The following is a 60,001-nucleotide window of genomic DNA, read 5'->3' on the forward strand; positions in this document are numbered from 1 at the left end:
ATGTTGTGTGACCATCGTAGGCGCATCACACGAGCTCTGAGTTACGTTACATTTCCGTTCTATACTTTCGGATAACTTTGGACGACTCTGTAGAGAAATCTTCCCAGTTGCAATAAAAATAAATTAGTGTCAAAAAAGCGAGATGCACCCATGCGACACATGCCGAATTGGAAGACTGCCGGTCAATTTTGGCGGATTTGAATTTTTTTACCGCGCAGCTAAACTGCATGAGTGGTTTTCCGGTATACCTTGTACCTGCAACCTGAGGACTGCGCGACCGGTAGCCGCAGCGCTAAATTGACGGTTTTCCGAAGAGACGTGTTCTTTTTTTTCGTAACATAGTTTTGATATATTGACTGCGTGAAATAGCTTCACTGTGCACTTTCAGCAATATTATTCGAAGAGCGGGCATTATGTGCGGAAAAATATGAATTGGAAAAATGAGCCATTCTGTGAGTGTAAAGCTATTTTTCGACTTTATCGCTTTGGTAGTAAACGAGGCAGCGTTATCGTCACGTTAATTAGTGAAGCGTGAACGATTTAGTGAAGGTACCTGAGGGATTTTTGACTCAAATTGATCGAGGACGAAGAACACACAAAACAACTGGACAGGCGCAACTTCCTCCTCATTTTATTTCGCACTTTATTTCAGTAGGCACCCGTTTTCTTGTTTTACCAGCGGAGCTCTTTGAGCTCGGAGTAAGGCCGCTGTCGTAGACAGAAAACTCGGCTAGAAAACTCGACGGTATGTAGCAAGCAGCTGAGCAAAGTATATCCATGCATAGTATAGTGTAGCAAGCGGGCGGGAAAGTGAATTGAGGCTCAGGAGGACTGATGTGAAGGTTAGGAGGAAGGAAAGGAGGTGGGGCGAGGGTAAAGCATGGCATAACCACGTATAGTGTAGTTCACAAAGTTTCCTACAATACTTACTAGAGGGAACTCTGGCGCTAGTGTCTATGGGAGCTGCAACGCATGGCGCTTCAGCCAGCATGGGAATGATGGGTAGTACAAGGATCTATCTAAACTTCGTTCTTTCGGCTCCGTTTGGCTCCGCGTCGCCTGCATCCGCTTTGTCGCAAAACAAAGTTCAGCGAAAATCGGCAGTTCCACTTGACCACATTAGTATTTTAGGCTCACCAATTCAAATCTGGTCACGCAGTTCACGACAATCCTTTCTTTTATTCGAAAGGAAATCGAAACACAGCAATAAACAAAGCCACAAATGCGTTCGAAGCCCGCAAGTACGAAGACTAGGCAAATCCGTGTACTACCCATCATTCCCATGGTGGCTGAACGATCGCAGCGCCAGAGTCCCCTCTAGTGAATTTTAGGAAACTCTATGGTGTAGTTTAGCAATGGGATTGGAAAGGGAGGTGAGGGTGCGGAGGATGGATGTTAGGGTGAGGAGGAAGAAAAGTAGAAGGAAAGGGAGGAGGTGAGAGGGCAAACCATAGCATAATCATGTGCAGTATAGCATAACAAGGGGTGGGAAAGAGAAACGAAGGTGAGGAGGAAGGATGTGAGGGTTAGAAGAAAAGAAAGGAGGAGAGAGTGCAATATTGAAAGCGATAAAAAAGAAAGAAGGAAGAAAAAAGACGTTGTAGAAAGAGATGAAGAAGGATGAAAGAAAGAATAAGACGAAGAAAGATTAAGAAAGGACTCTGTCTGCGTTCGCCGGGTGGTGGCGCTTGCTTGAAGCTCCGCTATTTATTCGAATTTCAAAGGCCTGGAACTGGCTTTAATTTTTTTGTGTTTTTCGGCCTCGTTCAATTTTCAACCAAATGTCTTGCTCAGTTATGAACCGATATCAGCTAGCTAAAACCAAGATTCAGTTAGCAGAGGTGGCCGAGTGGGCCCTTGACCTCCCCCACCACGCCTCCCCGCCTTCAATAATTGAACCATCTGTTGAGCAGGCAGTACGTTTTGTGGGATATGCTCAAATACGTGTACGATGTTACTCCTAAACTAGTGCAGGCGGTGCTGGAGGATCGCACGGACACGGAGACGCTGCAGAACCCGAGCAGCGCGGCGGCGCCCCCACGTCGCAGCACTGTCAGCCTCGAGGACAACGAGCCGGGCGGGGTGAGCGAGGAGGTGCAGAGCGAGGCCATGACTCCAGAGGCCGAGGCCCCTCTCTCGGGACTCAGCCCTGTGGCGCAGGCCAAGCGCTCAATGCCACGGCCCTATCGCGGTCCCCTCTTCTCCTCCATGATTAGGAAGACGGAGCCCGAAGAACAAGTGCCCCTGTCACCCACGTCGTGATATGGCTTCGTTCAGGCTTTATACACGGCTGTCCGCGTATACCTTCTTATCAACGCGGCCTTTAAGATTGGAGCAGAAATGGACGGCCATCTGGAAAAGTTAGCGGACGTATCCTCTATTATTTCAGCGATGACGACACATGTATTAACACATATGTTGCCTCTCGCTGTTGTCAACCTTACTTAATGTTATCCATTGCACGACTGGCAGTGCTGAAAGCGCAGGGTCGGCACCAGGATATTTTTTTTTAGTGGAAGGGGTGCAGAGAGGGGTACTCCGCTTATCTTGGATCAGCTTTTCGATACTCTGTGTGTGGGGGGTTGGGGGGGGGGGGGGGGAGCAGGCGCATATTTCGAGGGGGGTGCACCCCCGTCCCCGTCCACCCCCTGGTGCCGACGCCCCTATGAATGCACCATGAATGCAGTGCCTGCCATCTGTTTGCTATCCGGCGAGCGCTCACGGTCATGACAAGTGCTCAAGGTCATGACGAGCGCTGACAAACGGGCGTATCTTAAGTAGAATGGAATACTGGCTGAGTTGGTGCAGATTCATCGTGGCTAACAGCTAGCGCGAAAAACAGACGAATACGAGAAGTGGAGACGGCGTATCTTCATGCCCACTTCTCGTCCCCGTGCCTGCTTAGCTTTCAGTGCGCTCGCTGGTACGAAAGGAGAAAGAACGCTCTTTAAGGGGTCCTGTAGCACTTTTTGAGCGTGGTGAGAAACGCTGTCGATCGGTAGTCGAGGCCAAGGTCTTGACGCGCACTAACGAAGGGCCGGATCTACTTGCCCCATTGTCATACCCCTCTCTGCGTAGCTTTCACTGCGCTCGCTGCTACGAGAGGAGAGAGCGCTTGAAGCGTGCCACAAATCCCTCTGCTCCGCTAGTACATGACGGATTATGAAAATTTTTCGTGAAGCGTCATGCGCTAATCGTGAGACTATTCTATTATAACTCAGAAAATTGTTGCAGGGCCCCTTTAAAGCATGCGACAAATCCTTGGTAACTCCGCTCGCGCTTGACGGATTCTAAAATTTTTTTGCGGCAGTCGATTCGTGAGGCAATAAATTTCCTAAATAATGCCATTCGATCATTACTTGGAAAAGAGTTGTAGGGCCAGGATGGCTGAGCAAGGTGTTGAAGGAAAATGGGGCGAAGGAAGAAAGGAAATAGAAGGCAGGCAGGCTATACCACAAAAGCGTCTGCAGAATGTGAAAGTAGAATAGAAAGGTTAGAGAGATGATGGCGGGGGGGGGGGGGGGGGAATTAGGAAAGATGCAAATTGCAGAAGCGTACGAAGACCGCTGTCCAGTCGCACCCATTGTGAGTTGCAACATGTTGCCCGTGATCAAAGCGGCGCCAACTATGCACGGCGACGCCGCCATAGAAAACAATCCGTGATGTAAACATTATTTAGACTATTGGCATTTCGAAAAACAGTCTCACGTTTCCCGGTATTACAGCGTAGGCTTGAGGCCGCTTCAACCATGGCCAACGTGTTGCAACTCGCATTGATCGCCACTGTACTTCCCAAGGTGCATGGAATGACGTTTCGGTAGTGTTCACGTTATGACTTTTGCCCCCAGAAAGTTACGTAAGGCTTTGTGCCGAGGTCGACCGGCGAATCATGACACGGCAAAGCAAGTGGAAGAGTCACATTATTCATTCTGATGACTCCCCAGAGGAAACGGGACTGCGGCGACATTCGAGAGGGTGTCATTGCCGTCCAACCGCAGCAGTAAGGTTCATCGCGCTTCCTGGCCACCTTTTAGGCAGTGACCTTCCTTGCAGGTTCCCTCGTAGAAGGGTTTCTGCACATCGTGAGATAAAGAAACCTAACGAACCGGAAAAAAATTGTGAAATATTAGCTCAAGAAAGGCAAAAGATCAGCTTCTTTCAGGGGTGCCACCGGGCACGTTCCCCTCCCGAAATTTCTTTCTGCCATAGTAAACGGAGCACAAAACCACACTCGACCACACTTGCCGGCCCGGCCCCGACTTCGGATCAAGCACGTGCCCCCACTGATACAAATTTCTGGCGACGCCACTTTTTTTTTTTTACTGGATTGTTATTAGGTTCATCTGAACAAGCATGGTGCTGGCATAAAAGAACAGAAATGCATTCATTTGACAAGCAATCTCAGACACATAAGATAGAAAAAACAACAACAGTGAACTAGAATTAAACCAGGAGGTCGCGCCCACAGATCCGTGAACTAGAAGGGTTACTCACGGAAAAGGTAATGATGCACATAATTTGTGCATCCTAACATAATCGTACCATCTGAAAGAAAGACTCGCGAAGCTGTCGATCATTATTATCAATAACGTATTCTGACAACACCGTAATTCCTCAGTACTACACTAAAGTATTTTTTTATGCAACGAAATATCTAGTACTCGTACGCGCATGGCAGAACACGACCAGAAGGAACGGAAAACAGAGAATCACCAGCCATTAATAACTGATGGATGGATGAATAAACTTTATTTCGGTCCCTCGGAACGCGCCCTAGCACTTTGCGGGCCGCTCCCACGTCGGACAGAAAGACCAAGTCTCTCTGCTGCGTTCGCGGGCCCGTTGGACTGCCCATAGTTGTGCTTCGAGTCCGGAGCTTGTAATAGCTTCTTCCCATTTTGACGGCGTGATGACTTCGCCGCCCGTGTAACTGCGGGGGCAACCGCCAGAGAGCATATGTTCGAGATTAGCGATATCCTGCGCATAATGAACATGAATTAGTTGGCTGTATTTCAGGATTAGATCTTGTGCACTAGCGCGGGGTTAGGGTAGCCCCGACTTGAAGTAGCCTGAGTGTCAGAGCCTGTGGTCTGCCTTAATTTTCTGTGTGGTGGAGGGTACTGTCTCCGCCCCAGGTAAAAATGTTTGGTAATTTCGTTATACGAGGTGGGCGGGTCCCGATTCTCAAACCTTCAGCGCGCCCTCCGGTCTAGCTACCGCGGTCTACTAGTCCTCGCGAGCTATGTGGGCCGACTCATTGAGATTGGGCGGGGCTCCCTTGATCTGTCCCATGTGAGCTGGGAACCAGACGAGTGTGTGTGGCTCGATGTTCTTGTCCCGGAGGATCCGCAAGGCCGGTTCCGAGATGGTGCCCTTGGCAAATGCTCTAATCGCTGATCTCGAGTCGCTGTAAATCGTGGACCTCTTGTTGTCCAGCAAGGCTAACGCAATCGCAGCTTGCTCCGCTATTTCGGCTGCTGTCGTCCGGATGTGTTCATCTGAGAAAGAAATTAAATAAATGGTAGCAACATTCTAAAAAAAAGGTTTACTAGCATGACGTCAGAGAGAGGAAGAGATAATAAACATCCCTATTTACATGGTAGAAAAGGAGAGGCGCCCTTAGTCCAGGATGCCTTAAGCTCGAGCAGCATGGCAACGAATCAGAGTGGGGAAAAATATTCTGTTAATTAATCGTAGTTGTAATTAATAAACAGGTTTCTAAGTTCATGGGCATGCCATTCGTAGTACCTTACGTAGAAAAAAGCAGTCCTACACCATGTCCTGTAACGCTGTTGATCCTTCGTTTATATTTTCTAATAAAAACATGTTTTCTAAGCTGCTGAGCTTACAAGAATATGTAGAAAGCGTACGGCTTCAGCCGTTGGCTCAACAACTTTTTTCACGCAAGTTTGCACTCGTGCGATACAATTTAGTTCAATAAGTTTGCTTTAGTACACCTACAGCATCCACCAATGGTCCACCATTAAGTACTAATGTAGAGGAAGACAAAGAAATTAGTTAAATATTCAATTTATGAATGCTCGAGCCAGAAATATTATATTCTGAGGCACATCATAGTGTGAGACACCCGGATTATTCAGACTTCTTCCCCTTATTACTGGGTGCCTAAAGCAACGCATGCGAGCGTCTTTGCGTTTCGCTTCCGACGAAGCGCAGCCGCCGTGACCGCGTCCCTTATGCGGCTGCGCAGAATTTGTAGGCTAAGGTGAGATGTAGTACCCTGCTACGTAGTTGCGACACGCGCACCCGCGGATACGTAATGATGCATCTGGAACGCTCCCCCCGAAATGTATTACTTGGACACCGGGTCATCAGGGATTGCGGGAGGAAATGAGGCTGCAGGATGCGGCTGCCCGAGCAGCTCATTTCCGGGTTTCTTGTCCGTCAATACCAATGGAGAAAGACGGGGAGGGCTTACCCTCTCCTCCGGTATAAGGAAATTCTAGAATGTAAGGAGAGTCATCGCCGCTACCCTCCTCCCGCAAGGGGGTTGAAGAAAGCAGGAGAGCGCATCCTATTGAGACCCAGACCAACACGATGTTATGTCCTGCAATAATAAACATTTCGACCCTACGGTCACCGGACAGTACCAGCACTGTGGGGAGGTGGCGGACACCTACCACATGGTGTGGGCCTGTCAAAACAATAAGCCCTTACTCCTCACCCGAAACCCTACTCGAGAGGACTGGGAGGCGGCCCTGCTCGGCTGCTCAGACCTTCAAGTCCCGACAGGCTTTGGTACAGAGAGCCAGGGCGGCGGCTTCAAGCAATCGGGTCCTGGAATAGAGACTCCACCTAATCTGTAGGAACCCCTAAAGAGGTCCCCCACCTCTCTTTGTAAATAAATGCTTTTCACCACCGCCACCACACGTGACCGTGCACTGAACCGTCGCCCTGCTTCTTAGAGGCGCATTAGCATATACATCCACTTAGCCACCACGGTGGGTGACATGAATTCAGTGCTCCAGTTAAGCGCGTGTTGCCGCATAACCTTTTCGTGATGTTCCCAGAACAAATGAATATTGTGCTCTCACCCAGCATGCAGTTCCGTCGTCTTCATGCTCAAGTTTCAATGGATATTCCTTTGCAGGGGTAGCGGCAGCCTAGTGAACGACCAAGAATTCTGCAATAAGGTAACAAAGCACAGTAAATGCACCCGTGTTCATAAACTGAGCGGGACAGAATATAGAGGTTTGTGAAGATTGACTTCGAACCAGTCCTGAAAGCAAATACGTTAGCGATGACGGCCTGTAATCGACTACAGCCAGTCAGTGTGACCTAAAATATTCGCGAATATTGCTTTATCGAGTTGGAAGCGACTTCCGGGACGAAATGAGCGACGTTGGAATATTAAGTACACAAAAAGCTTTTACACAGACTTAGTGGCAATGAAATCGCTCTCACGAATTGGACGGTTAATCTTGGTCCCGGCCGTGCGCACCGTTTCCGCACTCATGCTTGTCCCAACGACCTGTCGTGGTCTCTCTGTCCGTTGTTAAGTCCCACCGGCTTTAAGCATTGATGACCATACATGCTCCAGGATGCGCAGAACAGCATATGATTAGATTGGCGCCGCCGTCGATGCCGCAGCATATAGTGGACGCAGCGCATCAATTTTTGTGGCGATCAGTTGATGGGATGCCGGGAGTCCTCGCTAGCTACAGATTGAAACTTCGTTAACCTTTTTTATTACTGCTGACGTTTTACGTGTCATAACATCAATATGGTTATTAAGCACGCCATATTAATTGAGGGACTCCGGATTCATATCGACTACCTGGAGTACCTGGAGTACCTGGAGCACAATGGATCAGAAGAAAAAATGTGCATGGGCAAGGCATGTAGCACGTAGGCGAGATAACCGCTGGTCATTAAGAGTAACGGACTGCATTCCAAGAGGAGGCAAGCGCGCGAGGGGGAGAGAGAAAGTTAGGTGGGCAGATGAGTTAAGAAGTTTGCGGGCATAACGTGGCCCGCTGCAAGCACAGGACCGGGTTGATTGGCGGAACATAGGAGAGGCACTTTGACCTGCAGTGGTCGCAGTCAGGCTGACGATGATGATGACCTCTAACGCGCACCTAATATAAAATACACATGCATAGGCGCGCTGAGGGTTCCCCCATTGTCATTGTGTGTGTGAGTGTGTGGGGGTCGATGTCTCACCGCAGCTCCCCCCCCCCCCCCCGCTACAGCGTTATTCGAGTTCGAAAAGAAACAAGCGGCGCACGGGTGCAAAAATGAAAACGAAGCGATGGCGCGCTTCCCACAAAGGCCTGCCTTTGGTCCCCGGCTTTCTGGGGGTGAAAATGAGAAGTAAACAGCTCTTGGAATGTGTCATGAGTGGTCCTCGGCCGCCACTACCTTCAAAATAACCAGGCCTGCGCGGAACACACAGCACAGTCACAGTGAAAGCTGGACGAGCGGCCTTTGTATAGCCCGTTGTAGAGCGACCTTTGTATAACTCTCTTGGGAAACCCATAGATTTTCCTACAATATAGGAAAGCACCTACTATGCCATTATTCGTTATTCTGCGGAGAAGCGCGGTACCCGCTACACGTCTGTAGGACGTTGTGGGCACTTTGTCTGTGGTGTGGCTGATGACGACGAAGAATTATGGCTCAGCCCTTTGTAGGTGGGTTTGAAGCATTCAACGACCCACTCGTTGCGCAATTATTCCCAATGCGTGACGCCTGGTCGTTGTTTTACTCTTCTACCACGCATTACATATTTAACTCGATTCCTTGCCCGACTGACGCCTGTGCATTTTTTGCGAAAGTGCACTTCAAACACCATCGTTGCTCTGTGGTAGAATACTCGACTGCCACGCGGAGGGCCTAGGTTCAAATCCCATCCGATCCTGAATATTTTTTTCTCCTTTTCTTATTCTGAGCCGGTTACGGACACCGGCGGCGGCGGACAGTTACGGCACCAAAATAGGCTGTTGTGATCTCAAAACAGCTTTCGCTGTAAAACCTGCATGGCCATAACCTTGCATTTTACGAACAGCGAGGCTGTTTAGGCTCTGAGTAACTTGTACTCCATCGTAAAAAACTGCCATGATCATGAACCGGCACGCGCTCTCTTCATTCTCTATGCAGTGAAGCTGTTTTAACTCCTCAGGTGGGTATGCGCCACAAGAAACGGGCAAGTACCACTACCGTGTACAGCAGGTGCAGAGTGTCAAAAGAAAACGAACACGTGGAAAAAGGCAATAGATAGATAGATAGATAGATAGATAGATAGATAAGATAGATAGATAGATAGATAGATAGATAGATAGATAGATAGATAGATAGATAGATAGATAGATAGATAGATAGATAGATAGATAGATAGATAGATAGATAGATAAGATAGATAGATAGATAGATAGAAACAGACATGAGAAAGAGATAGAAAAAGCAGAGGGGTGTGTCCAGATAAGAACGAACACGAGGTCCTGGTCACCATTACCGATTGTGATGAAACTTTACTGCAGGTCTAGGCATTACACCCAGAACAATGGTTCGCAGTTAGTTTTGCGAAAAACAAAATTTGTTCGCCTGAAACAAAATATACAAATTTTGGCCGCAAAAAACGCTTTTCCGCCAATTTCGCGATTTCTGAATTTTGAGCGCACCTAGGGAAAAAACGGTGCACTTCTTCGTCACAATATTTATTCCCCTTAAAGAACAAGCGAAACACAATCTTATGAGGCTATTATTGTCCTTGCTTGTCGAAGCACTTTTTGAAGAAAAAATCACAAACTTGGCAAATCGCACAAAATACCTGTATTTCAGCAATTTATTGCTGCAAGCACGTTAAAGTGAGGGTAATAAAAATTGGTACACATTAACTTTGATACTTTCGTTCTCTTCTAAATAATTTACGTGGTTTTACCCCGCTCCGTTTTACTCGATAATTGGGCTGAAACGTAAGTGATTTACTGAAAAACGCCGAACTTTGGAAATGATTTTCTCAAAAAGGGCCATTTTTAATTTTTTTAAAAATCCTCTGATTGAAGTCAAGGGCGTCATCTACCATAGTGCAGAAAAAAAACGTTGCATTATTTTGGTTGCTAACAGTTATAGCGCGTCACATGTGACCATGCCAGACTAGCGGGCCGCGTCGTTCGTTATTGGCTGAAACTCGGATATAAGTTGCTCAAAATACTTGTACGTGACATAATCACAAATCAGCAGCTCCACACCAACAAATGCGCAGTCCGGTGTCATGGTTCAGCAAGCTTTGTCTTGCGATCAGCCGCTCGACAAACCTGCAGCAGCGGCCGCTCGATGCTGCGGGCACTCACATTACATGAGTGCCGCTTCGACGGCGGATGAGCTCCGCTTGCGCGTGAAAACTACGCTAAGAGGACGAATAAGATAAGGAATGCATCACCTTGAAAGTTAAAGGCCGTTAAGTGCCAACAAATGTCATAGTATGCAACGAAAACACTGCCGGCGATTTCCCAGTGAGCGCCTTCAATACAGCACGGATGTATTTTTTTCCCCTGCTGTTATGCCCGAAGCCGCATAATATCGTGATAAACGCTGGACTTGCGTTGAATATTCTATCTGCGGACGCACAACAATACAGTATTGTAAAAGCGGTTCTTTAATGAAGCAAAGGACTTGGACACACTTCTTTTCACAGCCGGCTGACACAAGTGTTCTGGCACGAGATGAACAACTGCAGTTTGAGTTGCTCGACCATCGGAAGCACGTATGACAGCTTTCTTTAGATGTCAATGGCTTTATTTTGTGTCATATGTTGCTCATAGAATGAACCTAATTATCTTTAGCCCATCAGAAGAGAGAAAGCAACACATTAGCGCACTACTGGAGGCGCTCCCTGGGAAATCGCCGGCAGTGTTTTCGTTGCATACTATGACATTTGTTGGCACTTAACGGCCTTTAACTTTCACAGTGATGCATTCCTTATCTTATTCTTCCTCTTAGCGTAGTTTTCACGCGCAAGCGGAGCTCATCCGCCGTCGAAGCGGCACTCACGTAATGCGAGTGCCCGCAGCATCGAGCGGCCGCTGCTGCGGGTTTGTCAAGCGGCTGATCGCAAGACAAAGCTTGCTGAACCATGACACCGGACTGCGCATTTGTTGGTGTGGAGCTGCTGATTTGTGATTATGTCACGTACAAGTATTTTGAGCAACTTATATCCGAGTTTCAGCCAATAACGAACGACGCGGCCGCTAGGCTGGCATGGTCACATGTGACGCACTATAACTTGTTAGCAACCAAAATAATGCAACGTTTTTTCCTGCACAATGGTAGATGACGCCCTTGACTTGAATCAGAGGGATTTAAAAAAAAAATAAAAATGGCCTTTCTGAGAAAATCATTTTCAAAGTTCGGCGTTTTTCGTAAATCACTTACGTTTCAGCCCAATTATCGAGTAAAACGGAGCGCGGTAAAACCACGCAAATTATTTTAGAAGAGAGCGAAAGTATCAAAGTTAATATGTACCAATTTCTATTATCATCACTTTAACGTGCTTGCAGCAGTAAATTCCTGAAATACAGGTATTTTGTGCGATTTGCAAAGTTTGTGATTTTTTTCTTCAAAAGTGCTTCGACAAGCAAGGACAATAATAGCCTCATAAGATTGTGTTTCACTTGTTCTTTAAGAAGAATAAATATTGTGACGAAGAAGTGCACCGTTTTTTCCCTAGGTGCGCTCAAAATTGAGAAATTGCGAAATTGGCGGAAAAGTGTTTTTTGCGGCCAAAATTTGAATATTTTTTTTCCTGCGAACAAATTTTTTTTCGCAAAACTAACTGCGAAACCATTGTTCTGCGTGTAATGCCTAGACCTGCAGTAAATTTCATCACAATCGGGAATGGTGACCGGGACCTCGTGTTCGATCTTATCTGGACACACCCAGAGAGCAAAATAGAAAGATAAAGAATGAGAGAAAAACAGAGAAACAAAGAAAGAGAGAGAAAGAAGCAAAGAGAGGGAGAGAAAGGGAAGACAGAGAAATAAAAACAGGAAGAGCGAGAAAGGGAAATAAGTAGACGGAGAGAAAGAAAGAAATATAAAGTAGCAGATGCAAAAAAAGAGATGTAAGAGACAGAGAGAAAGAAAAAGAAAGAGCAGAAAGAAAGAAAAAAAATAAAGAGAAACAAGGAAGGCCACCCAGCTCTGCTCTTCGTTCAGGCTTGGCACCTCTTGAGCGAAGCTGCCGTAATTTTTTATTCGGCATTTTCATGTATCTGAACATACAAGCGACTCACTTTTTCTGCTCGATGAGTCTCGGGCATTTGGACGTGCCGGCGTCAGCGTCTGAAACGTCGGAAAATTCGATTTATTGATAGCCACGGGCGCCCGTAAGACTCGTAAAGCGCGAACGTTTGCCTGGATACAGTTGAACCTCGGTATAACGAAATTCTCGATATAACGAAGTACTTCACTTTTCACAACTTCGTGCCCACAAAACACGGTGTATATGCTGAACCCCCACATCATGTATCCGTGGTTTCAATATAACGAAGTTTCAGTGCTGCCCCAGAGGAAGATCTAGGGGATAAAATGAAAATTCCGCTGGGTCCTGTCATCGTACGGTTGAGTTGCAAGCAGCTTTTGCGAACGCTTATTCAGTGCTACCACGGTGCACCGGACCTGCATTTCGGTTTCACGAGTGACGTTTGGCCGCTGTGAAGGTGACTTCTTCGCTGGCTCAGCATCAAGCCGCGATCGCTGGATCTCAGGTTCAAAAAAATTCAATAATATTTTCGAAATTTCTGTTTTGTACTCCCGTACTATTGAAACATTCTTCCTGCACTTCTCATGCAAAAAAAAGAAGAATCCTATGGTGGCTACGCGTTGCCTAAAAGGTCGAACTTGAATTTAACGAAGTCTCGATATAAGGGGGTAAATTGCCAATTTTACCGACTTCGTTATATCGAGGTATAACTGCAGTAACAGAAACTGATAGACCACTTCGAAAGAAATTAATCTCTTGCGATCGAACTACACTGGTTGGCATATTTTGATCTATATTTTAACATACCTGAGTGCTTTGGTGAAAATAGAGCCACTAAGATAATTTAATTTAGCCTTATAAGGCTAAATAATCTACAGAGCAGAACAAACGTATATGAAAGATTTTTGAAAATATAGGCCTACATTTAATGCACATTTACTCGCATATATATCCCTAATAACTTCGAAGCAACACTGAATTCATAACTAACCCAGAAAATTGGTCTTATTTCGAAATGGAGGCCGATTTATAGCCTAGTCTGTGCAGTAATGACAATAACATGTTTTTATCAAGCTCGGGGTGTTTACATTTCTTTAACAACGTATCTTTAGAATATCACATAAAAAAAACTCAAAGCGATGTACGTTTCACTGCGCATCAGTACGTACTTCCGGTGGCATATTTGACAAAACCGAGCAAGCTGTTCGTCTCGAAGATTTTAAATCAAATATGTTCATCGTTGGTTAAACTGTATCGGCAGTGCAGGATATTTTGTTAGCAGTACGAATAACACATATCGAGCTAATCGGTTGTTCATCATAAGGCATAAAACAGCGCACACTTTACGAAGACGGACAGAAGCAACACCAGCCTCGTCTTATTCAGCGCCTGTGTTTCGTGTTCTTTCAGTCTGTATTCGTAAAGTGTGCGCTGTTTTTTACTTATGTTGTTGGCAATCCCATCTGTTGGTGTGCTTGCGTGTGAGTGTATGCGTGTGTGTGCTTGTAGGGGGGGGGGGGGGGGGACGTGGACGCACTTACCTGTGCAATGGCACACCATGCACAAGTTGAGTATCAGCACACAAATCACCAGCGCCACAACCTTCCTCATGATCGCTCGCTGTGTGGTGAGTATAGTGTCGAGCAGTGCAATGGCGTCGAGAAACTCGTATCAAACGTTTCTATACTTCTCGTGGGGCGTGCATCTCCACAGTTACCTACAACATCGTCCCCTCTTTTTACTTCTCGCGGGTTTCCACGCATCCGTGACCAGCGTGAGCTTACGTCTTATCGCTGATTCGACAGCTGTGTAGAGCTAGCTGTAGCCAGAGGACAAGGTTGGCTTCCGTTCGGTGCCGGCGGATGGAACGAAGTGCTTTTGACGGTGAAATGTTTGATCCTTGCCGCTCTTCGTTCGTGCGAAGAAGATTTCTTACAGAAGACCTACGCGGCTGCCTATTCCCGGTGTTCACAACGTGATGTTCAAACCGCAGAAAGAGATGAAAGTGCATATAGCGTTCAAATGCGGTTCCATTCCGCCAGGAAACTTCTTTCGTCGATGCGAAAGCGGCATGCACACAAGATCGCCGGTCTATTCGAACTGCACGTTAAAAGTCTATTCTACACTTCTGAAATGTTTCAGGATAGTTTACGTCTATTTCTTTTCTTGCGTTAAAAAGAACAAGAACCTTCAATTCGTGTTGACGCACTTGGAGAACTTGACCTCATGTAACGTTATTGGGGAATTCGGAAAAGTGGGAACAAAAAAGATAAGGAAAGATAGCTAAATATTTCATATGTATTAAGCGTGCAAATTTATCGTGAATATTTTATGTTTAGAAAGCGTTTCAGGCTGCAGATATTTCTTATCAAATGGGCTTGAATCCTAAGTATACGTTGGTTGGAGAATGAGACCACATGTGGTACAACATCTTTCTTTCCTTTCGCGAAGCGCGGTGCTTACAGGCAGCTCATGGTATTTTTTACGTTTTTCTGAAGCAATGGGCCTTACTGAGAATATGTCGATTTGTTTTACGTATGTTTCATAAGGCAGCACTACATCTGCCGGGCGGCTTAACCTTGGTGCTGGGGCACGTCCTTGGCCTGTGGCAAAGCAGACCCTGTGCGACACGCAACACGAAAGCGTTGTTAGTGTTTTTAAGGTGCGTGTGTTGCGTGCGTATGTATGTATGTATGTATGTATGTATGTATGTATGTATGTATGTATGTATGTATGTATGTATGTATGTATGTATGTATGTATGTATGTATGTATGTATGTATGTATGTATGTATGTATTGTGTGTGTGTGTGTGTGTGTGTGTGTGTGTGTGTGTGTGTGTGTGTGTGTGTGTGTGTGTGTGTGTGTGTGTGTGTGTGTGTGTGTGTGTGTGTGTGTGTGTTGCCGTGCTACCGTAGTACGCGTTCTCCAATCTTACAGAATATACATGAGCGGGGAAGGGGAGGGTGAGGCGCTGATGAGTGGTAACCAGTAACCTTAACCTTCACGTTACTAAATAAACGTAAATAGCGTTACCCGCACTTGTTTACAAAAGGTAACGAGGGTGTTACTGAGCTACAAAACATAACGATGATAATAACAGACCCGTCAAACCTGCTTTTAACGCGATAGCGTTAAAGAGCTCGTATCGCCGAAATTCCGCCGTCGGCGTCGGCACCGTTGGTTGTGAGCGAAAAAATCATCATCTTGTCCGTGACCGAAAAATCGAAAAAGCTGCAAATAACATAATAATAAAAATGTTCGGTCCGAGTGAGAATCGAACCCAGGCCGTCTGCGTGGCAAGCAGGTGTTCTACCACACAGCCACGCCTCTGCTTGGAGCTGCACTGAAAGTAACTGATGCTTCCCAAAAATACGCGTCCTGTATACAGGTGTCACAGTACAGAGATGTAATATGGCAGTAATGTTGCGTGGTACAAGCGTACATTGCCATCGGGCGTCACACCATGTGAATGTAATAAAGACTTGGTGGTTTAAAGACAGCCACCCATTACAAAAGGCACACACATTACCTACTGCGCGTATTCCCTTAAGACCACGTAGTGGGTGCATCGCAGCTTCAAAAAAGGTTCTCGCGCATAATTGCTCCTGGTTTAAAGCATGCTACCCATTACATAAAGCACACACCTTATTGCGCGCATTCTGTTAAACACTCGTAGTGTTCGAAGTGCGCACTAGGGGCAGGATATTGCTATCGCGTTCAACTCCTAAAGACGAAGCTTAAGCGTCCCCCAATTTTTTAAAAACGACCATAGGAGTAACTTTGCAGGCCAGCTTCGGAAACGCTTCAGTGACACATTGCACTGGACACGTCCGCTAGCATATCTGTTCGAGACTTTCACCCTACAGCACAATGCCAGCAGAGGCTTTCCGGGTTACGGCTTTTTCCGGGTGACCGCGTCCTCCTCTAATAGCGGCCATGAATTATGCATATAGACGTGGTGTCTACGAACGAGCACACGTCCCGGGATAGAAGCAGTTTGTCTACTGGGTTTCACGTTCGCCGAGGAAAAAAAATAAGAAACTGACTTTTCGATGCGCGATTGTGAAACAGGATGATCTTACACAAATTAACCGGCGCTCTGCTTTCAGAAAAAAAAGCGTTTTATGCAAGGGCTTTCGCAAGAGCTCATTCCAGCCGATCTTGACGCTGGACATGTCAGTACAGAAGCCGTCCTGCCAGTAGTAAACGACATTAACAAAATGAAGGCTCAACGAATTCGGTCCCGAACCTATTGTGGCAGGCGCTTGAAAATTTTAGTGGTATTTTCTCGCTCATACAAATTTGACGAATCTCTGATTATCACGTTAAATTGGTTGGATCTGGAAGACGTGTGGTAATTATAAAGTTAGTGATGAGACATTGTTAAACAAGAAAATATTTTGGTAGCAACGTTTCGAAGTGGACATTTTTCTTCGTCAAGGCAGCAACGAAAATATGTCCAATTCTCGAAACATTGGCTCCAGCGGCATTCTTTGCTTGGTGATGTCTCATCACTTCAAACCTTCATATTTCCCCGTTTACAGTGGAAATGCAGGAACGCGAAACAATTTCTACAAGTTAAACTGCGCGTCTCATCATTCGATCATTACATCCGCTTATCTTGAACACGTATCATCAGTACGAGGCCCTGGACGTCGAGTCTCATAAACTGTCCCTGGAGGCAGTGTAATATCTCGGCCCGTTTCATCCTAAACAGCTACCAAAAAACTGCGAGTGTTATTAACATGAAAACTCTCCTAAAGCTTCCGCTACCGTCAACCCACAGAAAACTATCTCCACTTTTATCTTTTCTTCAGTATCAACCACCCAAACTCATACTAGCGTTCTATCTGTGTTAGCCGCAAGCATGCATTGCATCTCTCATTGACCACTAACAAAAAATAAACATTTGCGCTTTGCAACCATCGCTGGCTTTCACATTCATTTTTCTCGCCGCACGAGCAAAGATTGCAATAGTTTACCCGCATCACTTACAAGTTTAACTAGCACCGATAACTTTAAAACCACGCTTCAAAAGTTCCATCCCATAAACAGTATGGTGGTTCACAGATTGTTGTATATAAGAACTGTTTATATGAAATATTTTCTAGGTTATCACTTGTATTTTGTTTGGTACGTATTATGCAACACAAGTTACGTGATACATTTTTTATGGTATCGTCTTGCTCGCCGTGATTTTCTTTGGTACCCTTGTCGTTTTGCATACTATAGTTGCCATATGTTCTAGCCGTGTGCGGTATCACCTACTCATCTAACACTTTCGAGACAATTTACTTCTTACTTTTCACTAATTATTGACTGCTACGTTTATTAGGTGTTCTCTTATATATTTGATCAGTTTCTTTTTATTATTCGTGTTTGGTATCTATAAGGAAGCATGTGTTATTCTTGCCTCTTTATCTACCTTTGCCCTTCCCTCTGTACGAGCTAACTTGGGGGTATAATAAATGAAGCGCAAGGAAATAGATTTCCTTTAATGAAAACGCGAGCTTGTCCAGTTGTTCTGCTTTACATCGAATTTTACACAATGGTATGCACCGATTAACCCACTCAGGTTGCTCTGGCCGTGGATGGATGGATGGATGAAAGAACTTTATTGAGGTCCAATGGGTCGTGCTAGTTTCCTAGCCCGAAGCGGGCCGCTCCCACGTTGGGACCAAGGAGGTTTAAAGTTGGGACCGAAAGACCTAGCCTTTCGGCCGCTTCGCGGGCCCGTTCGACTGCCCATAATTGTCCCTCTAATGTCGGACTGCGCAGAGCTGCGTCCCACCGCTCTTCAGTGTTTTCCTTGTCGCTGCGTAACGCGGAGCAACGCCAGAGCATATGAGTGAGATCTATGGTTTCGTGGCATGTTTACGTTGGCACGATGCTGCCGCCATTTATGCCCGGTATAACGCGCATATTTACAGCAAATTAGTACCTTTCTGCTTTACATATAATAGATTTCGACATGCGCGTCATGTGCACATTGTTTCATGCGCCTCTCCCTACTTATTGGGCCGTCTTTCCACTCTTTCATTTAAACAGACGGCGTGTGTTTTGTCTTGCTGCCTGCATGTCTACCTTTTTTTACCGTGCACCCATGCCAACGTAAATTCGTTCAAGCACAATAAACATTGTCTACTCAACAAAAGCAAACGGGAATACCAAGAAAGGAAAGATAATATAATTTAGATGGTATAACCTGATAAAGCGAACTGAATACGAATTAAATGAACTAATGAAAATCGTGATATCGTTTACTCTATGGCCGACCTTGGAACCGGAATCTCACTCCAGGACGATGTCTTTTCTCGATGCAATAAGCAATGCTGTCGAAAGTTGTAATAATGTTGCTCGTCAGCAATTAACAGTTGCGTGTTGGCGCGCCTATCTATGCGTGAATGAACGAACCGCAAGTGCAGTCCTGAGTACGCTTTAAGCCGTTCTTGATCAGTTCAGACGCCCGTGAAAACATACACCCAGCTCTGAAATATATCGCACAGCCTATCACTATGCGGTGTCATTATTAATATATCGTTTTTTTAAAGATTACGTACCCTCATTCCCTCGCTGCCGATCGGTAGGTAGCCGACGTATGGTAGCCTGAGAATATGGTTTTCAAAAGCTGCTAATGGAGATGACAGCCGGTGCTAAATTTGCCGTAAAGGAAGCACTTGCGATTCGGTCGCTGGGTCACGAGCGTATCAAGGAATGGCGTATTATGATTCCAGCATTGCCTCTCTAGCGCATTATTTTTTTCCGGTTTTGCTATTGGTTTGGCGCATGCCCACGTAAATAATTTCAATTAGAGCGAAATAATCGGAGCTAATCTGTCTTTTCCTGTATATTCAGTGAATACTGCGTCACAGAGGGATTATTAAGACCGAAAATTCTAGTTCTGGCAGATTTTTTTGTTTAAGTTAAGCAGATGCAAGCATGACAGTTATGCTAATTATTTGCTTATGTATTGGAAGTAATCAGCGCAAACACAACATATTGTTAGCCTCTGGAAACCTTAACTGTGAGGCGAACGAAGGGTGATCGTTGCTAAAGGTCTGCATTCCGGCTACTTAACAGATCGCTACAAGTGCGGCAGTCAACTGCATTTTTTAAAGCGCACTAAGCATGATATATCATGTCAAGTTTCTCTCATAGCCAACAAGTGGCTTTCTGTTCGCAAGCTCAGAGAGTACTTGTCGTTTCCTTGTCTTTCAGACAGACTGATCAAACTATTCACACAATGAAACTCCTGACGGTAAAATGCACGGCATAGCCGTCAGAGGCACTACATAAAAACCAGAAAAGACGAAACGACGTCTTGAGGCACTACTGCTTGGAACGATCGAATGAAGCGTTAACCTTTAGAAACGAGGCATTACCGCGGTATTACAACTGTGAACTGTTATTTAAGAAACTGCGACGTGAGTTGGAGGGCGTATAAGTGGTTCCTCAATGCGCAGTTTTGTGCGTCCCCTCGATGAATCACCTGTGCGCGTGAATTAATTAGGACCTTCAAACACATGCTAACGAGATGCTGACACGAAGGTCTTGTGTTCGGTTTCGGCCGACACCAGATGGTCGAAGTTCCCGGAGCCCTTCACTACGGAGTGCCTCGTGATCATGTCGTGGTTCTGGCGCGCATAAAACCCCAGATATTATTGTTAACCTATGTTAACTAATATGGACTGGAAAACGAGCCTTTGGTTCGTTATCTTGCGCTCTCGTTTCAAATACATCTTTTTTTTTTCCCCGGCTTTTACAGCTGTTCCAGTGGGTATGAATGTGGGCGTATGTGCATGTGCATGTGCGAATTGTGCGCGTATGCACGTATGATACGCAGGCAATGCTTTCGCAGATGCAAGCCTCCAGCAAAATCTCTCACAAACACTGCGTTCTGAGCGGTCTGGCGTATAGCCTAGAGTGTGCACGCAATATAAGCTCTTCTTGACGCCTGACCTCAGTGGCATATAACCCAGAAGCCGAGCGCCAGATAACGATAAGGCTTAAGTGTTGATACTATTGAACTAAAGTAGGCGCCACCTCAAGTACACTATGCGATAACTCCGAGCTGTCGAATTGTACTCTTTTGTATAACTTCTTGCCTAATGCGTGCCTTTTTATTTTATTTTTATTTCCCCGGGCAAAAATATCTGCCATTTACACCCATGTACGAGAAGCCTTGTGCCGAGTATGGCATTCCCGCAGGTTTGCTTTTCAGCGATGCTTTATGTCACTGGGCACCGCTTTGCGAAAGCAGCCGACCAAGGAAAGCATGAGGGATATTAATCGTTGTCTTTAACGGCAGTGTAGTCATTATGACGTAAGTTGAAATGAATTAAAGTGGACCAAGGCTCACCGTTCTGTCGGTGGGATCCGAAACCACATTCTTCGAATTACGCGTCCGTATTGAATTTACGTCATAATTTACTACACCACAGTGTATTGCGACGAGCTATTCGAGCAGCGTGCGTATTTTTGCCGCATTCTCCGTTCCGCCACACTGTAGTGACCGGTGGTGAGTAGTGGGGGTTTGGCCACTCTCTTTGGCACGTGCGTTTCTGTGGCCCGCGTACACTTGATTTTTAGTGGAACAGTTGTAGATACTGGGATAGTGTGTCCCATTTATGTGGCTCATACCTGGGCTACAGGGACAACCTGCCTTCGGAAATCTTTTTCGCCCAGGCATGCACTATCAGGCTTTCATCCACGCCCTGGATGGATATGTTCCTCTTTCTGAGAAACTATGTTCTGCTCGTCTCGCTCGGGCAACCAGGCAAGCGCACGGCGTTTTGATCAGCGGCCCAGTTATATACGAACACATCACTATAAACTAGCGTTGCACGCAGAGTGAAAGACGAGTAAAAAAATGTAAATCGTTAAAAACCATTAGCGCTCGACGCGCTTGCGGACAGGACCCGCATCAGTACAGCACGATATATGTTACATAACTGCATACAAAATGCCACATAATTGCAACCGTATATATTAAAAAAAAAGCGAGAGAGAAAGAGAAAAGAGGGACAAAGGAAAGACAGGGAGGTTAACCAGAAGCAGTCTCCGGTTTGCTACCCTGCACGTGGGAAGGGGAAAGGGGATGTGAAAGAATGGAAGAGAAGAAGGAGAGTTTGTGACGACAGCACGCGACAAAATACAACAACAAAAATTGGCCGCGTATCTGCGTGCTTCGCTGCAAATGTCGTGTAAAGACGATAGAAGAGGCGCTGTGTGAGATATGGACGCCATCTGGCAATACGTCGGGAAACATGAGTGCTGTGTTGCGTGCTGGTAGTCCCGGCGCAGCAGCAGGCGAAGACCGGCGGTGACCAACGCGACCGGCGGGGACGCCAGCCAGCCCGAAAACGCGGTTTGGCGCGAAGCGCTAAAGCAGAGAAACGTCCGCACTCAACGAGTACTCTCCGCACACTCTTTTATTTACACGTCGCCTGGGTAAAACAGGAACGCCAGAGTGGCGCCCACAACCGGCAGCCTGAAGGCCGCCCACAACGCTGCTTTTTCATTTTTGAAATATTTTTTTTTCACCTTCTTGGCCTTCTCAAAACTAAAGTTTTTCAACACCAACCCATGGCATTCGTACAGTGCAATACAGAACCGAAACCGAAACACAACAATGAGCTCCTGCGAAGGGCACGGAGGAAGGCAAATTTCAGCGCAGTCGCATTTTCAGCTTTGTTGAAACAGCGCTCACTAGACGACGACGAAGTAAAAGAAGGCACAGGACAGGCAGCGCCTGTCCTGTGCCTTCTTTTACTTCGTCGTCGTCTAGTGAGCGCTGTTTCAACAAAGATGAACGCATACCAACTCGCTCAAGCTTCCATTCTATGCATTTTCAGCGCAGCTTAAGAAACTAGGGTCCTTAAAATTACGTATGTATGCATTTTCTATTAAAGGAACACGCCACCTAATACTTACCTAGTGATGCTGCACCTCAGATATGCATGATATTTACTTTTTGATCGACAACGTTCACAAGTATGAACAGCCGTACCAGTTCAAGACGGCTGGCCCTTGGGCAAGTGGTTCAACTTTGGCCGAGTGGCTGAATCGAGTGACGTGCCGACAAACAGAAAGACAGACAGACACCGAGGCCGTGACTCTGCCCCTCTGCGACCAGTTACTTCAGGCTTCGTGGAGGACCCCCTGGATACAGCCCCCCGGCCCCGTCTAGGAGTTCGCCCAGATCGACCGCCCGGGCTCCACAGCGTTTCGCCGTGGGTGCCAGGGCTCGGCCCTGGCTTCTGATGGCCTTTGCCGCACCTCCGCCCAAGGCGCACTGTTTCATCCTCAATGCGCCTGAGGGCAGCACTGTTGATGACGTCATCGACGCGCTTGAAGCAGTGACCGGACCTGCCGGTATCAAGTCCCTCCAGCATATGGGAGGAGTAAAGTTTAGCGCTGCCGCCTCAAGTGAGAACGCAGCCACGAAACTGAAGAGCCGGGGCGCTATTCTACTGAATGGCGAATCGGTGCCCCTTGTCAGCATTGGTCCCGAAATTGTCCACGTGTCAGTCTTCCGAGTGCCACTGTGGGTCGGAGACGCAGCCCTTGCGTCAGCGCTCTCGGCCTACGGGAACGTACAACAAGTCCATGAGCCAGCCTTCAAGGGACGCCCGGGAGTGGGTACAGGCATCCGAGTGGCTCGTGTGGAGATGAAGAAGCCCATTCCGAATTTCCTGTCCGTCCAAGGCCACACGGTAATGTGCGATTACCGGGGCGTGAAAAAGGTGTGCTCAAGGTGCCGCCTGGCTGGACACATCGGGAAAGACTGCGCTACCCCTAGGTGCACACGGTGCGGCGTCTTTGGCCACACCACGGATGGATGTACGGAGCCCTGCCGTAGGTGCGGGGGGAACCACGCCACCGTTGACTGCGTCCGTCCGAGGTCCTTCGCAGCGGCGGCGGCAGGAGAGCAGGAAGGCATAGACTCCTTGTCAACACCAATGGGCTCCCACGGGGAACAGGCACCTTTGGAGGAGGCCAGCAATGAGGTCGTGGCATCAGATGCCGAATCGCAGGGGGACATCGCAGATCTTCCTCACCATTCGGGGGCGAAGTCAACAGCACACCAGACTCAGCGCGAGACAGAAGAGGATACATCGTCGGAGACATGTGGGGACCTCAGCTCTCCGAGACCCGGGGCCACGGCTGCACTTCCCAGCGGGGGACACGAGGACACCAGCTCCGACGCTGGGAGTTCTACAGGTAGCGCTGATGCACCACGGTCATCCATGGGACGTGGCACAAGAGCAGCGACACGGACTGACGCCCCCTTCACCGGCCTAGAGAAGATCAACTCCCGAGCGGGCGGACTCACTGCCCAGACCCGTAGGATGAACCTCTCGAACCCTCTTCACAAAATCACGGGCCCTGTCGCCGCAGCGAGTTCCGGAGACTGCGCCATGGACGTCGAGAGACAGGCCGTGAAGCGCGTCCACCCATCCGTCAACGGATTCTGAAGGCGTATTAGAGAGTAAGCCACAAAAACTTTCTAACGCTCTGGCGCAGTCAGAGCATACACCCCCGTAGACATCAAGGCTCAGACATTTTTCACCCCTATTTTTCATTGGTTCCTGAGTATCCGCCTATGCTAACCCAACAATGGCTACGGTACATTTTATCTCTTTAAATGTTAGGGGTTTTTCGGAACCTAGACAAGCAGCGGGAAGTTATAAACTTTGCAAGAGCACGGCGTGCAGACATTCTTTTTCTTCAAGAAAGTAATTTCAGATCTCCATATGACGTTCAATCCTTTTGCTCCCGTTTTGGTGTTGAGGCCTTTTTTTCTCTAACAGATTCCTTTATGTGTGGAGTCGGAGTGGTGTTTCTTACGCCAGTTTTTCGACGAGGAGCTCATTGTCATTTTGGCTTTGATGGTCGCACACTAGCTGTGGACTTCAATCTTCATGGCCGGCGTGTAAGAGCACTCGTAATCTACGCTCCGGCTCAGCGGTCGAATACCGCCGAGTTTTTTCATTCCCTTGATACGTTTCTGTTCGACAATTATCCCACCTTTTTGGTAGGGGATTTTAACTGTGTCGAGGATCCATACAGAGATGTAAGTGGACGCAGACAGGGTAGGCCATACAGCGGAGCCCGTGCACTGAAACAGCTTATTCGCAACTTCAAGCTCAAGACGCATGGGTCGATACGCATGGAGATGAGTTTATTGCAACGTGGCAACGAGGTTCCAATATGAGCCGACTGGACCGCTTTTACTTCCCCGAAGTATTAGCCGCCCATGTCATTAGTTGTGAAGTTTTAAATTTTCCGCCAGATGTACCGCGCATCACTGATCATTACCCAGTGTCAGTGAAGTTGCGTTTTCATCAGCCAGCCTCACTTATGAACCAATGGAAAATGGATACAACGCTTGTACATGATCCAGAGAGTGTAGCAGCCTTACGCATTACACTGGAACGTGTGTGTGATTGCTCACCAGCACCATGTGACTGGGATACTTTGAAGGACGGCTGGCGAGCTGAACTAATTAAGGCAGGCCGTGAGAGAAAAACGCGCTTAACGAATGAGATAAATGACACACTTCGAAAGCTCGTATTGTGCGAAGAGGCGAAACGCTTACGTTCACAATGCAAGATTATTTGAATCAGTTGAAGGCGCGTTACGAACTCTTGCTCCGCCTGAGCTCACGTACTGCAGCGCAGTCGTATGTCAACGGTAGGCCTATTACAGATCCCGCTGTCCTTCGGAGGGTCCGCCACGGCTCCCTAGAAGAACGAGCACAAGTTCCGTTCGTTGAGCTGCCTAGTGGTGCACAGTCTGATCGAGCAGAAGACATAATGACCGTTTTTAAAGCTCATTTTTCGAACTTGTTCACCGCAGAGGACCCAAGCACAGAGGACCACAGCATAGCTATCCGCGAGTTCTGTTCGGGAATCTCTTGTATACCAGAAGAGTACCGCGATAGTTTATGCTGTCCGGTAACACTTGAAGAACTACGCCTTGTGCTTCAGCAAATGAACGCCTCTGCCGCAGCTGGCCCTGATGGGCTACCACTCATTTTTTACAAGACGTTCTTTGGTGTAATACATGACCACCTATTGTCGATGCTTAACATGCTTCTTGCTGATGGGATTAGACCAGAAACGTTTCGACAGAGCAGAGTCATACTCCTTCTAAAGAGCGGTGGTGAGCCGTCTGACCCAAAGGCATGGAGACCCATTTCCTTATTGAACTCTGACTATAAAATATTAGCTGCTATTCTAGCGCATCGTATAACAACTGTTCTTCCTGAAATAATCAGCAATGTACAAACATGCTGTGTTCCAGGTCGTACGATTTTTTCTTCACTTGCTTTGACCCGTGATTTGTTCACGTTTGCTACGAGAACACAAGTGTCTGGCGTATTCGTCTCCCTAGATCAGGAAAAAGCGTTCGACAGGGTTGAGCGAAATTATCTTTTTGCAGTGTTGGAATGCTTTGGTTTTCCAACACGCTTAGTAGAAGTTCTTCGTCTACTCTATACCGACCTGGAAGCTTGCCTTGTAGTCAATGGTCACACAACTGAGCCCATCGCCGTGAGCCGAGGCATACGACAAGGTTGCCCCCTCTCCGCACTTCTTTTTGTACTCTGTCTAGAACCACTGCTGGAACAGATCAACAGATGCAAATTAATACGAGGATTCCCTCTCCCGGGTCAGGGAGAGGTGAAAGTGGCAGCTTATGCTGATGATGTTTCACTCTTTATTAGAAATATTGACAGCTACAGGGCATTTCTGCAACTCTTCCACACCTACAGTCGCCTGTCTGGTGCGCGCCTCAATCCAGATAAAAGTAAGGCAATGCGCTTCGGAACGTTCACCGAAGAGTTTCCCGATGGGGTCCACTGGGTAGATGGAGTAAAAGTCCTGGGAGTCACCTTCCTTGCTTCGGGTGAAGTAGCCCGTACTACCTGGAATGAAATTAAGCGCAAAGTAGATAAGCGAATTGAGATCGCCAGGTCTTTTCACTTACCCTTTAGTGAACGAGCATACCTCATCAAGACCAGCATAACAGCGTCCCTCTTCTATGTAGCCAAAATTGCACGTCCACCTCGACGAGTTTTGCAGAGGGTAGCCACTGCATGTGGCTCCTTCTTTTGGGATGGTAATGCAGAAAGCGTTGCCAGAGCCCTGGTTCGCCTGCCGACAAAAATGGGGGGTTTCAGCATTCCCGACTTTGAGATTATGTGTCGCGTGTTAGCCCTGAGAAGCACATGGGAACTCATCTCAGATGTGACTTACCGTGGCCGTGAGCTTACAAAGTATCTGCTGGGAACTTCGCGACGATTCTTTGGATTAGCAGACGAGACGGGACCGGCGGCGGAGCAGCCACCGGCGTATTATACGTACGTTGTGAAATCGTTGCATCTATTGCAAGATAAGTTGCCAGACTGTGAATTGAATGAAATGACTCCCACAGAAATCTGTGAATACATTGCCCTGAAAAGCTTAGACGATGACCAGCGCAGGAAGTGCCGCAGAAGAAGGCGTAGGTCCATGATAACCACGTCCCTTCCAGCTGAAGTCCGAGACTTCACCTGGCTAAGAGAATGGCAGGCGTTACCAACGGCCGACCGCCTTGCGGCGTGGGGTGTGGCGCCCTCCGCCTCATGCCCGCAATGTGGCCGGACGGAAACACTAAATCATGTTCTCCACGAATGTCCTGTGGCACGCACTTTCTGGCGCTTGGTGACCAGCATATTTCATGTTAGTATGCAATGGCAATCGCGCCATAGAACCATTTTTGTTGAACTATTGATGTGTGTTGGTGCTTTTGTGCTATGGAAGCGGAGGGGATTGGCACACCTGCGGGGACGCCCGCAGAGGGCCATGTTTCCTCTGCTGCATCGCTTAAGGGCCTTGGTGTTAACACATCTGAACGAAGAACTAGTCATCTTGAGGGAAGAAGCTTTCCTCCAGCGCTGGTCAACACGATTTATTATTGTTAGAAAGAATAAGGTGTCCATGCCTTTCCTTCCTTACTGAGAAGGTGGGCCAGTGTTTGTACTTATACTTGCAAATAGTATGTTCTATGCAAAATCGTTATCCTTTCTATGAAACGTACGTACATCTGCACGTAGATGTCATTGTGCAAATTTGAAATTTTGTTTGCAGGTACAAACAGTGTTCATTGTACATATGCATGTATATTGTTGTATACTATGAATGTCCTGAGTACATAATTGTATGAAATGAATAAGTCTTCTGTAATGTAGAACACTTTCGGAAAATAAAATTCTCTTAAAAGACAGACCAAAATTTCTGCGTTTAAGTTCCCCAAGAAAGACTATCGTCTTTAATAGCAACCGGGCGTCACCCAATGCAAATTACCGTTTAAAGATTCCAACCCATTACAAAGGGCTGAGCCATAATTCTTCATCGTCATCAGTCGTCGCGTCAACAAAGTGCACATAATGCCTTACAGACGTGTAGCTGGTGCCTCGCTTGTCCGCAGAAGGACGAATAATGTATTAGTAGGTGCTTCCCAATTTCACAAAAATTGTGATTTATGGCGTAGTGGGTACCTTTCTAGTGTACTTGTATTGTAGCCCCAAGAGAGCTTAACGGGCTCTAGAAACGCCGCTCTTCCAGCTTTCGCTGTGAATGTGCTGCGGTTTCAGCGCAGGCCTGGCGTTTTTTATTGTTTAATCACGCACAGGAGAAATCTCACACAAGCACTACCTTGGAGGTCAAAATCCAGTGCCTATATATACGGGGTGGTCAGTGAACGGTAGTGCAGCGCCAGCAGTCGGTTTTTTCAATCAAGAAACTCGCTAGCAGACGCTGCCTCCGTCGGCCTCGCGAGGCGGGAGAGAGGAGGGGGACTAGAGCACGCATCTGCAACGCAGCGAGGCGAGAGAGAGAGGGGGGGGACTTTACCGATTGGCGCTTGCCCATTGCCGATCGGGCGAGGTGGCTGCCTACGCCCCTGGTTAAAGCGTCTCGATACCAGCGAAAAACACTGGCCGCGATAACATCGGGAGGGAGGAAAAAACTTTATTAGAGGTATATACAGGGAGTAAGCGCGAGGTGGCCCGGAGGGGGCCACCCCTCACAAGCACTAGGTGGGCTCCTCATTACAGGAGCCCATTGGCGATCGCCGCGACTCGAGCTCGGTCGACCAGGGCCTTCTGGCTCGCCAGGTCGGAGCAGCCGAGCAGGGCTGCCTCCCAGTCCTCCCGGGTGGGGTGTGGTTTTGGGGCGAGGTTCGGGGTTGACTGGCATGCCCACACCATGTGGTAGACATCCGAAGACTTCTCCTCACAGTATGGGCATTTTCCTGTACAGGCCGGATCAAAATGTTTTAAAACTGCCGGGCACAGCAGCGTTTTGGTGTAAAGGCGGAGGAGTGTGCGTTCCTCCACCTTTGTAAGGCCCTTACAGGGTTTAGGATAAATTGCGTGGCCGAATTGATAGAACTCAGTAATTTCTCGATACGTTAAGGCCCGATTGGGTTCGGGATCCATTTCGGAAGGGTCTGAAGGCGTTGCCCGGAGAGTGAGCGCGCGGGCAGCGGCGTCTGCCGTTTCGTTGCCTTCGAGGCCCATATGAGCTGGAGCCCATATGATCATCCGGGACGCGGGGGCCCCGACGTAATTGCTATCTTGCAGGATGCGATACGCAAGGTGAGGAGCGTACCCCTGTTCAATATTTCTGCAGGCCCCTCTCGAGTAGGTAATGACGACGCGCGAGTCCTGGTCTGCGGCAGCTAGCGCGATGGCGACCTCCTCCGCATGTGTTATATTTTGTGCCCTGAATGTTAGGCCGTTCACTGCGACGTTTTGGTGGACGACTGCAGCCGTGTACCAACCCCCATGGTGAGGACCGGAGGCGTCCACGTAAAAGATACCGTGTTTGTTCCCATAGTGGCGAGCCAGTGCCTCCGCCCGCGCAAGGCGCCTGCCACTGTGGTCGTCACGTGTCATGTTGGCCGGAAGAGGGCGCACGTGCAGGGCGTATCTCCAGACTTCTGGGATGCGTACGCGCTCTTCCGTCAATGTTGGGTGGTGGATGTGTAGTCGGGCTAATAAGCGGCGTCCCGACGTCGTTTTTGAAAGTCTTGTGTATTGGTTGGTCAAGTGTGCCTCCCGCAGCTCTGCGAAAGTGTTGACCATCCCCAGGCCCATAAGGCGCTGGTTGGACGTGGTTATCGGGAGATCGAGGGCACGCTTGTACATCTTCCTGAGAATCACCTCAAGGGCGTTCTCATTAAACTTGCGCAGGTGTAGGTAAGGAGCCGAGTAGAGGACTCGACTGGTCACGAATGCATGCGCCAGCCGCAAGGCGTCTTTGCAACGTAACCCCCCGCGTTTGTTGGAAACCCGGCGGACCATCCGGCCCACCTGGTCCCCCACCTTACGCAATTTGTCCAATGTTGTGTCTGCTCTGCGATGTTTGTGTATAAACAGACCCAGTACTCGGATCTCATCGTGTTCTGGGACGGGTCCGCTTTTTAAGGACAATTCAATTTTGGTAGTGCACTTTGGCGAGGGGCGGATGTGCACAAATTCCTATTTAGTCGGGGAGCATTGAAGGCCGCAGCGGCGGGCGTAGGCGTCCACGATCTCCGCCGCTTGCTGCAGGTTGGCTTCAGTATCTCCTACCGATCCGTGTTTAGCCCAGATGGTAATGTCGTCAGCATACAGCGCGTGCTGTATCCCTTCAACATTCTCCAGCTGAGCCGGGAGTTTCATCATTGCCAGATTGAATAGTAGGGGTGAGAGTACCGCGCCCTGCGGGGTACCTCTCGTGCCTAATTGATAGGGGCCGTGTTCTTCATCTTGTATCCGGATATACGACTGCCGGTCAGAGAGAAATTGCCTAATGTACTGAAACGTGTTGTGTCCACAGTTTGTTTGGGAGAGGTGCGTCAGAATTATGTCATGTGTGACATTGTCGAAAGCCCCCTTCAAATCGAGGGCGAGTACCACCTTGTCATTGAGGGGGTATTCAACGGGATTTAGAATTTCGCGGTGTAATTGAAGCAGGACATCCTGCGCGGACCGGTGCGGGCGGAACCCGAACATGGTGTCTGAGAATACGTTTTGGTTTTCCAAAAACTCGGACAGCCGATCTCGCACCATAGTCTCCATCAGCTTTCCCGCACAAGACGTGAGGGAGATGGGGCGGAGGTTGTCCGTGTTTATGGCTTTTCCGGCTTTGGGAATGAAAGTGACCAAGGCGGTCTTCCATTCGATTGGGAGGGGTGTCGCACCAAGCCAGATTGAGTTTATGTATGCGAGGAGTGCGTCGTAGGCCGGGTCGGGAAGGTTGGCAAGTAATTTTACTGTTACTTGGTCTCGCCCCGGCGCCGTTCCTCGCTTCATTTTAGTCAGGGCCGCCTTTAGGTCATGGAGCCGGAACGGTTGATCCAGCTCCGCGTTCTCGGAACCTGCATACGAGTACGCTAGCCCTCGGGGGTCATGTTGGACACAGAGGTATTGATCCCGTAGTTTGCTTGCTAATTTTGAGGTGTCTCCGTCGAAGCTATGGATAGCCCGTTGGAGATGTTTTTGTGTCTCGGCTCTGGTTTGGGTCGGATCGATCAAGGCGCGAAAGAGACGCCAAGTGCTCCGGCTGGACATTTGTCTAGCAGCCGTGTTGCATCGGTTCACCCAATTCGAGTCGGCGAGCTGGGCCGCGTACTCAGCCGCTCGTTGGGTGAGCTCGGCAATGCGAATTTTGAGCTTCCGATTGTGTTTTTGGCGGCGCCATCTGCGGACGAGGCTGTGCCGCGCTTCCCAGAGGTGCAGGAGGTGGTTGTCCACCCCCGGCAGGACCTCCGAGAGTTGAACTTGAGTTTCCGTCGAACGAAGGTGTGTAACCAATTCTTGTGACCACGCGTGGTAACCTGTTTCGTGGATAGGGGCCGAATTAGTGTAGTTTTTACGGAACTTTGTCCAGTCTGGTATGCGGGTTTGGGCGTGGGGTTTTGCCAATGGTTTGCTTGTGACTGTGGTGTTGAGTATGCAGTGGTCACTGCCGAGGGTTTCCTCGGTGTTGGCCCATTCTGCGTGTCTAATGTTTTTGGTGAAGGTAAGGTCCGGACACGTGTCCCGAGTCACGGAGTTACCCAACCGCGTTGGATATGCAGGGTCAGTGTGAAGAGTGAGGCCCAGCGTGGACGCAAGTTCCGCTAGCTTGCGCCCGCGCTTCTCTTCACGCACGTACCCCCAGAGTGTACTGTGAGCGTTGAAATCACCCACGATCACCAGGGGGTCCCTGCCCGCAGCCTTCAGGGCGCGACTGAAGAGGGCTGCGAAAGTTACATTTTTAAGCTTGGGAGAACAATAGATGTTGAGTATATGTAATGGTGCATTTTGTTTCTTAAACGGAAGGAGGGTGACCACCACATAGGAATATTCAGTATTGAGTTCCAAATCAACTTGGTTGGCTGTATAATTTTTGTGCACGAATATACAGGAAGAGGGGTCTTGCTGGAACGTGACATAATTTGTAAGGCTAGCGCCGCTCCCTGGCTCCTGGAGGGCAACCACTGCGGGAAGTGAAGTGAGTTTTGAGAGGAAAAGCCGGAGGTGAGCCCGCTTGGCGCGGGAACGGAATCCCCGGCAGTTCCATTGTGTAATTTGTATGGGGGTGGCCGAATTGTTACGGGTAGAGCGGCTAATTTGAGGGCTGCCCGCCATGGTCATTGAAGTGAAAGAGTGGTTGTAGGGACGCAGCTGCGGAGCCAGCACTCGCGGGGAGGGGGGCATCCTCAATTCCGGAGAGCGAGCAGCTGTCTTCGTCTTCTACTTCAGTTTCTATGGCGCGACGCGACGTTTTGGGATAGCGGCTGGATACGTCTTTGATGAGACCGCCGGTTCGTCGGACGCTACGCGACGATTGTGCGATGTGCTGTGCAACGATAGTAGGAATATTTTCGGTCATTTTGGCGATAGCGGAGGCGATTGCCGCGGAAATTTGATTTTCTAAGGCATTTAGGCGGGCGTCCATGCGGGCCTCTAGACGGGCCTCAAGTGCAGCTTCCGCGCTCAATACTGCCCTGGGTGCCACGGGCTCACTCTCCATAGCCTCGGTTGCGGGGGGCGAGGGGGGAGTGGTAGGCTGTTTTGATTTCGATTCTAGAAGCGCAATTTTTTTTTTTTTAGTAGCATCTCAATTTGACCTTCGAGAGCTGCTATCTTAGTTTGCTCGGCATTGCGTGCCGCAGGGGGGGAGGAGGGGGCAGCCTTGCTTGTGCCGCTCACCTGCGTTCCATGTTTTCCAGCGTTGGCCCAGGCCCTGGCCTCCCCGCGTGGTGGCGTCGTCGACAGTTTTCCTGTGCCGCCGTGTGGTGGCTGCGTCGGTGGTCGCTTGCCGACTTCTGCTGATGGCGCCGGCTTCTCGGTGTTGCTGTCGTCCCTGCTCGGTGACTCACCGGGGGAGCCAAGATGGCGGCCCTTCTTCTTGGCTGCCGACTTCTTTTTTGCCCCGCCCTTCGGGGCGAGCATCTTGTGTGTGCGGAATTTTGCCGCACACTCCCGCGAGTTTGTTGCGTGTCCACCGCCACATACCGAGCATCGCGGAACACATTCGTGAGGGGCCCGCACCCCCTCCACAAGCGGGGCTTGTTGACCGCAGAGGCCGCACGTGTTGGGCTGCGTGTTGGGACAGGCATCCGCTCGGTGGCCAACGGCCCCACACAGGCCGCAGGCTGGAATTGTCCGGTAGTATTTTCGCACTGGGATGATCATGTTCTCATAGTGCACGAAACGCGGTTTCACCTTCCCGGGAAAGGTGACCCGAGCTTTGTTAGAGGAGCCGTATTTCCTCACCTCGACGATGGTGCCTTCTCTCCATTGCACCTGCTCTCGAAGTGATTCAGTGGTGTCCGAGTTGCTGACGACGATGACGCCGTGGCACACATCGCCTCCGTCTTGTCGAAGGTATCCGTGGAGTGGAATCGCCCCATGCTCGGTATTGACAGAAAACTCCCCGAGGAGCCGATCTGCCGCCGCCGGGTTCGGGGTGTGGATCAATACGATGTTTTGGTCACGGGACGGCAGAACCGTGACAGACTTTGCCAGCTCAGGCCCGAGGTAGGCCGTAAAGGCGGCTCCGTAGCGGTTATCCGAAAAGGCTTGGTGCAGCGAGATATGTTCGCGTGGCTTGAGCACGACCACGAAGTCGTCCGGGCCCGGTCTTGGAAATGGGCGAGGCTTCCAGTAGGTAATAGCCTTGCCTTTGCTTCCCGCAGCGCGCGATGCAGGAGGCTGCGTCTTGCCAGCCGGTGTGCCGGAGGCCGGGATGGCGTTGGGCGCCGCTGTCTTGGCTTGAGCGAACGCGCGACGCGCGACCGCTTCATTCAGGGATTGGTGCCGAAAATGCGGAACAGCGGAATTTTCGTCTTGACATGTTGAAATTGTTGTCCAGGCCATGCCTTCGGGGTCGTAACCCCTCAGGAAAGACGCAGGGGCCGTCATGTTACTTCGGGAGGCCGGTTCCACGCCGTCGGCGTTCCACGCCGCCGGGCTCCGGCGTCGCCGTTAGGCGTAACGGCGTCGCCCCCGTGATCAGGTGTATTTCGGCCGCAAAATCTTTAAAAGTGGGCCCACCTGGTGAAACTTGGTTTCAACGTGGTCCAGATGGTTTGCTGCTTCGATTGACGCCAGTCTTGTCGGAGTGCAGAGGATTGAGCCGTGGCCCCAGCCGAAAATCGACGGAGCCGATACGCCACACGTCTTGCTCCGTCGCGCGCTCGCAGCGCCTCCCCCAACATCGGGAAGTCGCCCTAGACGCAGTAACGTTCTTGGCATTTCGTTTCGTGTTAGCTAGTTTTCGGAGCAGTGCAGCCAGGCCCCGGAAAGTCTCAAGTTCCAGCGATCGCCGCAGATGGCGAAAATATCAACCGCGGCGAGTTCCAGCCGTTCCAGCTTCAAACACCGGGTCTGGATCTACTGACCCCTGCGTTAGGATTCACGCTATTGCACTTTTTATTTAGCGGCGCCCTCGTCGGGGCCAAATGTCAAGTCAAAATATTCTTTAAATAAAGGAATTTAGTTGTTTGCATACTGTTACGCTTCAATAAAACAAATTCTTGTTTGTACGAAGTGGCCTTGCCTTGCCTGGTGCCACGTCATCAATCTTTTGTAATAGTTCTTGCTCCAGTTGACTCGTAGTTGTCAGCAGCCTATCGACATCATTATCTTCATTTTAAGATATACGGCGGCAGAAGCGGTGCAACGACAGGTAACGGTTCGTGGTGCATACGGGTGGGTCTCGCGCTGTTTCGTTTCGCTGTAAGTGTTTCGAGCCACTGCCGGCCGACATATTCGCTTTCGTTCTGTTTGTTTCGACTCGTTAAAATGCTTTCGCGAAGTGCATTCAGCTGATTTCGGGGGAACGAAGCGACCGTTGAAGCTTCCACCGGATGACGTTCGATACAAGCCCGAGAATATACGGACCTGTGAGTAAAAACCCATTGCTTCAGTTTTTTTACCAATGACTTTGTGTGGGTGTCACGCGGAGGCGACGAACTGCAATATTCAATTTTTCAACATGTCACACTCTGTCGATGATAAAACGTGCGATCCTTGTGGCGTGGCTTCACATGGGACCAAGTTGCTGAGTTTATGGTTTAATACCACAAACCAGGCCGCTGCAATAAAAAAGGCAACTACATCACTAACGCCTCGCATGTATCTTCGTAACTAGCTCGTATATCAGTGCGAAAGACATTCGAGTTATAGTTTGCCGCAGTCGCATGTGAGAAGCAAGGTTTAGAGGTCTTCAGCGCAATAAAGAAACCGTCCCTCTAATATAAAATATTCTTGTTTTTTTTTCTTCCCTAGCCTCCTGGCCTGACGAGGAAACAGCTGTGTGCAATGGGCAAGGCACCTGTTACATGACATGCCTTGTAAAGTAGCCCGGGTGATACAACATGCATTATAAGGTACGTTTTAATATATGTATAACAAACTGCTGTTTACTTGTTCACTATGTTTATATGTGCACTTTTGCAAAATTTCATATTCATTGATCATGCTTATCAATATCTGGTGATATCATTATGTTTTTCCACCACTTCCATGCAACGACAGGATGACTACCCCCGAATGTCCACTCTGCAAGTGCGGTGAAACATATGGACGTCTGCTACAACAGGTCATCTTGAACCTCACGCTTGCAATGCTGTATTTGTGAATGGCTTACCAGGCATCTCATGGAGGGGTGCTTACAACCGTCCATGAGCATTAGCTGTCTACTGTGTCATGCAGCCTACACTGCAGTATCATTGAAATTGAACAGTAGCTCCATAAATTAGTTACGTTACGTGGCACTGCTGAGCTCAACAACACAGGTTTTATTCCCAGCCACGGTGATCGCATTTCAATGGGGGCGAAATGCAAGGACACTCCTGTGCTTAGATCTGCGTCTGAAGTTCAGGGAAAGACCGAAGCTTGAAGAGACAAAAAATTTGTGAACATGAGGTGTCGTTGGAGCAGATGTTTCGACAAGCAGTCTTGTCTTCTTGAAGGCTACAACTGCGTTTGCTTTAACCTCAGGCAGTCAGAAACAATCTAAAGTTGCCCACTACTGTCTGATTCATAATCAGATCATGGTTTGCATGTGAATCATCAGAAATTATAAATTTAAAGGTAAACATATCCGACATAAATATGTCTGGCTGGGTAAGATTATAACAATAAAAAGACTCTCAAGCCACGTTTAGTCATTAGCTTTATTAATTTAAAATAACTAAGAAACCGAACAGGTCTCGGAGTAGGGCCAGTTTTTTGTAATTATAAATTACCTTACAAAACAAGCATCACGGCGGTGAGAGGAATTACCGTCTTCCCGACATTTAGTTCTACCTTGCGAGATAGTTTACAAACTATGCTCAAAACTGTTTTGTTCTAATTACCTGTATTTACATCATAGAAGTTTACAAAAAGACACGCCATACCTTTACAAGTTAATAAACAAATTGTAAATGTGACGAGCACTTCCTGCAGCATAGCTTCAGCAAGCAGGTTTACGATGTCGTGATGAATGTGATTGTGTTCATTGAATATGGTAGCTTAAAATGTACTGATGGGCTAGTTGGTGAGCCATGATTCTCGAATAGGCAGCGCAAAGGCAACGAACACGTACACAAAAAAAGACGCAAACACAAGCGCTGTACTGCAACTGGTGATTTATTGTCGAAAGACCCGGCATATGTATGTGAACACGCGCATGCGCTCTCACAGCAGTGGATACGATGATGACCGAAAAACCCGAGGAAACCGCACAAATAAAGGCAACAAAAAAAAACAACAAAAAAAGCAACAACAAAAAACAAAAAAAAACACTTGGTTCTGATAAGAAATTTTTTTTTTGCCACACAGTATATGGTTACATACAAAGGTATCGGCGCGCTCTTTCAGAGAACGCAACCGAGGGGCAACTGATACACTTATCTTTCCATTTGTCAATTTCTATGGCCTCGATTACCTCTCTGGTTTCCTTCTTACGTTCCTTGCGCACAATCTCCGTACCTGTTAAAGTGGGAGCACAGCCACAATCCCTACAATGGAAGGCCAAATGCCCAGAATCTTTTGCTGCAAAGTGGCGGTTTTGTTCCGTTAGCCGTGTGTTTATGCACCTGCCCGTCTGACCAATGTACACCTTGTTACAGGTCAGAGGGATCTTGTAGATCACTTCTTCTGTGCATGCGACGTAGGGGTTGCGGTGCTTGATTTCACGCGATTGCGTGTGCGTCTTAGCGCCATTGACCTTTTTGCACAGGCCCGACAATCGCACTGGTGCCGAGAACACAACGTCGACACCGGCTTTCCGGCCTATCTTTCGCAGATTGTGCGAAATGGTGTGCACATAAGGTATCACCACCGTACGCCGGTGGTTCCTGCTTGCGGCAGCACTTGTTTTCTTTTTTTCGCAAGCCTTCTGCGACAGAAACCAAGAGGTTCGTCGGGTACCCAGAGCGCCTAAGGCGGCTCACCTGGTTGGTGAAGCTGGCATCACCTTTGTGCGGCCAGGATTTCTGGAGGGCGCCAAGGAGGCATGATCTGGCAATTGCTCTCTTTACAAGTTTGGAGCGCGCGGATTGGTAAGGGAGGACGGGTTTGTTGCCCCTTGGTTCGTAAGTCCAACGTATGTGATCAGGCGAAACGTATACACCAAGGTCTAAAAACCTAATATAGCCGCTAATGGGCAGCTCGTACGTTAGTAACAATGGTGCTAGGCACGAAGCAAATGTGGCCATAACGTTAGATACTGCGGAATCAAAATCCTTGTCATCCCACTGTAAAACCACTCGTGCCTCGCACCATTGTTACTAACGTACGAGCTGCCCATTAGCGGCTATATTAGGTTTTTAGACCTTGGTGTATACGTTTCGCCTGATCACATACGTTGGACTTACGAACCAAGGGGCAACAAACCCGTCCTCCCTTACCAATCCGCGCGCTCCAAACTTGTAAAGAGAGCAATTGCCAGATCATGCCTCCTTGGCGCCCTCCAGAAATCCTGGCCGCACAAAGGTGATGCCAGCTTCACCAACCAGGTGAGCCGCCTTAGGCGCACTGGGTACCCGACGAACCTCTTGGTTTCGGTCGCAGAAGGCTTGCGAAAAAAAGAAAACAAGTGCTGCCGCAAGCAGGAACCACCGGCGTACGGTGGTGATACCTTATGTGCACACCATTTCGCACAATCTGCGAAAGATAGGCGGGAAAGCCGGTGTCGACGTTTCATTCTCGGCACCAGTGCGATTTTCGGGCCTGTTCAAAAAGGTCAACGGCGCTAAGACGCACACGCAATCGTGTGAAATCAAGCACCGCAACCCCTACGTCGCATGCACAGAAGAGGTGATCTGCAAGATCCATCTGACCTGTAACAAGGTGTACATTGGTCAGACGGGCAGGTGCATAAACACACGGCTAACGGAACACAACCGCCACTTTGCAGCAAAAGATTCTGGGCATTTGGCCTTCCATTGTAGGGATTGTGGCTGTGCTCCCACTTTAACAGGTACGGAGATTGTGCGCAAGGAACGTAAGGAGGAAACCAGAGAGGTAATCGAGGCCATAGAAATTGACAAATGGAAAGATAAGTGTATCAGTTGCCCCTCGGTTGCGTTCTCTGAAAAAGCGCGCCGATACCTTTGTATGTAACCATATACTGTGTGGCAAAAATTTTTTTTATGAGAACCACGTGTTTTTTGTTTTTTGTTGTTGTTTTTTTCTGTTGTTTTTTTGCTGTGCCTTTATTTGTGCGGTTTCCACGGGTTTTTCGGTCATCATCGTATCCACTGCTGTGAGAGCGCATGTGCGTGTTCACATACATAAGCCGGGTCTTTCGACAATAAATCATCAGTTGCAGTACAGCGCTTGTGTTTGCGTCTTTTTTTTTTGTGTACGTGTTCGTTGCCTTTGCGCTGCCTATTCGAGAATATGGTAGCGTTTTTTTTTACAGCAGAGAAACGTCCCAAAGTTGTTTTGGATGTTTCTACTCCGGTCACCTAATTCCGCTGTTTGATTAAATTAACATGTGACAGTTATAGTTCGTACTACTATGAAGTGAAAGTCTGGGAACTACTGTCACCAAAAAAGCCTAGGAAATCGAAGAGGTAATTTAAAACATATATGAACTTGACTTATTCACAGCCGCACTACAAGATTTTGCGTACTTCAAGCCGGAGCTTCTAAAAGTAGCAGGAAGAATACATACTTCAGCTTCCAAGCACAAATATATTGAAAAAGTAAATAACACAATATCAAGCATGCAATACATATATGACCTTTATTTATCCAGCATAGCCACAGTTTCACATTACGCCACACCAGTTGATTTCGTGAGTGTTTGCTTGCAATAGACTGCTCAAGTTCTATCGACATGTCTACGTGATACAGTGATTGCGCTTGCGGCTGAGCAGTTGTTTAGTGTTCTGTGCGAGCACGAAGAAAGATGTAACAATGCACGCCTAAAGCTTATTTTTTAGAATTGTGCTTCTTGAATCTGTCAGCACTCGCCTTATATCTCTGTTTCTTTAGCATTCATCTTCGCTGCATACTCAGCCGTCCGATTACTACTAGCGCCAAGAAATTCTAGCTGTAGAAACTGTGTAACTGAGCTATAACAAGGAACAAAACTAGCCTGAAATATTTTCTTCCACCTATTACCTGAATACGTAATACGTATGGCATGGCTTCACGGCCGAGAAATTCGTGCGTACCCTGTAGACACAACGCGATATTCCTTATTTGTAACGCATTCAAGGTGACATCGCAGAGCGAGAAAGATGCAGAACTGTACGCATCCGCGAGTGTTTACGTAACAAATTTAACAAAACTACATAGCTCTCACTGCGCCAGCTATCTTTCGGCGTAGCGCATGTTTCGTTTCAGACTCCACCACCATGCACTCACTTAAAGATCAACACAACCTGGCAAGCGCCGCATAACTAACGGCAGGATAACACCCTTGTCCTAAAGCTACGCTGTTAAACTCGGACGCCGAAACACAATGAGAGCAACGTTCTTTCAGCGATCTTGGTGTTAAGTTATACGCACATATTTGTTGGCTTTCATACTCATTACATACGTACGGGTTGAAAGCTTTCGACGTGTGTGAATGAGTTTTTTTGCTTGGACCTGACTGTATATATCGCTTGTGCCAGCTTAGGCACACACAATAAACGATGCAAAGCTGACTTTATAGACGTTGTTTTTGCCAGTCGAGGCCAGTTTGGTCACCTGGCGATAACTATTACAGACGCGAGCCATGATTTAGCAACGACGAAGAGCAAAACACCACAGGGTGCAAAAAGTGCAGTAGCGCGACCAGGGCGAACCAGCAAAAAAAAATCGCTTGTCTAATGATGATGACACTACTTGCAGCGTCATCTCGCCTCGCTTTATTGCAGTTCAGTACGCCGCCGCTAACCTTATTTCCGTACTAAAGCCAAAGGCACAGTTTCCGTTCTCTAAAGTGGTATAAATGTTCTCTGGTGCAGCTTCGACATGTACCAACGGTGTTTCGCCGCGACTTCTTCGAGTGCGCTAGCAACGGCTAATGTAACTGCTGCAGTAAGCGCTGCAGAAAGGCATTAATGTCGGCGGTCCAGCGTCGTGGCTTGGTGGAGCGAGACAGATGCGAGTGCGACGTGGAACGCCAGCGCGTTAGCGGCTCGAGCTACGAACCTCTGTCTCCCGTGTTGCTGAAGTGCAGCGTGGTAGTGTATGCGTGAGCACAGGCGTAGGTTACTCTATTACACGGGAGCACAGGCCGTGCCGTCTCTCTCCTCAATTAACGACGCTTTGAAGAAGTGCATATCGTGCACCAGTGTTTATTATGTGCTTGCTGATATCATCCTTACGCGGGATTCACGATAGGCTGTGCTCATGTACATGTTAAAAACTTCAGCTACCACAACGGCTAATCATGACCATAGGCGTTAGTCGTCGCGATTATCTGCCACTAGGCGTCAGCGTGGATGCATCCTCGTCAAATGGTGCTATTGCTGCAAAATATCAATAGACAATGTACAAGCTATTATAGATCAATGCACAATAAAAAATCAACTACTTCTGGGAAGACACGTTTCACTTTCGTGTTATACCGATTTTAATGACGGAGGGATCAGCCATGCTCTTTATTTCATTGCGGCATTTGCTTTCTTTTGCCCTATTTGCCTTGTAACCACTTCTATCGACAATGTCTTACGGCCCGCAGGCTAACATGAATAAATGAATAAATACAATTCCTTTAATTGATTCTCAGTAGTGTTGAGTTGGGCTCCCTAAGGGGACGCAGTACATCATAAGGTTACTCTTGCTAACGATAACCACTTACACCTGCCTGTAGGAGCTTGGTAGTGGCCTAAGAAACATTTAGTTTAAAATGATGGAGCTTTGAAAGGTAACAAGCCAGCGTTTATACTGCAGTGAGATGTCGCGTGCGAATGGAATTAACGACGTCACCTTCATATTAAATGACGTCCGCCTTTGCAAATATCAGTCGACGTCACAATTACCCTGCGAAGGCTGGACTAACCTTTTTTTTTAAGCAACGATTTCATATCTCACACATTTCAGTAGCGGCGCCGTGCGCATAAAACCCGGCGCCGGCGAACGTACAGAAGTGTAGTCCTCGAAGATCAGCCGGTCACATGCTTACTTGTGTGCGCCGCTTTTCAATAATTGATGCTGTCTCGATCGTCGGCATGTCAGCGGTCAGCCATTTCTGACATGGCAATCTGCTCTTTTATCGAGATCACTTGCGATTTGACGTTGCCGCATGTCAATGTTGCCTGGATGTGAACGCATGAACGTCAATATTGCCTGCAGCAAGTGAAGTGTTACCCTTCTAAACGCTTGACTGAAGCTCCGATTCCCGCCAATGAGGAAGCAAATAGTTAGGAGAGAGCATTGCACAATGAGAAAGAAAGAAAGAAAGAAAGAAAGAAAGAAAGAAAGAAAGAAAGAAAGAAAGAAAGAAAGAAAGAAAGAAAGAAAGAAAGAAAGAAAGAAAGAAAGAAAGAAAGAAAGAAAGAAAGAGGCAAGTACACGCGAAAACGTACATACATGCTTGCCCACGACACGCACGTACATGCTTGCCCTCATTTTTCCGATTGGACTCCTGACCGAAGGGCGCCTGTCTTTGCTGTTTTTCATTTCTCTGTCGCCAAGCGAACACCATAGCATCTCTTGTGCGGGTAGCCCCGTTGAAGTTATCAACCATTGTTTGACCCACAACAGGCATGATGATGGTGCCAAGAGTCTCCGTGACGCCCAAGTTAATCAGCATGAAGCCTATGTAGCTTATCCGAGCCTGATTTGGTGCTCCTCTTTTGCACTACGTAAACAAGTGCGTTAGGGTGTTTTATCGGGCGAACAAATCTTGAGAGACGATAAGAGAACAGACCGGAACAAAAGAAGTAATCGCACAATCGCCACTAGAGCACACAAGTGACGTGCGACGCAGTGATAATGGATTTCCTCGTGACTTTGACACTTAACGAAAGACGCTACTGGCGAAGCAAGCACCCGCCCAAACCCGCTGACCAGCCATCGGGAGGACACTAGAAAAAAAAAGAGAGAATAGCTTCCTTGAACAGAAGTGTACTTATCACCTGGTACCGCGCATGAAACAAACAAGTGACAATTATTTAAGTATCAGGCCAACGTAAACCTACCCCAGGTCCTTAAAAGAGTCGATAGTGCCGGAACCAAGGGTAACAAGTGCTTCGGCTGCAAGCTAACCTGGACAAGGACAACCAAGAGGTGAGCATTAATTTGAATTCTGTTGAAATGACTGCACTAGTAATTTTCACTAAAATGGGTTCAATTACCGCAATAGGCTAACCGGGTATTCTGTATGTCGCTCACAAAAAAATTGGCCGCGTATCTGCGTGCTCCGCTGCAAATGCCGTATAAAGACGATAGAGGCGCTGCGTGAGATATGGACTCCACGTGGCAATACGTCGGGAAACATGAGCTTGTGCAGAGGGTTTCCTTCCTCCGTGGCAGAGGGCGTTCGTCAGCGCGCATATGGCATTTTCAGCGCAGCCTCATTTTCAGCGCAGCTTTAAGAAACTAGCGTCTTTATAATTACGAATCTTTGTACTTTCTATTAAAAGAACACACCGCCTAATACTTACCTAGTTATGTTGCGCCTCAGGTATGCGTATTATTTACTTTTTGATCGACAACATTCACAAGTATGAACAGCCGTACCAGTTCAAGATAGGTGGGCGGTAAGCAAGTGGTTCAACTTTGGCCGGGTCGCTGAATCGGGTGACAGACGGACAAACAGACAGACAGACAGACAGACAGACAGACAGACAGACAGACAGACAGACAGACAGACAGACCAAAAATTATGCGTTTAAATTCCCCAAGAAAGACTATCATCTTTAGAATGTGTGTTCAGATAAGTTCAACCACCATTCTTGCTGTAGCCCTGCTGTTGTTCGGCGTAATAAGGAATACCACTATGGTCTGCAAAGTTTCTTTTATGGCTGCCTTGGAAGTACTGCTCAGAAATATAGCGAATAGGAACAAAACATGATCAATGAGGGAGCGTTTTTGCGGAAAGGAAGACTCAACCACTGCGATCGTAAAAACAAATCTGCGAACATCGGAAATTCTGCCGATAATATTAGATATCAGCAAAGATGTGTCGCGTCATCGTACATACACAAGAAGATGTAACCAATAATAAAGAAGGTAAATGCATGCGGCCAAACGAGAGCGCCTAGGTAAGCGTCGCATACCCACATGCCAATTTGTGGCAAGACAACAGCGCAAGACAACAGCGCTGTTGTCGTGCCCTCTTCATCTTTTGTGTCCTGTCAGAATTTTGCGCTGTTTTTCCCCACTTATGATATAGACCATCGCCGCCTTATTTCTCAGCAACAGTAAACTGTTACGTATTGAGAGTGCTTACCCAACCGCTCCGAAATCCATCGAGACCAGCGGACATACAATTACAACGAAGCTCTTACGTTTTTCGTTATGCCGTTATGCATTCGCATAAACACCACAAAACCAACACCACAAACACCACAGCACCAACACCACAAAAGCTTTTTCAAAAATACTGTGGGGTTGTCACGCCTCGTTGTTGCTCATCAGCCTACGCATTGTTAACGAGACACGTACGCGTCGTTTGGGGTACGCATTGTCACTGGAACACGGAGCAGCAAAAGCACAACCAGCGGGGAAGGAGGAACGCTACTGTACTGCCTTACCGTATTTGCGTACTGTATATCCATCACTTGCTAAAACTCGTAATTCTGCTTTGCTCCCCGAATATGAGCGGCACGCGCCCGCTCTTCCGCGACACCGATTTGTCGGGCATGCGATGCAATAACTCGGCTGGGCGAGAGAACGAGTACGGAGACTCGTTATAGAGAGAAAAAAAGAGAAACAAAGAAATAGAAGGCGAAAAAGATTTCTTCACGAGGCGGGATTCGAACCCGCGTACTGACGTCCATATAATAATATCTGGGGTTTAACATCTGAGAACCACAATATGAAAGACGCCGTAGAGGAGGGCTCCGGAAATTTCGACCACGTGGCGTTCTTTTACGTGCACCTATATCTGAGCGATCGAGCCTCAACTATTTTGGCCAGCACCGAAAATGCAGCCACCACGGCCGGGATTCGATCCCGCGACCTTCGGGTCAGCAGTCGAGCGCCATAACCACTAGACCACCGTCGCGGGGCAACGTCCGAAGGCGATCATCATAACCACTCGGCTATCCAGGCATTCTAGCAGAGCAAAACATAGCCTTGTATAGGCACCAGGCGCGGGGTGAGTTTGGACTGGTGGGGCCTCTGTCGGTGGAAGCGCGGAACTAATGGCGTGTGCGTGCCGGCAGGCGCTCGCTGCGGGGACGCGGAGCTGGATGTTGACAGCGCTTCATTGTGCTCTCGTGGCTTGTGTCCTGCGCTGCCGAAATGCTACGGGGAACCAAGCACGAACAGACAGGTTGCGATGTAGGCTGCACAAACAGCTGTTGAAACATATAAAGCTGGGGAGCACATGCAGTTGCATCGGTTCCCGTGTGCAATCGCCGTCGACGGCGGCCTTGGTCGCGCACCGGCCGCCAACGACGGCTCTCGTTGCGACAAGCTATATGAAATACACAGATGGAAGATAGCTGTTAAAATGTCAGGATCGCCGAAGCATCCAAAAGAAGTTGAAAACAAAACGGGAACAGGACTGTGCAAGAAGTGCAACGGAGTTGTCTTTTTAAATTCATTCACCTGTCTTTATGCCTATTTATCACGCGGAATTATTTGCAAGTGTTTGAACTTTACGCAAATTAACCTTATCAATATCGGAATCCGTCACTGTGACAGACTCTCTCTCTGATTGTTCTTCATTAAATGCATCAAATTTCCCAAATACTTTACAAGTATTCTATTCTCTTATCCTAAGACATTTGCGCCATATTCGCTTTGTTTGGGTACCAGGTCACAAAGGTTTAACCCTCAATGAATATGCGGATGCACTAGCAGCATTACACGATGGTCCCATAATTTCTAATAATGCCGACGTTAATTTCTAATAATGCCGACGTTGGTGCGTTTGTCTCTGCGGCGTCATTTGAAATGTTTGCCGCGTCGGATAACTTCGCTAAGTCTACTTTGTCAGCATCTGAGTGTCCTCATCTTAATTATTCTTGGAAAAATCGGTGGTGCTCCACTAGAAGGGCAGAAATATCAATTACGAGAATACGATGCCGAGTCTCCCCACTGAACATTTGCCTACACAGGTCTGGTCTCGTGCAGCCGCCTTTATGACTACATTGCAATGAGAGTGAATCTCTGCATCATTTCTTCTTAACATGCAGGTGGTTTACCAATCAAAGGAAAATACTTCTAGACGAACCCCTCCGAAAGACGGGCCTAAATTTATCACTCCCGGTGGTTCTTTCCTTTGGCGCTACGGTACTGGGTTTTAGCCACAGGAACGTTCGCAACGCCGTATGTGATTTCGTGCGTGAGACAAAGCGAACTGAATGTTAAAGATATCTAAATTCAGTTTTTTTTTCGTAATTTTTTTCTCCTTTAATATTCTTTTCCTTTCCATAATTAAGCTAATGAGTTATTTCGAAAGTTACGTATATCTAAACAATTTTATAATATAAAGAATTTTATTTAAACAACAAGGCGCCGCCCGTTTCATGGCCGATCCCCCGCAGTGGGTTGCGCCAGTTTACAAGGATCAACCAGCCAGCCAAGCACAACGGAGGAACAACATATGCAATGGGCGAAGTATCGCGTAAAGAAAGCCGAAAATCGAATCGGAGACAGGGTCTCCTTTTAAATGCTGGGAGTTGTAGACAGAATAACAAAGTATCAAAAAAATAGAAGTGGTGCTCCTTTCATCTTGCTCTACATCGTAGCTTATTGCGTTAAGCTCCCTCTGCGGGGCGCACTTGCAACGCACTCGTTGTCGCCTTTATATTCTGTGGTGCCGTGCACTAGCTGCCTCGTGCAAGCGGCGACCCTTCTCTAGAGGGGACGCACGGAAACGCCAGCTGATCAAGCCTTTAAACCCTCAGCGCAAAATAACTAGCAGCGCCATGGGTGCACTTGCGCTGTCAGGACTCGCCTAACCGCCAGGGGCCCTCCAGACAACAGCGAGTTCGAAGTTAACATTACAGTGTAGTTAAAATGTAAATACGTTTATTTTACAGTGAGACAGGCCAATCGGGCCTTTCCTATCTGCAGTCCCGAAAGAGAGGAGGCATCGCGCCTACTCTGGTCCGCCTCCGAACGAAAATAAACGCCTAAAAGCATAGCACCACGCAAAAAGCTGTTCCGACGGCGCTCATCGGTGTGCACACGAAAGGGATACGCGTCATTCTTTCTAGATAACTTGGCGACCATTAAACGCGTCCTCGACCGCCAACGACTGCGTCTACCTGAAGCCCGACGACGGTCCCCGTACGGGCCCGTACGTTGTCTGAACACATGCCCGATAGTCGAACGCTTCCTGCATTGTTCAAAAGAACACTGTTGCTGCCGCTTCTCTTTGCCTCTGGGCCACAAACACCACAGCATACAGCTTCGAATTGTTTAAAAAGAAACGCCGCCGCTTCTCTTCGAATTCGGGCCGAATGCAGGAGAGCCTTCTCCGCGTCGTCTGCTTCACATGCCAGTGCTGTCGCTGTCGCCGCTTGGGGCGCTTTTCGGGAGGGGCGCAGCTGGCGCCTTACGACGGCCGCCCTGTGCCTATAGCACATCATAGCATAGCATAGCAAGGGGGTAGCAAAAGGTTCTGAGGGTGAGAGGGACAGACGCGAGGGCGAGGGGCGAAATAGGAGAAGGAAAGAAAGTAAAGCATAGCATAGAGAAGAACCCAACGAGAGAAATAGGGAATGAAAGAAAAACCACTAAAAGTTAAAGTTAGGAGTACAGTAATCCGGGCTAGTTGCTATTCATTCATTATGTAACAGCGCGGAAAGGACGAGGAAACTTTCGAGGGCATAGATACGACAGGACTCAGCGCTGACTATCAACTGAAATTTTTTATTCCGGAAACGGGTTTATAAGGGGTTATAAGGTACAAGGGGTTATAAGGGATTATAAGGCCTACCTCTTATAACCCGTTTCCTGAATGAAAAATTCCAGTTGATAGCCAGCGCTGTGTCCTGTCGTATGTTTGCCCTCGAAAGCTTTCCTGTACTTTTCGCGGTGCCATATAATGAAAAAGTTAAAGATAGAGAGAGCAAGACATATCCAGACAGAGAAATAGATAGAAAGAAAGAGAGTGAGAAGAAAGAAAGGAATATATATAGCTGAAAAGAACAAATGGAAATAGATAGAGACAAAAAATACAGAAAAAAATAGAAAGAAGATGAAAGAAAGAGATGAAGAATGAAAGATAAAGCAAAGAGAAACAAAGAAGGTCACCGATCTCCGCACTTCCTTCAGGCTTCGCACCACTAGAGCGAAGCTCCCTCATTTTTGTTTTCTCTCCGCGAGGCGGTAGATGCACCTGCGAAAATATCGTAAACCATTTGATATGAAGTTAAGGGGAAACTCAAAAAGAGAGAGAGGGGAGAGAGAAAAAAAAAAGAAATGAGTGAGAGAAGCGCTGCGTTTACATTGAAGCCTTAATATTGCGATGAGTGATTTACATAGAACAAAATTACAAGAAAAGTCACTGTTTCACTGCCAAGGCGAAGGAATGAATGCGATCGCAACAAGTTGTAATGTTACACGAAGTGAGGCTGGCAGCTAAGTCTTTTCGATCCAATATCGCCTAACTCTGCAAAACGCTGGTGTAAGAGAATACGGCCACTTCACGGAGAGATGCACTTTCCGCATAGTCACTTCGCGTTGTGAGCGCAGAACGTAGAAGGGTATTCGAGCCGACCGCTGATGGCTGCCCATATAGCGCGTGCGCCGCCGGTCGCGGCTGTGCCCTTCGTATCAAAGTTCAAGGTTGCTGCTCGAACGACACGTCCCCCGCCCCCTCCTTTGCGCCTTTTCACGCTCGTTGAAGACAGGCGGGGTTTTTCCCTCGGCAGGCCTCCCGAGCGGGGTAATGTTATCGCATGCGCCCTCGGAGCGACGGATATGGGCCGGCTCGTTTAATCTCTGCTTCAGCTTCGTTCATCGCCCCCGCTCGCACCCTTTAACCAGCGGCAGAACACACCATGGACGGGGAGATTTTATCAATTTGGACTTTATACGGAATATGACGGCGACGGCAAAAACCCATCGAGAGTGTCCATATGATGGCTATCGCAATAACAAACAAGAACAGAAGACAGCAAACTGATATAAGAAACGATACTTCAGCACAGGATCGTCCAAAGGACAAGTGACACAATTGCATTTGGAACAATCTCAGTCGATTGCATTCTCATTCGGTTATTTCTGTATCGTGACGTCATGTCGCAAAAGGTTATCCCATGGTCGCAGCAAATTGCAGCGTTCTGGTACACGCTCGTATGCCGCAGCTTGTTGAGCAACCTCATGCTACTCCTAGACGAGCGAGCAAGCCGGAGCGAGATCAAAAGTGCCGCAAAGTCCTGCACTCACGCCATCACGTAGAGCGTCACGGCATCAAGGTAGTTCGAAAAAAACTTTGACGCCTAAGCGCCACCAGCAGAGCGAAAAAAGCACAAGAAAAGCGTGTCACTCGTAAATGATTTTATTCGCTGCAAAATAGCAGGAAATATATAAGCCTCACCACACATGCGCAAACGGCATTGCTTCACATATTCATTATACATTGAAACATGGCGCATTGCAAAGCCATTTCTAATCCAGCAGAGAACTGTTCTTGTGCTTCTCCCTGCTGGTAGTCCTTAGGCGTCTAGGATTTTATTGATGTACCAACTAGCCCAGCAACAAGTCGGGTTAAGTTGCATAATGAAACATTATCAACTCGTGAGATGAAACCGAACATGGCTGCAAAAAGCTATTGGCTATTCAAACTTTACTAATAGTCATGAGAAACGCGATTAGCGCGTAGTGGGCTTCTCCCACGTTGGGACGGGCAGGCTAAGCCTTACCCCCGCATCGTTGGCTCTCTGGACTGCTCAAAGCTGAGGTTATGCTAGTTTATTTAGTAGGGGTGTGCGAATATCAAATTTTTCGAATACGAATCGAATACGAATATCCACCTTCGAATATCGAATCGAATATCGAATATCAAAGGAAAAATGCATCCACAGTAACACTATTTTATTTAACATGTAGCTATTTGAAAAAAAAAAACATTAACAGCCTGACTGGCAACACAACATACACTGTTATCTCCAGAACACAATGTCCAGGCTAGCACAGTGCACATCACAACACTAGCAAATATCACGGCACAATGAATGTAATGACTAGATGTTATCATGAAGGAATATGAGTTGCTCCACATGATCAGGCAGCAGACGCTCCCTTCTAACAGAGACACCCCCCCCCCTGCCACTGAAAAGGCACGCTCGCTTGGAACAGAAGTGGCTGTATAGGGAGGTACATGGGGCAAAGCTTTGCCAGACTGGGGTATCTGAATGTGCCTACAGTCCGCCACCAGTCACGTGGGTCACAGTCTTTCTTCAGAAATGGTCCCGCATACTGAACGAGTGCGGCACGTTGCGGCCGCATAATATTGAAAATGTACGGTTACATGATCGCCAACAGCGCTGCACGTCGGAGATGCACCAGCAATCAATCATACGTATTGGGGCGCTCGTCGCAGGCAGATATCGTGCCTCCGTGTACCTACGATGTTTATCGCTCCTCTCGGCAACGTTTTTTTTTTTAGTCCTAAATTTTATTGAATTGAAGTTTATTGCCACATAGTTACGAAACATGTATACACAGCAAGGATGGTGGGATAAAAGCTGCATATAGGCAGCTTGACTGGTCCCACCTCCCCATACAATAACAGCAGCAACATGACAAATATTCCCACTTGTTGCAATATTAAAATAAAAATACACAAAGCAAAGTGATAAGCATCAGCAAGAACACACATTTTCAAGAAACACAAAAGCAAGGTTGATATTCATAATATTAGTTGAAGCAATGCGTTTTTAGGAACATAACGTATGTTTTCATCGCATAATTTATATTTATTTAGAGTGGAGGGAAGACAGTAGGAAATGTTTGAAAACCATAGTTTGTGCGTGGTCGCGGAACTGCCCAATGTTCAGTGTGTCGGTTTAAGCGAGATGATTGGTTGGTTAACAAGTTTGCGATGTTCCTAATATGGGTAGTACCCTTAGTCGTTTAGCTATACGAACGCAGCAGAAATGTGGAAGACGAGTTATTTTATGCATGATAATCGAATCGCATATTCGAATTTTTCAAATATTCGAAGTTATTGAATATTCGAAAGTTTTCGAATACACGACTTTCGAATCGAATACGAATATTTCGAATGTAATATTCGACGAATATTCGAAACTTTCGAATATTCGCACACCCCTATTATTTAGGGCTCTCTGACGCTTCATATTATTTGCTCATTGGTTTGAGCTTCCATACCTTCGCTGCACGCGGAAAACGAAGAGCCGAAGGAGGTGCCGAACCAAGACATGGGGTGCTATGCACGATGGCCCGAGCTTCTGGGGAACACGAGTTTGCTCCGAGCTCGCACTACGACGGCCATAACAGGAACACAGTGTGCATCGCGCGATAGCAGCGTTGATAAAATGTTGCAGAGACTTAGCTAGGCTATGCCAGGATAACGTAGCGTTAGCGAAGGTTCAGCTAATTATTTTTAGCTTTGCTGATTCTCTAGGATTAGCTTGATTATCATGCTTATTGCTTCTCCAATGACACACACGGCCTAGTTACTATGTGGCACATGTATATTTATTTTGCTAGGCAACTACTTCGGGATCCGATGAGTTAAGCTTCTCCGCTCTTCTGCGCCGTTGAGCAGCATTCGCGCTCTCCTTCACCGTGGCTATAGGCTCCGTGCAGACGTAACTACGCCGCCAATGAAGGCGCCCCTAGCGGCAACAAGCGCAGACTTGACGGGATACTCTCACCCGCTCGCCCTGCTCGCTCAACAATTCCGCGATGACGGCGCGCAGCCTTCTCGCGGGCTGTTCGTTTTGTGTCTGTTATGCCAAACTTTAAGAATAATTGCTGCGTTGTTGGGTGCAGTAACACCTACAGAAATTCTCCGGGTACGCGATTTTACTGGTTTCCAATCAGAGACCATACGCAATCTGCACGTTTGCCTAGCATGTCAATTACCCTGTGCGCCTTGGAGATACAAAAAAAAAAGAAAAAAAATGTGCTGGCCTAAATAAGTGCACTAAATGTACCTCGCAGAGCAGACTCATTGCCAAGACGAAGTGTCAAAATGTATTACTTCACACCTTTGTCGCAGTAATTATGCAGAAACGCTCATTTGCCGAAGCATTTTTGTTTAATAACATGCGTGCTGACAGTTCCGCCACTTCCTGATGTGGTACTTCGACATACTGCTTGTATATACTCAGCAGCTTGCCTGAGAGCCTACATAAAAATGAGCAAATAATCCGTTTCCAAACAAACAAGCTCAGCGTTCGAGTAGAGGCAGGAAGGAGCATGAGATGGGAATGCGATGCCGCGTCGCTGGCCTCTGCCCGGAGCACGTCAGACAAGGTGCACTCAGTGCTGCCGAAAAACCTCAGCACGTGCTCGACGTCGATGCTCTTTGCCCTTACTCTAGAGGCAGAATTTCCTAGAGATTATTTGTAATGAAGCTGACAAAAGGAAAGAAGAAAAAAAACTCGCTGACTTTTTTCATTTTTTTATTGCCACATTTGAGTGTTTCGGGTAGACGTTTTTAATTAAAGGAAAGACCCATTATCGCGGTTTGCTTGTCTTCGATGCGCAAGTAATTTTATTCAGGCACAATGGAACTGCCGCGGCGGTTTTTTGCTTTCCTGTGACTCCGGCACGGCACTCCCAGTTGGCCGCACGGATGTCCCTGCTTTAAGTGATAAGAAAAAAATTACATGACCTGTAACTAAGAAAAAGCAAACTTAAGCGACATACCTCGATTTTCACGGATCTTCCCGGCGCGTTCATTCGCATCTGTGATGCGCACTTCCCCGTGACTGACGATCCGCCGTGCAACGTCTCTTCCACGAAGCCGTGAACATGTCTCGCCAGCTTCGCTTCGATCGAGAAGCTCTCTGCCTTTATTTAGATTAGCTCCTCGGAAGAAACCATCTATAGCACGTAGATCTCTGAGCCCAAATGTAATAATAATTGACACGCTTTGCAGTGCCATGGCTAGCTAACAGCCGCTGCGACGACCGCTCGGCTGCACTGGTTGAAATCGGCGCAGTGAACGCAATGCAATCGCCAGTGTTGTCGTCTCTTTCAAGCAGCCGCCAAGTTTGCTGCCACGTTAGCCTGAGGGTGACAAGCTGTGATCGTTTCGTGAACGAAGCGGCGCGCAGTTTCGCTCAACGAGCCCGTAGCCTCCGGGTCGTCTTCTCTTGTTCATGCATTTTATAGTGCCGCGTTCCCCTGAGGGTGCATGAGGTCTGGCGAAAAGCAGCATACCCTCTAACATCAAGAGACTGTGGCCGCTGCTAACAATTTAACGTCTTTTGAATGCGAGCGGCAACGAAAACGCGTCGAGCGAAGCAGCAGAACACGGCGCAGAGGCTTGCTGCCGCTTGCATCGTCTGCTCCTATATCCCGTCAAGTTTGCTGCCGTGGCCGCTGTGGCGCTGGAGGCCGCGCGCGACTGTGGCGGCGCCCATAGGCGTGCGCACAGGGGGGGCAGGGGGGGCGGCCGCCCCCCTAATCATCTAAGAAGGGGGGCGCAAAATCCGCCCCGTACATTGACCCTTCTAGTCACCTAAGAGGGGGGAGGCGCAAAATCTGCCCCATACATGGACTTAGTAGGGTGGGGGGACGCTGCGATGAAGCTTCGCCCCCCCCCCCCTAATGGGGAACCCTGCGCACGCCTATGGCGGCTCCTAACGTATGCACGGTGCCTATACCATACTGGCAAACGCCACTCAGAGGCGCTATCAAGCGGCTCTAGCGCAGTGTCAGACGGCAACTGCAGAGCGAAGGCTAATAGGTGCGCGCGGACCGGCGCCGGAAAGAGCTCCGAAACATTCCAAGGTTCGCTAAACTCGGGCCAACCTGCATAGCAGCCCTGATCTTTTATTTTTACAATAAAAACTCGCCTTTATGCCTAGTAGAACAGGTTTCCTCGCATTGTGAAATAAGCCTTCCGTAACACAAAGACATTCACTACTTGACGCCTCGTAAGCCAGAAAACACACAAAAAATGAGAAAAGATAGAAGAAAATAGTGCATACGAAACCGCTCCCGTGTTCTCGAACCAACTCCCCGTGAGGTCATGAATTTTCATGACGTTTTCTGTGATCGACTTAATTCAATGGCAGTATTGTGGGATGGGGTAGTCATATATTTAACCTGGCAAGCTTCAACAAGGTTTCATGAGTGAATGCTGCCTAAATAAGACTACGTGTATAGCTCTTCAGTATGTACCAGTAAATATCTCCTGCCTCGCGTTGTTCCTGTATTCTTTATGTCGACCGTACCTGCATTAAGTAGAAATAAAACTTGAAAAACGCTTCACGCGTCGTTATCAAATCTGGGGTCCTCAAGCACAACAACCTGATGTTCATGTGACTCACCCATGGCTAATGTTCTTTTTTACTCTTTCATGGTCGCACATCATCACTTAAAAGTAATGTCACCTCATTAGTAAAATATTAAGAGTATTGAACTTGACCGCAGTAAAATGAAATATTCAGATAATATATCTATATAGTTCGACATTGGGCGGACGAGGCACACCCTGGGACCATAAATGCCAGAATCCGCAAGGTGCGATGCGCTTTGCCATTCCTAAATTGGGGGGAGGTGGAAGAAAAGAGACGGAAAGACAGGGAGGTTAGCCATTGTTTGGAACGGCTTGCTACCCTAATTTGGGAGCCGTGTGGAGTTCCATGAACTTCGTTTATTGCCGCTCAAAATGGCTAAAAAGGTGTAATAATCTTTACCGGATTAAAACTGCGGTTGCCTTAATAACTTCGGCCAGCGATGAAAAATTTCAAAATGAACAAGGTCGGAGATTGCGAAGCTATTCGATTTTTCATGTTATCAACAACCTTTGTATTAGTTCAGTGGAAGAGGGTGTGTGCCCACACTCGTCGGTGAGCCATTATCCCACCTCTTTTCAACTAGTGCTGCGAGAAAAGAATCAAATGGTATCAAATATTTTCTGCGCACAGTCATCACTATTTCGCTATGAGAATAAAACAATGGAAGGTTGTATCAATAAATGAAGTCGAAGGATAGTTAACATTTCGGACAGATAGGTTGTATTAGAAACAATAGCAATGAGTTTAACAAATTCGTGGCTCGGTTAGCAAAACAAACGCAAAATTGAATATTAATATTGTAAGAAATATGAACAAGATTAACCCAATCAGACTCGTAATCACACAGTTATATTGTTGCTTTCAGAAAAACCTGAAGGCAATGAAGCACCGGCAGCCGGCCTACCAAATAATAGACGGAGTGCCTAGATGCATCAACATAAATGCCGATACGCTGAGAGAAAATCTGAAATTCAGAGCGACGAAAGGAGACGTCGTGCTCTTGACGTTTCCGAAGAGCGGAACACATTGGCTGATGTACATCACACAGCTCATGCTGAGGGAAGGAGAACCCATAACAACACACGATGAATTCAGTAAAGAATGGCGCTTTCTGGAGTACATGGAGATCAAGGAGTGGAAATCATCTCTGCCTCTGAGGACATTAGCCACACACATTCTCCCGGACGAAACAACGATGACGGACGAAGGGAAGTACATATACGTCGCCCGCAACCCTTGGGATGTTTGCGTCTCGTTCTACCACATGATGAGCAACATGAGTCACTTTGATTTCCAGGATGGCACGTTCGAAGAGTTTGTTGACACCTTTCTCAGTGGAGACTTCGGTTACGGGGACTACTTCGAACACGTTGCATGTGGTTATGCTCTCAAGGAACAACCGAACGTCTTCTTTGTGACATATGAAGAATTGAAGAGGAACACGCAAGAGGTCGTGCTGAGACTGGGTTACTTTTTGGGAGAGCGCTACGGCCGTGCTCTAGAAAATGACGAGTCGATGCTTCAAGAGCTCCTGCAGAGGTCGCGGCCCGAAAATATGCGAAGCGTGGTGGTGATTAACCTCAACGGCAGCGCGAATCCTCACTGGGACAATCTGATCAATCGGAGAAAGGTTACGTGTAAAGAAGGTTACGAGGGAGACGAGAACAGGTACGCGTTTGTGAGAAAAGCCAAGGTTGGTGATTGGAAGGAGCACTTTACGCCCGAGCTCTTGCGACGAATGGAGAATAGGATTCTAGAGGCGGAGAAGCAATCGCCTTTCATGAGCCTGTGGAAAGACATCCGTGCAGAAGCTATTCAACGCATTGAAAATTAATAATAAATATCCCTGATGCAGGACTTCTCCAATGTGGTTTTCGTTCAGTAGATTTGCGGTGCAGAAAATATCTTTAACCATTCATTGTAGGCGTAACTTACAAAGTCACAGTAACGTTGCCCTACATGAAAGTGCTTTTAATTTGTGTCGCTCTATAGATAGATAGATAGATAGATAGATAGATAGATAGATAGATAGATAGATAGATAGATAGATAGATAGATAGATAGATAGATAGATAGATAGATAGATAGATAGATAGATAGATAGATAGATAGATAGATAGATAGATAGATAGATAGATAGATAGATAGATAGATAGATAGATAGATAGATAGATAGAAAAAGAAAAGGACCAACACGTTGCGAGCTTAACATTGTACGAATGTACAGAAGTACGCAGTGATAAAAGACCGAAAAATTTCATTCTGGCCATGCAAAACTTGCCTTTTCGCTAACAGCTTTCCGACGCGCCAATACAATAAACGTACTTGTACGTGTTCTGCAATTTCATTCTCTCCCAGCTAGTACTACGGTGTCTCCGCATGCAGTTGTTGCCACGGGCTGTCAACTTAGATTCCGCTCACTATTCATTCAGTATTTCAGTTTCCTGCTTACGTATAGGCAGACAAAAGTCAACTGAACCTTGTGCCTGTGCAGGCTCTCTGGAACATAAATTTACATATCGCACAGAAAGCTAAAAGACAACGAAAGAAAAGGGGAAAACCAGCTACTCCTTAATACCGTAACACTAAACGAACACATTTAGAAAGCCGTCGTTCAGTGGGAACAGAGGTGGAAAAAAGAATTGTCTGTACAAAACCACTACGTCGCAGATCGCCTTCGACAAAGCAGGTGAGCGTCCATTCTACGATGGCAGAAATTCTGGAGGCTTAAGTTGCACAGCGTCAACAAAAAAACCTATTAACCCGTTCCTTGCCGCGAAAAACGAAGAAAGTTGTACCAAACTTACAGCAAATTTTTTGTCGCTCAATCGGCAGAGCTTTTTTTTTTCCTGATTGAAACGGTACCGCTATTTCAAATCAATGTGGCTCTTTAATTTCACTTAGTTGTGTAAAAAATATAGCTCTCAGATAGCTTAAGCGCGCGGCAGTGTAATTAAAGTGGCAATAAAATGAAAGCCGAGAAACAAATATCACAACACGGACAAGTGTAGCCATCTAGCGTCAAGACACACAACTATGACGAGTATAGACGTAATTGGTTCCTTGTGGGACCAAGTTTTGTTGATGACCAGTACAGTCTTCATCGGTCACCTTTGGTAGAAAATCTCATGACGACTATACTCGTCAACGGGATGCAAGGGTTAATATGTTGTCCCTAAGGCTCTCAATAATATGGAGTGCGCCCGATGAAAATTATGAAATACACGTTCAGCGAATGGTTGCTGAAAAAGTCACTTACGAAGCTTCATAGAAAATGGGGAAGCGTTTCATTCTCTTTGACACCCCCCCCTCCCTCCATGCAGTTTGAGGCAATATGGAATGCTTGCAGTTGTTTATTATGAAGCATTGACATCATGCAAGTTTTGTGTCTATGAACGACATGCTACCAAGCCTACTTAAAAGAGGCCCGTGCAACACTTTTTCAGCATGGTTAGAAAACGCTGCCGACTGGTAGTCGAGGCCTCCGAGAACACTCGAGGCAAACATTATAGCACAGCACGCGGCCTGGAAATACAATGAATTTTCAGGCAGCTAGAAATCATTACTTCTTGTTTCCACAAATGATGGCTTATGACCTAATGACCGCGCCAAATACCCAAATTCACGGCCATTGGCTGATTTGAGCATCGTGTGCTGCATAGTTGCTGAGGCCGCCGCAGGAGGCCGCCACGTGCCCGCGCGATCGCACAAAATTAAGGCGCGCGTTCAAAGAAAAAAAAAAGAAGAAAAAATGCTGAAGGTCATGACACTCGTGACATGACTTCTTCTCCCCCGTGCCACCCTGCTTGCTGAGCTTAGAGAGCGCTCGTACGTACAAGAGAAGAGAGAAAGCATTTACAGCTTGCGCAAATCTCTAACTCTGCTCGTACTTGACGGATTCTAAAAATTTTTGCGGCGGTAAATTGATGAGGCGATAATCTTCTTTAGTGAAGCCATTCGATGGTTACTCGGAAAAGTGTTGCAGGGCCCCATTAAGTCAATCAACCAATCGGCCATGTGCAAAATGTGATGCGCCTAGGAACAACAGGTATGAGGATGAGCTAAATCTATGCGGCTAGACAAAGAAAACTTGGTCAAGCTGTATGTATGCGCATAGTAGTACGGTGAGTATCATTCAGAAATTCTGCACCTCCTACGTCACAGCAGTGCATGACTTTTATGAAGCATTTTTAAAGACTGAGCAAACAAACAGCGACACGTACGTAACACCTACGCAACGAAAGAAACACAGTGCAACAATCTTTTGTAAGTGTAATTTAACTGTACGTATTATATAAAGCACCCTGTTTAATATTAATATACCGCCCGCTGTGGTGTTCTAGTTGTTATGGAGCTCGACTGCTGACTCGACGATTGCGGGACTGAATCCCGGCCGCAGGGGCCACATTTCGGTAGAGGCCCGCTTCCTTAGATTCAGGTGCACCTTGAAGAAGCCCAGGCGGTCGAACTTTCCGGAGCCCTCTATTGCGGCGTCCCTCACAATCGTACCATAGTTTTGGGACGTAAAACCCCAACAGTGTACCATCGTAATATGCTACACGATAAAGTTCAAAAGTCAGGTGTATTTTACGCACAGCTGTGAGCCAGTCATTCACACATGTTATACATCCTTTATTTTTCGCATCGTTAGGCGCAGGCGCATTTAGTTGAAATATTCATCGGGCACGTTAGCGTACGCCATTAAATATAAGAACGCTATAGTCGAACACAAAGGAAGATGACCGAAGCGCTACCGCCAATTGCCTCCACGACTAAAGATATAGTCAGCGCCCCGAGTGGCTGACGGCGAAGTCATCCGTCGTCCAGCTCATGACGTCAGCCTGGACTGCGCCCCCATTCGTGCAGGATCATATACATCCGCTTCTAAAGCGACACTAAATCGAAATATAAAGGTTGGCTGGACTGTTTTTTTTTTCTTTTTTTATATGCGTTGGAGGCTATCATCGGTTTACGTGCGCCAGTCAAAGGGCCATCCAACAATTTTTGTGAAGCACCTACATCGCTGCTGACTGCATCAACGCGTAGTGACGCTCTACAGAACTATTGCGGGCGGATATGACAAAGATGGGCGCAGGCATATGATTGGATAAATGTAACGTTCGAAGTGATCACGACGTTATATCACAAAAGGGGTTATTATTGGGTTTAGTTTTTCTTTAGCATGCTTTTTTCACTGAACACCAAATAGACGAATGATTCTTAGCGAACTTCTGCGACTTTGAGCGTATTTGTCTATCTATCTAGCCGCCTACGACTTAGAGGTCTCCTGGCCGTTTCGTTACTGGGATGTATACCAAAATTGGTATGACATAACATGGCGGTAATACGAACATAAATGACAGGGCATAGCATGAAAATCATGATATGCATGTCATGAACGGCATTATTTACATGCCAGGGCCTTGGGGCTCTTGTGGCCGTTACGTTAATTTGATACATACCAAAATTGTTATGGCGTGACAAGAGTGTATGACGAACACAACTGACAGAACCTAATGTGCAAATCATGACACACATGTCATGTACAGCTTGATCATGTACAGCTCAGGGCGCTCGTGGCCGTTTAAATGAATGAATACATACCAAAACTGGTATGATGAAATATTTCTGTATGACGTACATAAGTGACACATGGTAGCATGAAAATCGGGACATGCATGTCATGTACGACATGATTTACATGCCGCGCTTATGGCGCGCTCGCGACCGTATCGCTGGCTTTATATACACCAAAATTGGTATTGCGCGAAGATACTGTATGAGGAACATAAATCAGAGGTGGTAACGTGAAAATCATGACATGCAAGTCATTTATGACATGATTTACATGCCGCGCTCATGGCGCGCTCGCGACCGTATCGCTGGCTTTATATACACCAAAATTGGTATTGCGCTACGAGACTGTATGGTGAACATAAATCAGAGGCGGTAACGTGAAAATCTAACCTTGGTATTGCGCGACGACGACTGTATGATGAACGTAAATCAGAGGTGGTAGCGTGCAAATCATGACATGCCAGTCATGTACGATATGATATACATGCCACGCTCATTGTCCGATCGCTGCCGCTTCGCTAGCGTGATATGCATCAAAATTGGTGTTGCGTGACGCGACTTTATGATGAACGTAAATGAGAGGTGGAAACTTGAAAATCATGACATGCAA

General features: G+C 47.5%; 2 protein-coding genes across 2 annotated transcripts; one reads left to right on the plus strand and one right to left on the minus strand.

The window, feature by feature from the left end:
* Positions 1-28,230: 28,230 nt before the first annotated feature.
* Positions 28,231-29,268, minus strand: LOC125756515 (uncharacterized). Its single transcript, XM_049411367.1, has one exon. It carries the CDS (start codon positions 29,168-29,170, stop codon positions 28,322-28,324), a length of 849 nt encoding a protein of 282 aa, XP_049267324.1. The 5' UTR covers positions 29,171-29,268; the 3' UTR covers positions 28,231-28,321.
* Positions 29,269-42,204: 12,936 nt separating this feature from the next.
* On the plus strand, positions 42,205-55,665 carry LOC119376160 (amine sulfotransferase). Its single transcript, XM_037646080.2, has 2 exons — positions 42,205-42,472; positions 54,680-55,665. Exon 2 carries the CDS (start codon positions 54,695-54,697, stop codon positions 55,646-55,648), a length of 954 nt encoding a protein of 317 aa, XP_037502008.1. The 5' UTR covers positions 42,205-42,472; positions 54,680-54,694; the 3' UTR covers positions 55,649-55,665.
* The last annotated feature ends 4,336 nt before the right edge of the window (positions 55,666-60,001 follow it).

Source organism: Rhipicephalus sanguineus, unplaced genomic scaffold (genome assembly GCF_013339695.2).
Source record: "Rhipicephalus sanguineus isolate Rsan-2018 unplaced genomic scaffold, BIME_Rsan_1.4 Seq1107, whole genome shotgun sequence".
Taxonomy (NCBI): domain Eukaryota; kingdom Metazoa; phylum Arthropoda; class Arachnida; order Ixodida; family Ixodidae; genus Rhipicephalus; species Rhipicephalus sanguineus.

Excerpts from the sequence above, each read along its gene's own strand:
- LOC119376160 (XM_037646080.2), top strand. The coding sequence starts at position 54,695 with ATGAAGCACCGGCAGCCGGCCTACCAAATAATAGACGGAGTGCCTAGA.
- LOC125756515 (XM_049411367.1), bottom strand. The coding sequence starts at position 29,170 with ATGACACGTGACGACCACAGTGGCAGGCGCCTTGCGCGGGCGGAGGCA.